The sequence below is a fragment of the Episyrphus balteatus genome, chromosome 3 (genome assembly GCF_945859705.1).
Source record: "Episyrphus balteatus chromosome 3, idEpiBalt1.1, whole genome shotgun sequence".
NCBI lineage: Eukaryota > Metazoa > Arthropoda > Insecta > Diptera > Syrphidae > Episyrphus > Episyrphus balteatus.
In genome coordinates this window covers 49085771-49157859 of record NC_079136.1, presented here as the reverse complement: position 1 = coordinate 49157859, position 72089 = coordinate 49085771, and the positions used below count along the sequence as shown (strand labels likewise).

General features: G+C 30.3%; 3 protein-coding genes across 4 annotated transcripts; 1 reads left to right on the top strand and 2 right to left on the bottom strand.

Moving 5' to 3' along the window:
• The first annotated feature begins 13593 nt into the window (after window positions 1-13593).
• On the top strand, window positions 13594-14732 carry LOC129915754 (omega-amidase NIT2-like). Its single transcript, XM_055995416.1, has 4 exons — window positions 13594-13991; window positions 14075-14249; window positions 14327-14560; window positions 14622-14732. The coding sequence occupies exons 1-4, from the start codon at window positions 13653-13655 to the stop codon at window positions 14711-14713; spliced, it is 840 nt and encodes a 279-aa protein (XP_055851391.1). The 5' UTR covers window positions 13594-13652; the 3' UTR covers window positions 14714-14732.
• Window positions 14733-17822: 3090 nt separating this feature from the next.
• On the bottom strand, window positions 17823-19059 carry LOC129914527 (omega-amidase NIT2-like). The gene is made up of 4 exons (XM_055993829.1): window positions 18660-19059; window positions 18399-18579; window positions 18068-18301; window positions 17823-18006 (listed from the first exon to the last, which is right to left on the bottom strand). Exons 1-4 carry the CDS (start codon window positions 18996-18998, stop codon window positions 17915-17917), a joined length of 846 nt encoding a protein of 281 aa, XP_055849804.1. The 5' UTR covers window positions 18999-19059; the 3' UTR covers window positions 17823-17914.
• Window positions 19060-26932: 7873 nt separating this feature from the next.
• LOC129914291 (protein Skeletor, isoforms B/C) lies at window positions 26933-69438 on the bottom strand. 2 transcript variants are annotated; one of them, XM_055993460.1, is made up of 9 exons: window positions 69114-69438; window positions 43812-43961; window positions 43391-43741; window positions 43072-43331; window positions 36051-36171; window positions 30609-30793; window positions 29948-30548; window positions 29597-29790; window positions 26933-29469 (listed from the first exon to the last, which is right to left on the bottom strand). In XM_055993460.1, exons 1-9 carry the CDS (start codon window positions 69166-69168, stop codon window positions 27391-27393), a joined length of 3996 nt encoding a protein of 1331 aa, XP_055849435.1. In that variant the 5' UTR covers window positions 69169-69438; the 3' UTR covers window positions 26933-27390. The 2 variants fall into 2 exon arrangements, with proteins under 2 accessions (XP_055849435.1, XP_055849436.1); XM_055993461.1 differs by having other exon boundaries at window positions 36051-36150.
• Window positions 69439-72089: the final 2651 nt, after the last annotated feature.

The window sequence follows — 72089 nt, the reverse complement described above, 5'->3', positions numbered from 1 at the left end:
ATATCGTATTAACTTTAAATATATTTGGTATTGAATTGAAATATCTTGTATTACCTTTTAATAAAATTCTTATTCGATAATAATATAAAAACATTAAATTTAAATATGCAATACTTGAAATTTAATGCATTCAGTATTAAATTCTAATATAAACTGAATTATTTTTTAATACAACTATATTAAGTTTTAATTGATTTTGTATTATCTAAAAAATTGTATTATTTGTCATGTAATAAATTTCAATACATTTTTGGTGTAGACCTATATGTTACCCGAAAAGTATTAAAAAATACTCCAGAGTTTTTAACCGTGTATGTTAGTTTACTTGTAGATTTTAAGAGCTGGCTCTATATAAGGGCCTAATACTATTTAGTGGCTAAAAAGTTGTCTCTTTGGACAGTGAATTTTGAAAAAATTTATGGACATTTTTATCAATATATTTTCATATATTTTAGTTGACACAGAATAGTTTAGTTATACTTTAATCTATTAAAAAATAACATTTGCACCGATATGTTTGGAATGATTTTTCTATATTTATGACAGTGGCTGACAGTTTAAACACAAAGTGATCAAAACCAAACAACTGCGTTACTTTACTGAAAATTTCAGTTTTATCTGTAAAATCATATAATTAAGCTCTCTGATATTTCTATTTTAAACTATAGGAACAACGTAAGTCTCCTATGAAGTTAAATCCCAGAAAAATTAAAAAACCACTGCGTTACCAAGATAAACCACAATGTTACCGTGATTTGTAAACAATTCGATCCAAAATTTGGGTTTTAAACTTGTAGTAAATAATGACAATTTTATAACTCAATATCCATATAGTTTTTCTACTAATTTGTACATAGTTATAGAAAAATTAAATTAAAAAAAATTGACATTTTTTAAGGCACTAAATAGTATTTTGGCCCATAAATTTAAAAAAAAATTTTGATGTTGGGGAAGAGCCGACATTTAGGGTAAAGTTTTATAAAATGAAAATTTTATTTTTGTTATTTGACTTTTTTGAGATTGCTTTGGGTATTACGTCTTCAAAGTTAAATCAAAATCGTTAGAGCCGTTTTCGAGTAATTTGCTATAACGCCAAAAATTTGTATTAAAGGTACGCTTTCTAAGCGAGATATAATTAACAAAAATGAAGGGGCAAGGGCGGCAAAAACTGAAAAGCCTATACCATGACAATTTGTAAATCCGCCTCTGATCTCGTGTCATAACAACTTCACAATGCGATATGACGTTGAACACTGCCATTTGGAGGCTCGCGCATGTTTGAGATGAGAAAGTTAATTTTAATTTTTTTAAGTTTATTATATGAAAGCGTGAGTTAATATTTAGCATCTCAAGTTTGGTAAATATTTTTTTTTTATGACAAGTAAGCAAATTTTTAAGATAAAACAATAAAGGCACCTGATTCGTAAATCCTACTCTTAAATTAATTTAGAAAAGAATTCCGAATAGATAAAAGCTTCAAAAAGTCATCAAATATAAGGTTCTCAAGCTCAAATTAAGCAAAACAAAAAATAGGTAAACAAAAACACAATAAAGAAAAAAAGTGGTCATATTTCAATTGAAGAAAATGTAAACGCTTTCTTTGGTAATAAGTTGGTCTTAATGTAGTTACAAGTCAAAATATGCGAATCCTGTTTGGTATGGACATGGAGCAGGGTTTCCTTTACGCCTCTTAAGAGGTTTATTTCCTCTTTTTATCACCAATCCACTTTCCTTCCACTTTTTTAAAAATTGCCCAAGAACTCCTCTTTTTATAATTTGGTGCCTTCTCTTTTTAAAAATATTTCCTCTACTACACGGTTAGGTTTCTTATGGTCAATAAATACATTTGAGGCGAGAAATGACTTGGAATTTTTATTTTAACTAGCTAAAGTAAAGTGAACAAAGAATAAACTTTTCAAATCAGGCTCGGAAAATAGATGAAAACTGGATTTCGGACAAAAAAGTGTTTTTATCAATTTTTGAAAGTCACTTTTCATTTAAAGTTATCCCAAACCAGAGACGACGGATGGGCCGATAAAAAACGGCAGCTTTTTTGTATGGGAAACCCCAACAACAGTGCTTTTTGGTTACACCTGAATTTCGACAACAAAAAACGTTATTGGCCTAGGACAGAAATTTCATATATGAACGTCGGCAGAAAAACGTTGTCGTCATTAGTTTGGGAGAGCTTTAACTACGCCAAGTCTTGAATGCAGACATGCAATTTTGAATTTTGTATTCAGAAATTTTGGCAAGTAAAAGTAGGTTGATCAGAAATTTCGTGCTACTCTGTCATGTATTTTATTTTATTTTAAACTTTTTTTGACTGAGGCCTCTTTTTTCTGGAAATCCTCTTGTTTGCCTCCTTTTTTTAATTTACAAAGCTAGCCCTGGTATGAATAGTCCGGTCCAATTAGACTAAAATAAGGGGGTGAGGTTACATTAATTCCCAGCAAGCTGAAATTTGATAGGATTGTTGGAAACACCATCATAAATTAAATCTAAAAAGTCCTCATCGATCCGAGACCTGGAAAAAAATTTATTTGGGGTCAAAGGTCACAAAAACTGTGTTTTCACGATTTTCACCAAAATGGTAAGTCTTATCAAAAAATTTTCCATGCAAGAATTGTAGACCAGATTATTATATATAAAAAGTGTCATGACATTTTTTTTCCTAAGACCCACCTTTTCTTAGGTATAATGATTCAAAAAGTTGAAGTTGAGTTGTAATCGTCATAATCAGGCCTTTTCTAAAAAAAGAACTCCCAACTGAAAAGTTCTTGAAATTTCATTATTTTTTTAGCTTGAATTTCGTTCTTCGATGGTTAAGAATATGGGGAAAGCAAAAAAAAAATGAAAATATTCGCCATTTCGATTGGGGCCCTCCTCCCGAAACCATTTCCCTGGGAATTTTTGTTTAGAATAGGTCTGAATATATACATGGAAATGGTTTCGGATGTCTAAATTAAGCGGACTATGGAGCAGAGTTGTAAAAATACCAATTGAAAACTTAAAAAATATTTTCATTAAAAAAACAAAAAAACAAAAATATATAGCAAATAAAAAAATTTTCCATTAAAAAAAAAATTATTATTACTGAAAAATATTTGCATTAAAAAAAAATTTATAGCAAATAAAAAAATTTTGCATTAAAAAAAATGTTATTGCATCTGAAAAATATTTGCATAGGAAATAAATTTTTTGATTGCAAATAAAAAAATATTTTGTATAGAAAAAAGTTTTTTTGCAAAAAAAAATGTGTGCATTTTTTTTAATATTCTTCGAATTTACTACAATTTTCACTATCTGGCCTTTCATTCGGTTCAATATTAAAGTTTAAATAGCCTAATGTAAGGCCAAATAGTTAAAATTGTAAGAAATTCGACGAATATTTAAAAAAAAAATATTAAATGCACACATTTTGCATAAACTTTTTTTTTCAATGCAGAAGATTTTTAATTGAAATAAAATTTTTATTTTCGATGCAATAACATTTTTTTTAATGCAATTTTTTTTTTTTTTATTTGCAATAATTTTTTTTTTTTTTTGTTTAAAGCAAATATTTTTAAATTGCAATACAATTTTTCGTTGATACAATTGCAATAAGTATTTTATTTTAATGCAAACATTTTTTAGTTGCAATAAAATTTTTTACTTGCGATATAGGTACTATATATCAAGTTATGCATTCGTACAAAAAAAAAAAGTTGAGATAACATTTTTCCATGACATTACGATGGTAGACAATGCCAAAAAAGTGGGTCCCGGAAGTCCGTCTGTCTGTCAGTCTGTCAGTCTGTCAGTCTGTCAGTCTGTCAGTCTGTCAGTCTGTCAGTCTGTCAGTCTGTCAGTCTGTCAGTCTGTCAGTCTGTCAGTCTGTCAGTCTGTCAGTCTGTCAGTCTGTCAGTCTGTCAGTCTGTCAGTCTGTCAGTCTGTCAGTCTGTCAGTCTGTCAGTCTGTCAGTCTGTCAGTCTGTCAGTCTGTCAGTCTGTCAGTCTGTCAGTCTGTCAGTCTGTCAGTCTGTCAGTCTGTCAGTCTGTCAGTCTGTCAGTCTGTCTGTCAGTCTGTCTGTCTGTCTGTATAAGGAGCTACAGCCTAAGCGGATGGACCGATTAATGTCAAACTTGGTATGTAGCGTTATTCTGCGACTCTCCAGAGGGGTTTTTGGAATTAATTTTTTTGGACCAAAAATAACGGTACTTGTCATATACCGATTTTAGTAAAATTGAAATATCTCGAAAACTGCTCTAACGATTTTGTTTAAAAAATTCAAATGTTAGTTTTAAGCTAAGGTCTATCTTTCAATGAAAAAAATTTTTTTTGAAAATCATTATTAACGGTACCTGCCATAGAACCGTTTTTTTCAAATCCGATTATCTCCGAAACTGCTTATTCGATTTCAACGAAACTTTTTGTGGAGAAGCATTTATATAATTTAAATATAAGCCAAAAATAAAATTTTGAAAAAAATAATTTTTGGATTTTTTTTTTGAAAAATCAAATTTTCGAAAACGGGACATTGAACTTTTTTGAAATTTTGTTTTTAGATGTTGATTAGTGATTTCTACAAAATGGCATACCAATTTTATTTTAAAACTTTTTTTCCAAAAAAATATTTATAAAAAATTAGTTTTTTAAAAAACGGCTCTAACGATTTTGAAAATTTTTTTTCTAAAAATGCATGTTAATATATCAATCAAAACTGCATACTTGTTTTGGAGGGCAATTTAATTTCAGATTTTATTTTATTTAAAAAAAAAAAACGAATTTTGTTTTTTTTTTTCCAAATTTCTATATAAAAAGTCTTAAAAATTTAAGCAACTTTAACTCTAAGAGCAAGTTCGTGCGACCCAGTCGTACATTTTTTTTAATTGGTAATGGAAAACAAATGTCAACATTTTTTCTTTTTTACCTAAACCTCACCTTGCCTGACCCAATTTGACGGTTGTCAATACAGCCATGAATGGATTTTATTTCCTCCACGAAACGAAACTAAATCCCGCGGGTGCTTGTTCTAAATTAAAAAAAAAAACACAGACAAAGCCTCTGCGCGCTAAGTCCAGTGCCGGATTAACCATGTCATGGGCCTCTAGGCAAAATAATTCTTGGGCCCTTTTCCGATGCTTTTTCAATATCATAAGCTATTTTTAAGTTAGGTTAGAAATTTGTGCAGGTAACTTACTAGAGACTAATCGGATATAATCTTTTGTCCTGTCATGTCATTTTATAAATGTAAACTAAAAGTTTTGAAATAAATATAATAAGCAGGGATAGGATGTTGTGGAATTTGCCTTTTTTTCTTGCTCAATGGTACGACATTATAGATTAAAAACAAACACGTTTCACATCCCCCTCGTTCCAAATATATGTATTTTATTTTGCCTTTTTTTTGCCTTTTCTTTCGTTATTGCCTTTTTTTGCCTTTTCTCTTGTTATTGCCTTTTTTTGCCTTTTCCTTTGTTTTTTATCTTTTTAGCGTCTTTAAAGTAATGCTTACACACAAAACACTCAAATATACAAACAAAAAGCTTAAGGCCATTTGCTGAATCGAAACTTAAATAATTTATGTTGAACATAAACTCTTATTCCCTACTTTTTCCTCTGCGTAAACTGTCACATAAGGGTTTGTGTAGAACTAAAATGCTTAAGTTTCGATTCAGAAAACGGATCTAACTTACTCAGTACATTACTTACTCAATAGTTACCCCACACAAACAAAATTTAAGTGAAAAGATCTACCTATATGCAACTTGTTTGTCTGCTATTGCTACCATTTATTGTCTTCTACGTTCTATTGCGCGGCCGACAACCGACACGTATCAGGGTTCTAAAGCTAACTTACTCAATTTACAATACTCCATTGAAGAAGTTCTCCAGATTCTGGACATATTCAAGAGAGATTTGGAAGCTGCGAAAAGGGCAGTCGCAAAAGATGTTTTTGAGAAGTACAGATCAATTTTTTGGCAAATAAGGGACTCGAGAGAGTTGAACAAATAAATTGCGTAATACATGGGAACACAAATCAAGAGCTCCCGTCAAATGTTGAAGTGGGTTATGTCGAGTGCTTTAATTGGGGTCCATTCGTCTCAACAGATGTAGAGAGATCTTTTAGCTCCTTTAAAGCACTCTTAAGGGACAATCGCAGGCGCTTGTTAACTGAAAATTTAAAAAAAAACTCTTGATTGTTCTAAATCACTGCAATTAATTTTTATATTTCATGCTTTCTCTCAATAAATGCCTTTTTATGCCTTTTTGGGAGTTTTATTTTGCCTTTTTTTAAGTTTTTAGGTCCACAAGATCCTATCCCTGATAATAAGAATTGTAGTGATATCTCAACAAAAAAATTTAAGCAACTTGATGGTTCACAGATAATTTTTATTAACGATAAGTTATTAGAAAATATATTAGATTCAAAAGGTATAAGTAGGTATACCTATCCCGACTTTTCACGAGTCGATTTTAACCACATGATATGTCTCACGGCTTAAGTCGACTAGGACTCTAGTATGGGGATTGTCACTTTAGTCGCGTGCGGCTTACGTTCACACGACTCGACTGACGCCAAAAAGCTTCGCCGCACGGCGAAAATCGACTCGTTATAAGTCGGCATTACGGTTTCATTATAAAACTGGAAAGAGAAATCATACGAAAAAGTTTCAATTTTGATTTTATTATTATTATAGACAAGGCAAATTACTCAAAACAGAGATCCGCAGAACAGTTCCAAAGCCGGAACGAACATGGAACGGTTTTTTTTTCCGTCGGAACAAGTTCCTGGAACTAGTTCCGCTGAACTATCTAGAATTTTAGTTTTTTTTTCAGGAAAATGCATCAAAAAAAGAAATAGTATGATATTGAATATTTTTTCCTGATGGCCGTTTAAAGCGGCCAGAAAAACTTATGTCAGTTGAAACAAACTTAATCTACCTTTTAAAGCGGCCAGAAAAACGTATGTCGGTTGACACAAACTTAATCTACCTACTAGTTCCTGGAACTAGTTCCGCGGAACTATCTAGAATTTAAGTTTTTTTTTCAATAAAATGCATCAAAATAAGAAATAGTATGAATTTGAATATTTTTTCCTGATCCTGGAACTGGAACTATTAATGTAGTTCCATGTCCGTGAGCATGATTCATAAGAAAGTAGTTGTGGTTTTGGTTTGTGAATTTTTGGCGCTCAACTCGTTCGCATCCATGTGTGTTGGCTTTGGATGAGAATTCTATGACATGCGTGTGTGTATTGTATATTTCAAACAGAGGCATTCGTTTTGTTTCTTGTTCCTCTTCTTCTTTCTTTCTTTTGTGTGTGGCTGTGTCTGAACGATGGAACTGTTTAAATTAATTTTGGGGAACTAGTGGAACTAGTTCCGAGTGAGGAACTAGTTCCAGGAACTATTTGGCTCCGGAACTATCCATCACTAGTCTGAAACGCGTCTGAAACGCGTCCGAAAGGAGTCTGAAACGCGTCCAAAACGCATCTGAAACGTGCCTAAAACAAGCCTGAAACGAGCACAAAACGCGTCTGAAACGCGTCCAAAACGCGCTTGAAACGCGTAAAAAACGCATCTGAAACGCTTCCAAAACGCATCTGAAACGCGTCCAAAACGCATCTGAAACGCGTCCAAAACGCGTCTGAAACGCGTCCATAACGCGTCTGAAACGCGTCCGAAACGCGTCCAAAACGCGTCTGAAACGCTTCCAAAACGCATCTGAAACGCGTCTGAAACGCGTCCAAAACGCATCAGAAACGCGCCCAAAACGCGTCCAAAACGCGTGTGAATCGCGTCCGCGTCCAACACGCGTCTGAAACTTGTCCAAAACGCGTCTGAAACGCGTCCGAAAATCGTCCAAAACGCGTCTGAAATGAGTCCAAAAAACGTCCAAAACGCGTCTGAAATGCGCCCGAAACGCGTCTGAAACGCGACCAAAACGCATCTGAAACGCGCCCAAAACGCGTCCAAAACGTGTCTGAAACGCGTCCAAAACGCATCTGAAACGCGTCCAAAACGCGTCTGAAACGCGTCCGAAACGCGTCTGAAACGCGTCCAAAACGCATCTGAAACGCGTCCAAAACGCGTCTGAAACGCGTCCGAAACGCGTCTGAAACGCGTCCAAAACGCACCTGAAACGCGCCCAAAACGCGTCCAAAACGCGTGTGAATCGCATCCAAAACACGTCCGAAACGCGTCCAAAACGCGTCTGAAACAAGTCTGAAACGCGTCCAAGACGCGTCTGAAACGCGTCTAAAACGCGTCTGAAACGCATTCAAAACGCGTCCAAAACGCGTCTGAAACGCGTCCAAAACGCATCCAAAACGCGTCCGAAACGCGTCCAAAACGCGTCTGAAACGCGTCTGAAACGCGTCCGAAAAGCGTGTGAATCGCGTCCAAAACGCGTCCGAAACGCGTCCCAAACGCGTCTGAAACGCGTCCAAAACGAGTCTGAAACGCGTCCGAAACGCTTCTGAAACGCGTCCAAAACGCGTCCGAAACGCGTCCAAAACGCGTCTGAAACGCATTCAAAACGCGTCCAAAACGCGTCTGAAACGCGTCCGAAACGCATCTGAAACGCGTCCAAAACGCGTCTGAAACGCATTCAAAACGCGTCCAAAACGCGTCTGAAACGCGTCCGAAACGCATCTGAAACGCGTCCAAAACGCGTCTGAAACGCATTCAAAACGCGTCCAAAACGCATCTGAAACGCGTCCAAAACGCGTCTGAAACGCGTCCGAAACGCGTCTGAAACGCGTCCAAAACGCATCTGAAACGCGCCCAAAACGCGTGTGAATCGCATCCAAAACGCGTCCGAAACGCGTCCAAAACGCGTCTGAAACGCGTCCAAAACGCGTCTGAAACGCGTCCAAAACGCATCTGAAACGCGTCCAAAACGCGTCTGAAACGCGTCCAAAACGCATCCAAAACGCGTCTGAAACGCGTCCAAAACGCGTCTGAAACGCGTCCAAAACGCGTCTGAAACGCGTCCGAAACGCGTCCGAAACGCGTCCAAAATGCGTCTGAAACGCGTCCAAAACGCGTCTGAAACGCGCCCAAAACGCGCCCAAAACGCGCCCAAAACGCGTCTGAAACGCGTCCGAAACGCGTCTGAAACGCGTCCAAAACGCGTCCAAAACGCGTCTTAAACGCGTCCATAACGCGTCCAAAACGCGTCCAAAACGCGTCCGAAACGCATTTGAAACGCGTCTGAAACGCGTCTGAAACGCGTTTTATTTTGTTCAAGAGCTTGGTGATCATGTCGATTTGTTTGAAGACAGAAAAAAATTTGATAGTCATGGGAGATGTAAACATTGATGTAAAAGATGATAGAAATAGCTCTGTTTGTAGATATCTCACAAATAAGGGATTATGCAACTGCATACTCTCATACACACGAGTAGATTTAATTCGCAATACAAAAACCCTGATAGACCACATTTTGGTAAGAGTAAAAGATGCTAAATTAAAATCAGCTGTTTTAGAAGTGTGTATATCAGACCATTATGCAATATATAGCGGCATTGAAACAACATCATCTATAACTAATGTAAAAGAAGAAGAACATCAAATTCTCAGTCACGTTGTTCAACAAAAGATAGGTGAATTTAATTGGAATAACCTGAATAACTGCACTGAAGTTAATGGACTTTATGAAAAATTATGCATGCAATGAACACGATAGTCACTTCGTCTACAGTAATAAAAAAGAAAAGAAGCACAGAACATAGCTGGATAAACACAGAATTAAAGAAAGACTGCATAGAGCGTGATAGACTTTACAGACGATTTAAAAACAATAGGCTAAATGAAGACTATCAACGAGAGTTCAAAAAGTTTCGCAACGAACTTAATAAAAAAATTGCTAGGGCAAAAACAAGCTTCTATAAACAACAATTTCAATGTGCTAAAAACAACCCCAAAGAGACATGGAAGCTAGTCAACTCAATACTGGGAAAAAAGAAGACAAATCTAGATGAAACTTTAAAAAGAAACTTCGCTAGTGAAAGTAACTTTCGAACGCTAGCCAATTAATTCGCGGATACACTTTCAACTGAAGTCTTAAACACAGTTCACGATTGCAGTCATCAGACTTATATTGGTGCTGAAATGAGTACTCAACGCTCAATGTATATAGAACCTGTAACTGTAGAAGAAGTCAAAAATATCCTTAGTTCGCTAAAGGAAAAATCTGCGGGAACAGATGAAATAAGGTCAAAAGATTTAAAACTTAACTCAGAGACTCTGGCTCCAGTCATTACAAAGTTTTTGAATATGAGCATAGATCAAGCATGGGTTCCTGAACTTCTTAAGACTTCGATTGTACGATACACAAAAACGGAAGCAAAAGTGACATATTAAATTACCGGCCCATTTCCATCTTATCAGCGGTCGACAAAGTTTTAGAAGAGGTAATGGCGAATAGGCTTTATGGCTATGTTGGAAAATAAAAATAAAATAAAGAAATCGGCGGCAAGCCTCCCGGTTTTGTATTGTTCCGTTTCTGAGGCCAATTGAATGCTGGTGTTTTTGCATTTGCTTGTACCAGGAGTTTTTAGGCCTACCTTTCTTTTTATTTCGTGTTGGAACGTTATATGATATTGCTTTTTTGACGGGGTTCTCAGGATCTCTCCTTTGAACATGGCAATACCAACTGAGTCGGTCGTGTTCAATTTTTTGGGAGATGGTATTTTTAACATGAAGGCTTCCTCGGATCTTCGTACTTCTAATTCTATCAAGCTCAATATTTCTCAAATCTATAATCTAGATATCTTGAAAAATTTTTACAATGATAGTGCTTATAGAATACCAACTCAGCAAGAAGTAAACACCAGAAGAAGTCAACAGCATTTTTACGAAATACCGAGGTTCCGTAACGAGTATGGGCGCAGGAAGTTCGATGTAGCAGTACCCATGGTCCTAAATGATCTCCCAAGATATTTTCACAACCTACCGAAGAATGACCTGTTGAGAGAAGTTAAAAATCTGTATCTTGGTCCATAACTATACATAATTATGCATAGGTATTTATTCATATATTGGTATTTATTCATATAAAATTAAAAAAAAAAAAACCAAAAAAAAAAAACCAAAAAAAAAAATATTGCTATTTGTTTGAATTTTTTAATTGTTCAAATTGTTCAACACTATATGAATTTAAAAATATGTAAAGTCTTCTGCAGACAAGCCTTATAGGCTTTGCAGATACCAAATGTAAATTTATTGGAATAAATAAAAGGGAAAAAAAAAAAAGTCCGAAACGCGTCCAAAACGCTATTTGTTATTTGTGAAAACTATTTTCTCTAAACAATATCTACCACACAAATTCTTCGGCACGCCACAAAAATTTATTTCCACCATCAAAATGCACAGCCTCAGCCTTGTGCATTTAGAAAAAAAAGTAATACAAAAATGATACAAAAACAGCCACCAATAATTGATTTGGAAAATAAAGGTATGCTGATTATAAAATTGATAAATTATAAAGTTGTTGATTTTTCTGTCTTTTAGTGGCGATCAATTCCAGACATCATTGACTGAGTTTACAGCAGCTTCAGCCTTGAGCATTTAGAAAAAAAAAATCAAAACAAGATACAAAAACTACCACCAAAGTGCAGACTGCAGACGCAGAGTATTTTTTTCTTTTTCATTTTTCTCAACTGGCCAGGCCACAGTCGCGTGCCCAATGATCTTTTTTTATGTATTTTGTTTTCAAAAAAAAAAAAAACTATTTTGTGTTTTTCCAATAAAATATTAAATAATAGTTTAAAAGAATTGTTTGTTTGTTTTGAAGATTTTTTTATTTTCAGATGAAATTAAAATATGGATTTTAGCAGTACGGATATAAACCCATGAAAGTGCTCCAAATAAGTACTTTAAAAGTACAAGTTTCAGTGCTTTTTCTGTAGGTAAAAAAGTACTGGAAAATGTACATCAGAACCACTTCCAGAAGTGCTTCGCTGATGCACTTTTGAAGTACATTTGTCTGTACTATTAATGGAGGGGAAATTTATTTCATCTTGCATGCAAGAAATAGATAGCTGCTTCACGTATTCTTATATACAGAAAGTATATAACTGAGTTTTTTCCCGAGCTCCTATCTTTTTTCAGTGGAAAAGAAGTACTTCTTTTACGTACATATTTCACCGGTTTTTTCTGTAGTTCTGCGTTTGCTGGGAAAACACATCTGAAACGCGTCCGAAACGCGTCCAAAACGCATCCAAAACGCGTCCTAAACGCGTTTGAAACGCGTTCAAAACGCGTGTGGGTGGTTTAGTTTTTTTTTTAATTGATAACACTGGTCAACAAGGTTTTTGCCACAAGAACCAAAATATACTTTCCTAGTAGTGTTGGATGTGTTTTTTTTTTGGCATCCGTTTTTGAAATATTACCGTTAGAAAATGCAAAAAAACGTCCTTTTGGCTGTTTTCGAAGTTATGTTTTTATTTGGGGTAATTCATTATGAATAAATTTGTAACGGTGCCTATATTAACTTCTAACTTCTCTGCATGCACAATCTCAGATTTTTCTGACATATTATCTGATTGCAACATGAAGAGCTTTAATGGCACCATCTCGTTACTAAACTCTGGTTCGATGTCGTTGGAATAATATTCGAATAGAACAGTATTTGTCTTGGTATTTAAACGTGATATATTTTGAGCTGACAGTTCTGGGTTGATTTTCCATTTTTCCCTAATCAAAAATACCGAAAAAAAAAAACAGGAAAAAATCCCTCAATCTGGCATCGCTGGGTTGGGCCCTTCAGGATGGGATGGGAGTCATAATTCATTATAAACACATGTATATTAAGGGTACCCAAAACCCCTTTAGTGCGCGCTCATTATAAAAAAAAAAAAAAAAAAATAGATCAGTGGTAGAAGTAGAAGATCATGTGGTAATTATATAGTACTAGATCAACTCATGAGTAAACTACCACCTCCAATGGAACGGGGCTAATGTTTAATGATTTGCAAACGTTTTTTTATTCTTCTTTTTTCTTATTTTTACAAATACAAATGTAATGCTGTTTTTTATTGAAGGTACAACTCCAAGAAATTTTGTTTGTTCGTAGTCGGGGCGAGGGGCCCCTAGCTGAAGTGGGGCCCCTAGGCAGCTGCCTAGTTTGCCTTGAGGCTAATCCGGCACTGGCTAAGTCAAATGACAGTTTGACTGGAGTATAGAATAATGCAATGATAAAATCTAAATATTAACAATTTATTGCGTACCTATGTACGAACGTATTTTCTATTTTACAGAAAACATACTCACGCTGAAATAAACTTCACACCTTTAACTTTTATTTGTTTTAAACTTTAAAGTAATTCCAAATATCTAAGCAGTAAGCAACTATTATAGACTCGGTATAGTTATCTTCCATACAAAGCATTTTTATGCTTCTAAAGATTTATATAAAGTTGCGATAAGAATCCAATTATCAAATGGCAAAACAAAACAGCAAACATAACTATCTAATATGGAAGAGAACCAAATTTATCCACCTCTGCCGTAAACCTTCAACACTTAAAAAATTAAATAAAACAAAAACTTTGAAAATGATAAGACATTTCTATTCTACATAGATTAAAAACAACTTTAATTTCAGTCAGTAACCTAGTTCGTGAATCAAATTCGTTTTGAGAGTTGACAAATTTCGCCGCCATGAAAATTGCATTGCTTCAATTACCAGTAGGCTCAGATCCTACTACCAATGTCAATCGAGCTGTAGAGGCCGTAAAACAAGCAAAGGCTAAAAATCCTGATTTGAAAGTTGCCATTTTGCCAGAGTGTTTCAATGGTCCCTATGGAACGGAATTCTTTGCCCAATATGCCGAGAAAGTTCCTCAAGGTCCAACTTGTCAGGTATTATCAAAGTTGGCCAAGAGCCTTGGCCTATATCTAATTGGTGGAACTGTAATCGAACAAGTTGATGGAGGCGATTTGTTCAACACTTGCACGGTTTGGTCTCCCGATGGCAAGTTAATTGGAAAGTATCGAAAGGTATGTCATGATGATATTTAAGGGAAACTTTAAGGGAAACATTTTTTTTTCCTAGTTGATAACCTAACCTTTTCCCCCCACAGATGCATTTGTTTGATGTAAGCTCTGAAGATGGCACTTCCATGCAATTTAATGAATCATCAGCTCTAAAGCCTGGCAATGAATTTATGGTGTTCGAAATTGAAAATCGAAAATTCGGAATCGGCATTTGTCATGATATGCGATTCGATGAATTCGCCCGAGTTTATCGCAAAGAAGGTAAGAACCTATCTGCATTAGACCGTTAAACCAAGTTTTGTGTGATATACACCCAAAATTGTTCTATTTTTTCATAGGATGCGATATAATTGTGTATCCTTCATCCTTTTGCATTGCTCACGGTCCAATGTATTGGGAATTACTGCAAAGGTCCCGTGCAAATGATAACCATGTCTTTGTAGTTACCGTATCATCAGCTCGCGATGAGAACGCTGATTACGTTTCATACGGACATTCAATGGTTGTGGATCCATGTGGCCGAGTGATGTGCGAAGCCAGCGAAAAATGTGAAACTGTAATCGCTGATATTGGTAAGTTGAAGAGTTCTGTGTGCGAGGATTTTCCTTGGATTACAACTGATTTGTGTTTTAGATTTTACAATGGTTGATGATATTCGGAAGCAAATTCCAATCTATGGACAAAGGCGCACAGATATTTACGATACCATCAAAATGAAGAAGTAAAATTTTTAAAAGGGAAATGCGATGTTACTCAATTAGCAATTTATGTCATCTCTTGAATTTTGATCAAATAAACCAAATGCAATATACAGTTAAAGAGTACTTAACTTAATTCAGAAAATAATGTCTTACCTACAGTGTCATAACATTGAACATTTTAATTTGAAAGGAAAAGCTGTAAAATTAAATATAACACATGTTACTATTACTATCTGTCGACTTAACATACTTATACCTACTTAAGATATGTAGGTAGGGTTAGTGTGAGCAAAATGAAAAAAATTGACTTCTCATAAACGACTTTTACATTTTCAATCAAATTTTTTGGAAGTGATGTGGCTAAAAGGGTTCTTTTTAAGTTAAGAAAATATTTTTTTTTATGTTTCTTTTCTTTGTTAACGATAACAAAATTAAACAATTTACTTTTTGTTTTTGAATCGTTATAAACGTTACCTACCATAGAACCGCTTTTTTCATTTCAATCGATTTCAACAAAAATAAATATTTTAAAGCATTTTCGTAACCATAAATTAAAAACTAAATACAATGTTCAATACCTAAACAATTTTTTGGATTTTAAAAAAATTTTCAAAAATTTTTTTTTTTTTTGTTTTTGAACAATCAATTTTTTTGAGAACTCGTCGATTAAGTTTTTTCAAACTTTGTTTTTAAGTATTAATTGGTATTTTATTAAAAATGACATGACAACTTTTGTTTTGAAACATGTAAGAGTTTTTGTATGTACATCGAAAAAAAAAAGAAATGCTTACAACAAATAGAATCTGTATTAATTTAAGAAGATTTCAATACAATTCGTTTTCTGATTGAATTTACTTTGTTAAATCGCTTTTGTTTTGAGAAATGATCTTTTAAAAAAAAAAATGTTTTATTGAAGGATTTAATGCACTGTACAGGAAATCAATACATTTTTAAAGGTTTTAGTTGCACTAATCTAACTTTTCGCTCTATTGAGTACAGCTTTCTGTTGCATTCAACTTAATAATTCATAAGACAAAAAAAAAAACGTTTTAATATAAGTAGATTTTCACATTGATTTAAAATATTTCCCTTTTTTTAAGCAAATATTTTAGTTTTAATTAGTATACACATAGAATTAATAAGAAATCTTTTCATTTCTATTCGAGTATTTTTAAAAAGAAAATACTCATTAAAAAGAAATAATTTCATTTTAAATTTACCAGAACTTAAACAGATTCCATTTATTTCAATTAGAAATCTTATTGTTTTAATAAGATGGCAGTTAAAGTGAAAACCATCTTATATTGAGCTTATATTGAGCTTAAAAAAATCGTTAGTGCTCCATTTTAAACAAGTTTTACATTTTTTTTTTAACTACGAAAAACATCTTTTCAAATTAAATTAAAATTCTTTCTTCTTTTATTAGTTCTTACATACAAAGCTTTGACATTTTAAGTAAATCTCCCATACCTACAAAGTGTGGTCAAAAATAAAATGCTTTCATTATTACCTAAAAAAAAATGCACAAATAACTGCAAAATAGTTGAAAAATTTGGTTTTTAATAGTTTTTATGCATTTTTTTGAGATGAGGTTTTTCAAAAATATAATTTTCTCATATTTGCGAGCAACAATGAAAAATGCCGAAAATCGACCATAAGTGTGCATCAAATTGGGTAGTGTAAATTTTGTTTTACTTAATTACATTCATTTTACATTTTCATATAAACTTTTCTTGAAAAAAAAAAAAAAACATTTAATTTTTTTTTTAATGTTAGTCAAATCAAATAAATGCATTATATCTGCGCCACCCTGTATAACAGGGTGTGTCAAAATGCTAAAGTATCGAATTTTCAAATGTAATAGCTTTTAAAAGTTGCATTATTTATCAAAAATAAATCCTGCGTTTACAATTTTCTCGCTCAAAATATAGGAAGAAATCGAAGAAATTTGGATTTAAAAAAATTTTTCAAATATATGTTTTTGTGTAATTGCACCGTTTGAATACAAAAACAAATAATATAAATATATATACATATATATAAAGAAAAAAAACTTTTAAGCTTATATTTGTTAGAATTGAATAAAGTAAAGAATTTGCGAAAAAATATGCAGAGGAAATAAATCATTTTTTCATATAAAATCGTTTTTTTCCTAACAACTTCAACCGATTTGAGCGAACCAAAGACGAACGATATTATATTTTTTTTTTTTACATATTATTAAACCTTAAACCCTAATAAAACTTTTGAAAACTATTATATTGCAAAATTAGAGTATTTTTTTTCGTCCATACAAAAGTGACATACCATACTGTATAACTCGAAAAAACAAGATAAGAATATAATGCTAATTTCAAAGTTAGAACATTATTCTACATTTCAATAACACTTTTCTAGTGGAAAATCTTGGGGAAATCAACTAAATCTCTAATTTACTTCAAACTTAGGTAAAAAAAAGTAATTGAAATTGTTAGATTAATAATTCTATTACAATAAGCATTAATATTATTTAGCAAGAAACTGTTTACTGTTTTTACATAGCATTAACCTTCTTATTCAATTTCCAAAATAATTTATTAGTGTTTTAACTTTTTCAACACAAGTTACCTGCATTACAAGATTGCAAGTAAAAACCTGAATATACGTAAACGAGATAATGATTTTTTATATCTTAACTTTGAATGGCTATAAAACAGTGAAAATAAATGTTCTAGTCATTATTTAAATTTTTAATTTTTGGTTAAAAAGGGGTTTGTAGAACGTTATTTACTAAATGATTTTTGTATGTATTATTGACAACCACTTTTTTGTGTTATGACCTATGGTAGCAACCTGCGTTATAAATTATTGAAATCATCAAAACGGTCATTATACAACGAGATTATCTCGATGCAATACCTACAACCAGAAATAAAACATTATTCCTTTCCATATATTTAGGTCATACCAATTCATGAGAATCAACAAGAACGAACATATTTTTTGAAAACCTTATCTTTAATTAGTTACTTTACCTATTTGAACGACAAATTCTTTCCATAATTTTTCAGACACCCCTTCCAAATCTAAATATTCACAAAAATGTAAAATGTAAATAATATTTTCTCAATCATAATAAAGTACTCTTTCATTGTTTATTGCATTTGGTTTATTTAATCAAAAATTCAAGCGATAAAATAAATTGACATTTATGCATAAGTCTTCAATCATTTCCAATTCAAATGCTTACTTCTTCATTTTGATGGTATCATAAATATCTGTGCGCCTTTGTCCATAGATTGGAATTTGCTTTCGAACATCATCAACCATTTTAAAATCTAAAACATAAATCAGTTGTAATCCAAGGAAAATCCTCGCACACAAAACTCTTCAACTTACCAATATCAGCGATAACAGTTTCACATTTTTCGCTAGCCTCGCACATTACTCGGCCCCATGGATCCACAACCATCGAGTGGCCGTATGAAACGTAATCAGCGTTCTCATCGCGAGCCGATGATACGGTTGCGACAAAGACTTGATTATCAGTTGCACGGGACCTTTGCAGTAATTCCCAATGCATTGGACCTTGAGCAATGCAGAAGGACGAAGGATATACAATCACATCACATCCTATAGAAAAACACAGAACACATTCAGGGGATTATCACACACACAGAACTTGGTTCAATGGTCTAATGCAGATATATAGAGACTATAGGGTACTTACCTTCCTTGCGATAGACTCGGGCCAATTCATCGAATCGCATATCATGACAAATGCCAATTCCGAATTTTCGATTTTCAATTTCGACCACGGTGAATTCATTGCCTGGCTTTAGAGCTGATGATTCCTTAAACTGCATGCAACCGCCAGCTTCAGAATTAAGGTTTATGTCAAACAAATGCATCTGCAGGAGAGCGCAACCAAACGTTGAAATAAATTATTTTCCCTCTGGGATTTATTCAAAATAACATCATCATCACATACCTTGCGATACTTTCCAATTAACTTGCCATCGGGAGACCAAACCGTGCAAGTGTTGAACAAATCGCCTCCATCAACTTGTTCGATTACAGTTCCACCAATTAGATATAGGCCAAGGCTCTTGGCCAACTTTGATAAAACCTGACAAGTTGGACCTTGAGGAACTTTCTCGGCATATTGGGCAAAGAATTCCGTTCCATAGGGACCATTGAAACACTCTGGCAAAATGGCAACTTTCAAATCAGGATTTTTAGCCTTTGCTTGTTTTACGGCCTCTACAGCTCGATTGACATTGGTAGTAGGATCTGAGCCTACTGGTAATTGAAGCAATGCAATTTTCATGGCGGCGAAATTTGTCAACTCTCAAAACGAATTTGATTCACGAACTGGATGCTGACTGAAATTGCATTTTCTTTTTATATAGGATGTCCGGTGACAAGCCCTATAATGATTGGAATTCTCTTATCACTCTTGAGGTTTTGTTTTATTTTTGTTTTTGATTTAGTGTTGAAGGTTGACGACGACGGATGATGTTTTGGTTTTCTTCCATAATATCAACCTGTCGGTGACAGATGGTTATTACTTGCTCTATAGGGCAAGTATTGGTTTCGTGTCAAAAAAAAAAATTCGAGGTTTTAATCAAAACTAACATTACGATGATGGAGAAGTCCGAAAAAGTGGTTTTCGTCATGACGTCCGTCGGTCTGTGCGTCGGTGCGTCTGTGCGTCTGTGCGTCGTCAAAAAAAGCTGTACATGAAGCTGCAGCCTAAACGGGTAGACGGATTTTCTTGAAATTTGGTACAGATGATTTTTCGTAATTTCCAAAGTTGGTTTTTATTTGTTTTTTAATATCTCGCTTAGAACATATACCTCCCATACAAAGTGTTCGAGGTATTGCAATTTTCTCGAAAACGGCTCTAACGATTTTGATTTAATTTTTCCAACGTAATACTGTACGTAAATTTAACAAAACTGCGTTTTTAGTTTTTCTCAAAAAATACGTTTAGTGAAAATATGATATTAATTTTTTTTTTTTAATCGCCGATGTCGGCTCTTCCCGTGCATCGTTAATGAGTTATTGCAATTTTCTCGAAAACGACTCTAACGATTTTGATTAAATTTAACACACGTAATGTTGTACGTAAATCTAACATAATTGCGTTTTTAGTTTTTCTCAAAAAATACGGATAACGGAAATATGGCTTAAGAAATTATAAACAAAAATTACATAATAAATATTATTTTTGCATTTCTTATGAAATTCCTTAAAAAATCAAATTATAACCAATTGAAAATATTTTTACAAAAAAGCTTTGACATAAAAGGTATGATAACATAAGAGCAAGTACGTGCGGCCCCAGTCGTGCATTTTATTTTTTACTTGCTCTATAGGGCAAGTATTGGTTTCGTGTAGAAAAAAAAATTCGAGGTTTTAATCAAAACCGACATTACGATGATGGAGAAGATCAAAAAAGTGGTGTTCGTCATGCCGTCCGTCGGTCCGTGCGTCTGTGCGTATGTGCGTATGTGCGTCTGTGCGTCCATCTGTACATCGAGCTAGGGCCTAAACGGATGGACGGATTTGCTTTAAACTTGGTACAGATGATTTTTACGTAATTCCCTAGACCCGTTTTTTTTTATTTTTTTAATATCTCCATTTTAACGCATACCTCCCATATAACGTTTTCGAGGTATTTCAAATTTCTCGAAAACGGCTCTAACGATTTCGATCAAATTTGGTGTGCGGAATACTTATTGATTCCAACAAAACTGCGTTTTTAGTTTTTCTCAAAAAATGCGGAGAAAGGAAATATGGCGTTGCCGTTTTTCAAAAATTGACATATTTTTTAAGTTCATATATTTTATCAAAGCATTAGTTATTTTATTTAAAATTTATTTTATTTTATTTTATTTATTTTTATTTATTTATTTCATTTTTCGTGATTGCCTACAATCTGTAAGATATAAAATCTTATAAAATAGAGGTAAGCTAATTTTACAGAATTGAGCCAAAAATGTTACTTTAATTGTGTGGATCAGAATCAAAACCCATTATATCCACTTTTCAAAAAAAATGACTTAGGTATGAGGTTTTGTTCTTATTATTCAAATGCATACGTGGGACAAATTTGAATCCCAAATTGTATTTTATGGCTAAGATATCAGACCACAAAATATGTAGAAAATAGCAAAATCCATACATTTTTTGATTTTCTAATTTTGTTTTTCTCGATTTACTCGAAATCTCTGAAAGTGGATAAAATGGGTTTTGATTCTAATCCACACAATTAATAAAATTGAAAACAAATTAATTATATGAGATATCTAAATATATACATAAGTTCAATTAATATCGTATAATAGCAAATTTAAATTCAAATTGAAAAATGAGCTTTTAGAACTTTTTTAATGCTTGTTGCACTTTGGTTTTCTTTTAAGTTACGCGGCAATGAGTTCCAAAGACGGACGGAATTTACAAAAAATTGTCGCTCCGATGTTAGATATGAGAACCGAGGAACGATTAACTGATGAGATCTGTGCGAGGATCCAATTCTAATTTTTTCAAAGCAGTATTGTGGCTGGCGTGTTAGAAGAATATCAGAGAATAAAATTAAACTTCGATAATCGAGATAGTTTTCAAATGGCATATTCAGTAGGCGCGAAGCAAAACCAGATATTCTGTCGTATCTCCGTAGCCCGTATACATAACGTACGATAGAATTAAATGCGACATTTAGTTTACGTTTGCTCACATAATTACAATTACAATAAATTTCGCTTCCATATAATAGGATAGGAATAATCAAAGACCTAGCAAGGAGAAAACGCGTTTTTGTTGGAGTAAAAGCTTGTGTAACCCAAAGTGTACGAAGTGCACCATATACTTTGCCAACAATTCCATTAATGTGGTTATCCCAGGTCAGAAAGCGGTTAAAAGTCACACCGAGATTTTTTGCTGTTAAAACGTATTCGATTGGAGCATTGCTCAGAACAATCGGTGGAAAGTACGTGAGATCAATAGATCTTCTAGAAATGACAAGACACTTAGATTTTTTAGGGTTTAAAACAAGACCATTTGACTGCGACCAATTTACCACTTTTTCTAAATCCTCATTGACACAAAATGCTCCATGCTCAATAAGTCCCAGTGGGCAGCTAAAATATAACTGAATGTCATCAGCGTACATGTGAGATGAACAATTTGCAAGTGAAGATGGAAGTTCATTTACATATATTGAAAATAAAAGGGGTCCGAGAATGGATCCCTGGGGCACACCAGTAACATTTGGTAAAAAACTAGATAGTCTATCTCCAACTTGCACTGCTTGTCTTCTGTTAGTGAGGTAAGAAAAAATTAATTTTGTAGCACCGGATGAAAAATTAAAATTTTGCATAAGTTTTCTACACAAATTGACATGATTGACAGTGTCAAAAGCCTTTGAAAAGTCAAGCAAAACCAAGAAAGTAATCTGATCTTTGTCCAAAGCTTGCCTCAGGTCTTCAGTTACATTTAAAAGTGCAGTTATACAACTGTGTTTTTTACGAAAACCAGATTGCTTTGGACTAAGCAATGAGTTGGCAGCGAGATAAGCATTTACTTGTTTTTGCAGAATCCTTTCAAAGACCTTTGACAGAAATGGCAGTATGGAGATAGGCCTAAATTCGTCTTTTTTGGCATTTTTAATATTTTTTGGCATTTATATAATATAAAATGTTAAAAATAAAATGTAAAATCTAAAATGTTAAAAAAAAATATTTTTAAAAACATTTTTGAAAAAAAAATTTTTTTTAATTTACCTAATTTTTAAACTTTTGATTTTTTTTTTTTTGATTTTTTTTTTCTACAAAATCTTAAATTTCCAATAGATATTTAAGATAAAGATACTGTGAACTACAAGAGCAAGTACGTGCGACCCAGTCGTGCATTTTATTTTTTTTTTTAATTTTGTGTTTTGCTATTTGATAATTAGACTCTTATCGCATTTAAATGCTTTGGAAGGAAGATAACCTCAGTGATCCTGTATAGTTGCTTGAATCTTTAAAATAATTGCAAAACAAATAAAAGTAAAAGGTGTTGAAAGTATCTCTGAATGAATCATTTTTCTAGAAAGCACGTAACAACCATCCTTATCACCTTTGAAATTAATTTTCTATGCATTTCAGAACTGCAAAAAAACTAAAAACTTGCATTATTTTCAATATTACACATGAAAAATTGTAATCACAATCATAAGAACTATTTAAAAAAAAAAGAATAAAATAAACAAAACAAAATTAGCGAATCCTAAACTTGAGAGGGCAAGTGACTATGTTAGTTCCCTTCCAAACCCGCAAGTTTTTTGTGTTATCACAATTATTGATCCATGAGAATCTAAGTGAGTCGGGTCTCTTGCCTGACAGTCACTTTAACCTAAACTTAACTTGCTCAACAGTACCTACTATGTTGATACCTACGGGGATCAACATCGAAAATTAAACAAACTTTAGCTACTCCTACTTTTAAGAACATTTTCTTATAAAAATCAAGAAATGTTTATAGAAAATTCTTAATTATAATTAATTTTTTTAAGATTTCAAAATAAAACATTCACGAATTCAGTCAGAGCTAATTTGATGACACTTTATTGTTTTCTTTAAATATTGTATTTAAAACAGGTTGCAATCTTTTACAAGTTACAACTCTAGTGTGTAATCCGTAATGACACAAATACATTCGTTCTTTTGAATAAAATAGGACTTTTTGCATGATTTTTCTGACGGTACCTACTACCTACATGTCAGAATACTCTTTTCTTGATTTCTGACTTACATAATTGGCAAGAGACTACTCAGATTTTAATCAAATTGTTTGTATAGAAGTTCTTAAGCAGTCTTTATATTAGAATATGGGCAGCATTTTCAACAAAAAAAAATCACATTTTTTAGATTAAAAAAAAAAAGAAAAACCGGGCTATGGATATTCTGAGAAATTTGTTTCTAATTTTCTTGGTGAAATGTTTGAAAATCCAACGTTTTGTAATCTTTTTTTAAATTCTTTATTAAACAAGAAATCCAATGATTTATTTCATACAAAAAACTTTAATATTCTAAGGGCCAGTTTGTTCACAGTCGATTACACAGGTCGACAAAAATAAAAATATTTTTTGTGCTTGGGTTTAATTTGCACTTTTTGGGTTCATGGTAAACCAAAACAATAGATAATCACCCTTTCCCCTACTAAGATTTGCTTTTGTAGTGTTGGGAGCAAAAATACAATTTTCATACCCTGTGAGCCTAACTCGAGTCTTATGAGCTATAGTGCAAGAACCGTGCATTGTACAAAAAAACTGTTTAGGTATAAAATGTAGATAATTGAAAGATCTACATTTCTGCTAAAACACTTTATTCGACTTAAATTATAAGAAAAATGTTATGATGAATACAAGGGTTTTTTGCTCTGAAAAACCCTGTTTTTTTAGTTCAAACTGTAATATTTTTTGATCTAACTTCAACTTTGGAAACTTTTATACTTTTTTAAAAACTGCAATACCGGGATAAGTTTTAAAAATAATAAACCAGAGTCACGCAATACAAATTTTTTTCGTCTTGTTGCTCTGAAATAAAAGTAAGAAATTGAGTTTTTACGAAACTTGAAACTGTTAATTAATTTGCAGAAAAATGGGGTATGAAATAAAAAATATTTTTATTAATAAATTGTTTCTTATTGTTAAGCAATGTTTTATTGAAAGAATTGTAAAAAAAAAAAAAATCGATTATGGGCAGAGGAAGCAAAATACTATTGCAAAGTAGGGAAATTTCACAAGAACTGCATATTTTATCGAAAACCGTAAGGATTTGGGCTGAACGAGCTACCAAATTCTGAGAGATCTTAAGTTTCGTTTCATCCATTACTTTCTAGACACCCTGTATATGCAACAAAGTAATAAAAATACTATGCAAACAAATTAATTTAATGTTTCAATAAATAAAGAATTTCAATATGAATTAGTTTGACTACAGTTTGGATACAGTTATTTTTGTAGATTAAAAGTACCATCAAAGTGAATTACTTTTACCATAAATATTGAAAATAGAAGGTATCAAATAATGCCTCAAGCTCCCATTTGACAAAAATTCGAACAAAACGAAAATTTCGATTTAATTTTTCATTTTTCTTCTTAATTTTCTTCTTTTTCTATTTTTCTGAATATGAATATGAAAACAGAATTAAAATGAAGAAAACAAAACAAAAATCAGCCAAAACGGGTAAGACGTTCTCGAGTTTTTGTCAAAATTACGAACAAGATTTACTTGAAAACTGGAAATTGCTCTGCTGACTTCAAAAGCAAATTAAAAAAAAGTATATATATTTTCCAGATGAGTATCAATATATCTATCATAATTTCATAGTCAAAACCCAAGCACAAATTTCGTGTTGACCTGTGTTATCTTTTAATCAAGGATTATTCCAAAGAAAAAAAAATGATTATAAGATATAACACTGGCCAACAATTTTCAACTTTTTAAAAATGTCCAGAAATATTTACATCAAATTTTATAGATTTGGGTTCAGTACCCAAGCTCAAAAATATTATTGTTTTTTTTTTTTTTTCTAGCAGCTCTAGTTTTTGAAATATTCAATTTTTCATATTTGGGGAAATATATTCATACTAATTTTTAAGTTTTTCTTATTTTGATCGTTTATTAAAATTCTCCAGAAAAATTAATATTAAACTCAATGTAATGTAAAAATCATATTAATTTTTTTCTAGGAGCTCTATTTTTTAAATATTTTAATTTTCCACCTTTTTGGGGGTAATTTCGTACTTATTTTAAAGTTATGCTTATTTTAACTGTTTGTTAACATTTTCCAAAAATTTTCTTATTTCTATTTTTTTTTTTTAGATTTTTATTATTACAAGCGTTTTTGTTGCAACAATTTATTTCGAATGTAATGTATTTCGATTCAGTAAGTTAAATAAAAATACAAAAAACAAATTTTTTAAATAAAAAAAAAAAATAACAAAAAAATGTATGAATTTCTATGCCTTTTCATGTAGCTGCTAGAAAAAAAATAATATTAATTTAGTAAGAAATGATAAACAACGGTCAACAATAAGAGCAGGCACTTATGACCCACTCGTGCATTTTTTTTTTGGTGATTCAAGAAATTTGTCTTCTTTTTTCAAAACCGATACTTGACCTTTATTCTTCTTTAGTATTATTTATTCAATGACAATACAAATAATGCTCAAGACAAGACAAAAAATATATATAAAATATTTAAACCTTTTATTGTAGTCAATACAACCACCACCAAAACAGTTTTCTTTCAAGCTTTTATAAATGAGCTTTTATTTTTAAATTAATAAAGCTTTTTTGATGAGGTTCTTTTCTATATTAAACACCCTTTTCAAAAAGGTATAAACCATTTTTCTAGGACTATAGGGGTTAAGTCCGGACTTGCATGTATTTTTTTGGTTTTATTTTATTTTTCATGCTACTCATATTCTTTTTTTTTTTTGTAAAACATACTTGGTTTAATAAACCCAAAAAAGACATGCATGTCCTGACTAAATGGCCTCTTAAGTCAACATGTACCTATTTCAAATGAAAATAAAATAAGCGTCAAAATAAAAATCTGAAAAAATTAGGCGATTTTTTTTTTTTTTATTATTTAGAAACAGTTTTTCCACTTAGGAACTTGATTCCCGAAAAAAACCTAAATAACGAACGCCTTAATGAACACACAGTTGTTATGTAAGCTCACAGTGGTTTTGTTTCAAAAACAAAATAATATTTGCCTATATGTTTTGAGTATGTCCGAAATCCGAAATCAGAATTTTTCTATCAGATCAGACATCAGATGTTTTTGGTGTGCTGAACACGAATCTGAAATCAGATTTTTTTTATCAGCTTGCGTTTTAGAGATATTTCCGTTATAAGTTATCAATAATCGATTTTTTACTACATTTTAAATATTTCCCTAGTATAGGTATTTGTATCACCCAAACTAGATCTGCTGGAAAAAAATTGTATATTAATATTGATCGGATAATTTTTTGTTAATTAACACTGATAACCAAAATTAAGATGGAACTTCTGAAAGCATTTAGAATATATTTTTTCCAATTATATTTTTTCCAATTCGAAAATAAAATTCAAGATGTTTTTTTTTATATTTTTTCCAATTCGAAAATAAAATTCAAGATGTTTTTTTTTATATTATATTTTATATTTTTATTTAAAAATAAAAATTAAAAAAAAAAAAAACAAATGTTCTAATTTATATTTATAAAATCTCGTTTTTTTTTCTAATATCAACTAAATCTAAAAATAATCGAAAAGAATTATTATGCATATTAATGTTTTGTATAGCCTTATTTTGTTTTGTTTTAGCAAAAATCACTTGTTTTGTTTGTGTATTAAAAATATACTAGCATCTTAATTATTAAATTTACATTATAAGGTACCTAATGAAAAAAGAAAAATGATGTAAAAAAAGAGTTAGTACCAAAAAAAAAACGAACATTAAATATACCACAGAAAATAGACATGCATGCTGGTTTCATATTTGTGTGTGTGTGTAAAATGAGTACTAAAAATATTTCGAACATTCATGACATTTCGTAATTTTGTTCGAAACTGTACAAAGTTACACAAAACTACGAAATATCCCGAATATTCGTTTCAATATGTTTAAAAATAAAATTTGCTATTTTTTTTTTTTGTGTTAAATTATTTACACCCTCATCACGATGAAGTTAATGGTGATTTGAGCAGACTAAGTTTTGTTGAAATTGAAGATGACGTCACTTTCGGAGTTGTTATTCCATCAAGTGTCAAGGGATTTGTGTACTCAGTAATCGGCTTGGTTAGAGAACTACCATTTCCTGTTGCAAGAAATTCCGGAATAGATGGCGGCATTTCCCCTCGAAAAGGTCCAAACTGAGGAGTATTTCTGACCAGTGACTCACTCTTTGACAAGCCATGTGTACTTTTCAATGTGTCACGAGCCTCAAGCTTTGGTGGATTCACCAAAGTTGTATCAAGAACTGCCTTCCCATCGTAAGTGACAACAGCACCAGTTGGCAATGGCCGTTGACTTGTTGTTGGCTTTTTCTCAGGCGGTAAATAGTAAGTATCAACACGCTCAGCAGCAACGGCCATTTTGTCATCGCCATCTTCGACTTCCATATCACTCAAATCATCTGTCAATTTAGAAGCTGCTGTCAGTTTGGCAGCTGTCAATTTGGCAGCCGTACTTTTATTGTAAATAATAGTGTCATTAGTGCTATCTGGTGGTGAGGGAATGAACATCGGCTCAAAATTTTGATTCTGTGAATTGTCTTGACTCAGGAAAAGAGTATCAGTTTCCATAACTTCGTCGATCTCAGATCCAGGATCGTCTTTACGGCGGGAAATTTTAGGCTCGTTCCGATTTGTTTCATCTTCGTCGGTCGTTTTCTTCCGATTGATAGGCTTAAAACCTCCCTCAACCACGACTGTGTCGGGCTTGAAACCTTGATTCACAGCTGGTTTCAAAGCAGTTAGATCGATATCTTCCTGAGATTCTCGCACTTCATAAGGCGTCTTGTAGACCAAAGTTGGTACTTTTTCAGGTATCAAAGGCTTCTTTTCCTTCGGTGACAATCCATTACCATTAAAAGCGAATACAAAATTCTGTATAGCCTCTTGAGGAACTGCATCTCCATATGGCACTGGAATGATTCCACTTGGCTTCGGCTTGGTTCCCTTTAACAGAGGCTCAGTTTGACGTTTATAATCCAATTCTGTCGGCTGACCTAAAAGCAAAACTGACGGCATCGATTTAACTGGGTACGGCTTATCTTTGATAAAAGGTTTCATCATTGAGGGAATAGGCTTTCGATAATGATTAATAATCATTGAAGGCTGTGGAATGGCAACAGGCCTTGGAGCTGGCATCATAGACGCCAATAGGGACGGTGGTGGTGGATGTGGACGCTTAACGGGAAGACGTTCCTTCTTCATTGGATAAGGACGACGTTTAATAGGTCTATAGGGTATATTAGTTTGGGGTGGCCGGAGAAATGTCATGGGTCCAGAACTTTGGGATGTTATTGGATCCTGTGGCATAGATGAATGTATCATTGTATTGGTAGGTTGTGCTAGGTGATGACTGAGGTTTTTCATGGTTTCTCCACTTAAAATTTCCGGTGTAGATGTTGAGAGTTGTGGAAAGATAGGTGGAAATATCTGCCCTGCAGTTGATGACATTGATGATATAGGATTCTTTCGGATTTTTATACTCTCCTCGAGAGCCTCAGCAGCGCGGATTCCATCTGAAATCAGTTTAGTTATTTCCGTGGACTTGGATAATTCAAAACTCAATTTTGGCGGTGTTCCGTTCATATTGTGATTCTTAATCAAATCTGTTTGATGCTTCAATAAAAAATTATCGTTAGGGCTGACCTTAGTTTCGTGTCGAATCGATGATTCGGCGGCATAATCCTCCTCGGCAGGGCGACGGGCAATGGTTTCGTCCAGCTCTGAAGCGGCAACTGCTTCATCGCAACTATCGTGGATGTGGATTCTCCATCCAAGATGGCGATGGGTGTAGCAGTGATAGTAAACGGTGTCGGGTGTGTTGCGGTCTGGCGTCCAAGTGATCACACCTGGCTCGCCGTCGTCACATTCTAGGGTGAGGGTACGTTGATAGGCGCCGAAGGATTGGAAGTCATCGGCTGGGGGACCATCGATGTCGGGGGTCCAGTTGCACAGGCGCCCAACGCCGGTAGGTGTGACTTTGCCGGACCGTGATCTGTGGACGCCAGCGAACACTTTGACGGCCTAAAATGAAAGTTACAAAAAAAGTTTAGTAAAATTCCCAAAGCAACCCAAAAAAAACTAAGGTTAGACTCCGGTTAAGGGAAGGTTATGTGTTCAAAGCCTAGGCCCGTTCCCCCATCATACTCACAGCCTTCTCTTCATCGGTCTTGTACTCATAACCACCAATTGGATCATCCGTAATATAGAAAGGATGGTATTTTGCCGGAATATCTGGATTATTTCCGCCTTCGACAACAAACGTATAGGACTTGCCTCGTACCAAATGGATCTCTGGAATGAGTAATCCGTTTATGTACCAAGAGATACCCCAGCCAACGTGTCCTGTTCAACAAAAAACAACAACAAAATAAGGAAAAAATCACATACACGCACATTTCAGTGCAGAAACTCAAATGCAAGGAACTACGAGTATACTAAGGCTACTCAAAGTCCAAGCTTCTTCTTTTTTTTCTTTAATGCAATCAAAACCTCAACCGACCGGTAATTGCCGGATATCCATGTTTGCCTCCAGTTGGACCCATTTGTGCGTAGAAAACTCCATCCTCTGGCTCATAGCATTGAATCGGTGGAATGTCCCATGCTCCGTTGGTATTTGCTGGCTTTGGTGTGGGTACTGGTGATGGTTTGCGAGATGACGACGATGATGCGACTTCTTGCTGCCTCCTTGTTGGTCGCAATAATGCCTGTGGGGTTGGCTTTTGAGTACGACTATCATAGAATTCTTCTTCTTGTTCTTCTTCAGCAGCAGCTTCCTGCTGTTGTTTCTGCTTCTCTACAGCATCCTCTTCATCATCATCCACATCTTGTTCATCACCAGGTTTCTCACCCTCGGGCATTGGACAATTCCATGTTGGTTGTCGACCGAAATTCACTAAATGTACGTTTTTCGTGTACTTGGAATGATAGGAGACTTCGTTGCGTTGATTTAGTGGTCCGATAGCCCAAACAATAGCTTGAGAGGTATTCATAACGATGGGTAGATCGTAACGGTCAGCAGCGCCAAGAGAACGCTGATACGTGACTATTGAATAGCCATTGACCATGGCCGCATTAAGGAGTCGTATGGAATTTGTGTTATCCTGGAAATAGAAGGAATTTTTGTTTTTTTTTTAAGTTTTTTGAAGTTATATATAGTTTACCTCGATATTCACATCCGGACAGCTACCACGTTTACCAGAGCACTGTGATTTGTCATCAAGATAATAGTCCTGGGCATAGCCTTTGCCAGTTTCTTTGTCTACCCAAGCAACTACAACATCGGATCCAATCATTTCGGGTCGGTCGTTGTTGGATGATATTCCAAAGGACATGTATTCGCCATCCTCTAAGATAAAGAAAAAGAACTAGGGTTAGTATTGGGAAGAGAGCAAAAAAGTTATCAGTTCGTATGGACGAAGTTATTTTTTGGAGGGTTCTGAAAACTTTCGCAGTGCGGCAAAAAATTTTAATTCAGAATTAAAAATAAACTATTAGAGATACAAAAAATCTTCTATAGCTTATTTGAAAGATAATAACCTAAAGCTTAATCCAAATGAAGGATTTTTAAAAATTCCGTCATTTAATAGGGTAAACAGGGGTGAAACGGAAAGATGAAATTTGGGCCAAAATCTAAACGCGAAGTCGTAGAGAATTGATTTTTTTTTGTTATAGATAGATGAGATTAATTTTAGAAAAAAATCTAAAAAATTTTAAAACTAAGCTATAACCTTTTGTTTGAACGTTGTACACGTGATGGGGCTATGACAAAATGATGATTTTGGGTAAAGGAAATTTTTTTGGACAATTCTAAAGATGCCAGGTGAAAGATGAGGGAAAAAAAATTAGGAGCCTGAAACGGATTTTTTTCCAACTATCTGCGTCTCGAAATATGAATTTTTGAAAACACCTTCTTTTTTATGGGTATTTTTGTGTAATTTTTGATTTTTAGCTTTTTTTTGGAGTGTTCAAAAAATCTCAAACTTATAGGACATGTAGGTTTTCGCCTTATGCATACATTTGCAAAAAATTCATATCTTTTAGTGAGTTTTGACTGAATAACAAGTTTTAAAAAAACACGTTTTTTTACCGTTTTTGACTGATTTGCATCGTTTTTTATTTTTATCTTTTTTTCTTGAATAGATACAGGAATAAAGTATATGAAGTAATGTTAGACCATGACCACGACTAAATGTGTGAGAAGTTTCAATCATTTTCGTAAACACAATTTTGAGATAACGGTAAAATAAAATTTTTAGAATTCAACAGGTTATAACTTTTGAGCAAGAGCAGATAGAAATTGTATTAAACCTTTATGAGCATCCTGATACAATTACCTTTTATTTGGTACATCACACATAACGGTAGACTAACTACAAGCTACACAATGTTAAATAAAGAAACTTGCGAAAAACCTCAAAACACCAGTGGAGATCTGTTGCCAACCGAACAGCCACCAGTGTGGGAAGTACCGTAATCTAAGGCTGGAAATTCGACATGGTTGACTTTAAAAAATTCTAACTTCTCTTGTAGGCATCTTTTAAATGAGATTTAAACGTCATATGAAAGGTGAAATAATAAGCTTTCACATGGTATATATTTTTTATAGGTTGTCAAATAAAAAAAATGATTCCTTAGCCTGAGAACATAATCATAAATGTTTTTTTTTGCTTTTTTAATGAAATTTGATCGAGTTCAAAAAATTCTAGCTCTTTTTGTAGATGTCTCATAGACCTGATATATATGTATTTTGAGCTAAGACAATAAGCTTTCAGATGGTATAAAATTTTGTATGGGTTGTTAGGAAAAAAAATGGAATTAATGACATGAGAAGATACAAATTCATGTTTTTTTTGCATTTTTTGATGAAAATGATTGTTTTCAATAAATTATTTTTATACTTTTTACGCACAAAAATTTAAAAATGGTTTTATTCTTAAGAAGAAATACTTGGCTTTTATATTGCATAATTTTTTTTGTAAGAAAAAAGAAAAACTAATATAATGAGAAAATAAAAAAAGGTAGGTATTTTTTTTTAGCTTTTTCTTGTAAATTATGATTGTTTGAAATAAGTAAACGCTTCAATTGACTCATTTTAAACAAAAGCACGGAACCTGTTTTCTGACGACGTTATCACGTAAAATCATCGTTCGTAAACCGGCTTTACAGACAACCTCTTCTTTTTTAAAGACCGACTTTTCGAAATGAAAACTCTGATTTAACAAGAATATGTCAAATCACATCGGGTAAGCGGGGGTAAATTGGACACCGGGCACATTTGACTTTCCGTTTTTCGGTATGATCGTGCCCTTAAAAAAGAAAAGTTCGGATGGAGGGAGAACCGGAGAAGTTTAGTTTGGTTTAATAAAACGTTATGAAGTTTGGCAGTCTTTCTTTAACACTTCGTGGAGTACCACGTGTTTTCGTGTTTTTTTTGCATTTTGTATGTAATTTTTACTACCGGTAAGTAAGAAATTTGTGAACCAAATAAAAGAGTTTTTTTATGGTGAATAAATATTGTGGTAGCACTTTGGCTTAAGTTTAATTAATTAAGTCAGTTTTGTGAAAATATAATATAAGTTATTGGAAAAAAATGTAAACACTTTTAAATGCCACCTTTGACTTTTGCAATGGGGGCACATTTGGCAAATTGTCAAATGTGTCCCACTATGTTTATATTTTTGTTTTTGATATTCTTTTGATATTTTTTTTATTAAAGATATGGTTCGAAATTACAAAAGAAAGACAAAAAGATGTTCTATTGATGAAGAAAAAGTGAAGAGAGCTATTTTGGACATCCGCAAAAAAAACTTTAACGGCCATTGCAAAGCAGCGGCAAAGTATGGCGTAAATAGAACCACATTAATTATGCGTATGTTATATATTAAATTATGTTCAATGAAAGCAGCGACGAAGACTTCGCTTATCAGTCGAAGTTTACGGCTCGACAAACACTGACGAAGCTGCAAGAAATAGAAATAATGGAGTACGTAAAAAAGTGTTCTTTTTACGAAAACGGGATACACGTATGAAACTTTCAAGACATTTTTATATAGCTTTGTCAAAGCGAACAACAAAAGCTGCCCACCAAGTTGGAAAATTTCAAAAAACTTGGAGATGATTGACTATATGGTTTTTTGAAACGTAACCCGGAGCTCTCTCAACGAAAGCCCGAAAATGTGAGCTTGGCTAGGCACAAACCGTATCTATACGGTTGATGGCTTCTTTGAAGACCTTGCGCAAATATATGCACAGTATTACAAATTATAAAAGTTGCCGTTTTTAATGGAGATTTTAAATTCAATGGAGTGCGAATAAATTGGGGCTTAGACTGGTGATTCCTGAAAAAAAAAATTATCCGCGACTTCTTGAATTCTATATACCTAAGTGAATTTTTAAGTGAATTCCAATGTCTAAAAACGGATAAAAAACGGGTTTTTGGCCTCATGTGTTGGCTATTTGGGCACGAATAAAACGTATGTCATGAATGTTTTTTTTAATCAGGGAGAGGAGGATGTCAGAATCCAACATATTTTAAGTAGCTTCGTTAATTTTATTAATAATAGCCTAGTTCGCAGAACGCAAAATTCTCTAAAAAAAATTTACCCGAGCTAAAATTAATTTTAGAATATTAGCTGATATATGCGCAAATTTTGTTAAAAATTTGCACATTCGTTTTCAACTATACATTTTGTCATCTGTCAAAATTAAAAACACGAAAAAAGTGAAGAAAAACTGAGAAAATATCAGCTAAAATTAAGCGCAATCTTCGTACCAGACCTATCAGAAAAATGGTATTTGTGATGCATTTTTTTGTCTTCAAAAGTGTCATGAACATAACTCTAACATTAATATCAATCGGTTACCTCTCATATAACAGATGACTATAGGTCTAGGGATAAAACGGCATAAGTCGACTTATAATCAAAAATTAACTAATGATGAGGCCTTGTAGTAATTATACTGAGCACTATCTGATGGCATCTTTACTTCTAGATAACAAATTTTTAAATTCATGGATTGGATTTGTGCTTTTTTTCCCCTGGGCCGGGGCCCTACTTAGATTTTTTTGACAATCATTCTTATTGATGGAGTTCAACAGACTTTGAACATAGATTAAGTCATCCTGAAAACACGTGTCAAAGTTTTTTTTCGGTTTTTTTGACAGTATTTTCCTATTTGAACCTCAAATTTTTTTGACCCTGACTAATGGTATGCAAGTGATCTCGAATTTGGACTCCTAAAATACTTTAAGAACAATTTACACCATTTTTCTTTAGTGAGATTCATAAAAATATACAATTTCCGAGACTTGCTGTCCTTTTTGCTTTTGTGCGTGGGTTCTTTTAAAGAAAAAAAAATTGAGTTGTGAAAAATGTAATATCCTATTTTGTTAACATTAACTTCATACATTTTTCAAGTAACAAATTGTTTGCAGTTTTTTTTTTTAATTGGAAAAAGCCAATTTCAATTTCCAAATACTTCATACAAAATGTGAAATCTACACTTAACCTAATCGGATCTTGGAAGTTTAATGATAAGTAGCTATTTTCATTTCCGTTTTTTTTTACAAACAAACATTACCAACAAACAAAACCTATAACTACTCCACCATTCTTGGAAAGATTGTAATAAAATTATCATTGCGGTATCGTATAGATACCTTTAGCCAGCGGTAATATTCCCCCATCGCTAAGTAGATAATATGGCAACACGCAACATTGCCCGTTCGCACATTCTCCTTTCCGCAATATCACATTATTATGCAATATTGTGAACACAATTGCAGTGAATCCCGATCCGCCGGATTACAGCATTCGCTTAAAACCGATGCGATGATAGCGATGTGCGGCATGCTGTCTGCTTTAGATAGCCTTCCTCGGTGGACACACTGCCCATTTACACACAGTTAACTTTTTACTGGTTTCCCTTTGCTATAAAAAACAACTGTTTTCGCAGAATATACACAACACCGTTGTTAGCGGTTTAAGAGGGGCAAAAGGGGACTTAACATCATTTGCCACTGGCCATGCGAAAGTTGTTCGACCACAATAACTATAAAAGCTAAAACCCACGAGATACGATCATGTACCGATATGTTCCATCGAATGCAAGTGATATCCGATAGGTGACTTGGAATGTGACCTGTTATGTCATACATTTTGTCTTCATGATCTTTTTTTTCTCTCCGTTGTACATTTTTATTTTGTTTTGTTTTGTTTTGCTTTGTTTTCCCCCTTTTTTTGTCTTCCTTTCTGCTTACATTTCACTTTTATGCGGTTTTGCGCAAGCCCACCTCGTTCTTCTGCTGTCTTCAATGGCAGCGCAATAACCTTTTGAATGATTGTTACACGTTTTTCTTGCTATCGGTTCGGCGTAATTTCTTTTCATCTTATTCAGTGAAATGGAAGGGAGATCGTGACAGACAACAAACAATCAATGCGGCTTTTTGTACTTGAAGTTTTTTTATTTTTCTTTTTTTATATATTTTTTGTTAATGACAAAAACATTACAAATTGTCATTAATCCGATCTTAGTGTGGCTTTTGAATAAATACAAACCAAACCAAAACCATGATAAATTGCGTATAAAAAGCTTAGACTTACCTAATTTTGCAACAAGTTGCACAACGATACTTTCACCGGCAACAGCCCAACGCACTTCAAACGCCAAATCATCATAAAGTACTTCACAATTTAGTTTTGACTGTAAATGTAAATTTGATTGCTATTGAAAGAGAAAGAGAAAGAAAGAAAAAGACAGAGAGAAAAGATAGTGATCTAATCAAATCAATTCGCTTAAGTTGACAGTAGTTTACAAAAAGAGAATTCTTCCAGCCGTTGGTTGTATAATTTAAGACGAACACCGTTTTTGAATGACTTTTATGGAAAACGCGAAACCGATAAAACCTTTGAATTCGATAAACTGCTTTCAATGAATTATGTTGTGGGTAAAATATTTTGTAAAATGTGTCAAAGTGATGTGTTTCTGTTTATTTTGTTGTGAATCGTATGAAGTGTGAAGGATGGATGACTCTCTCTGAGATCGATTTCTAAGAAAACTCAAAAATGGAAGTAAATATCTAGATTTCTAGATAGTTTGCGATATTGCAAATTCAAAAATTTCCATTTGCGTTTTGAATATTAATTTAAAAATTGAACATTGAACGTTTACAATTTACGGTTAACAAAATGCATAAGTAACATGGTGCAAAGTAATAAGCTTAGAAATTGAAACGTAAACAAATTTTGAAAAATTCTTCTGTTTCTTAAAATGTTTTTATTGTTTGCAAATTGCTGCATTGGCGTTTTCGTTAAAAGATAAAAATAAAGAAAAAATATAAAAAGTTGTTTTCTGGTGTTTATTTATTTTTAGATACTTTAGGAGTTTTTATAATGCTGTTAAAATCATTCCAAAATATCAAGATTGCGTTCATAAAGCAATACAAAAGGTTTCAGTTTTGATGAAATTTCATTATGTTGTATTTCTTAATGTGGAGATCTCTACGAGATTGAACATTGAAAACTGATAGAGGTATGACAGATCATAGCCGTATTTAGGGGAGGGGTTATGGGGTTTAACCCCCCCCCCAACGAAATTTTTTTTCAGAAAATAAAAAGATATAGAATAAACAAATAGAAGTCTAAGATGTGCAGCACTTAATCTTTTGTTTTTGTATTTTAGTAATTTAATTACCTATCTAAAAATCTCCCTTAAAATTTCTACAAATTTTGTATCGTTAAAGAAGCTATCGATGCAGTGGGAAAACAAAAAATGTTTTGGTCCATTACAACGTTTGGTAAGGGATTTAAAAAAAAAAAAACTAGTTTTAACCTCTTTGATCATTTCCTAAAGCACCATGTAAACACCTTAAAAAATGTTCTTTTAAGAACCCTTTAAATAACACAAGTATTTCTACAAGGTTTTTGTTACCGAGACGAAACTATACTTTTTCAAAAGGAGGAAATATTCGATGACATCTCGTTTTTGAAATATTACCGTTAAATCTATTTAAATCTTTCCGACATCTTTTCTACTCCGAGAGATCTTCAGTTGCTTATTACCCACTTTTGCTCTATGTTAAGCTCAAATCCAGTGTATAAACGAAAACAAATGTGTTCATTTATTCAGAGAGTGTGTATGTAAAACATTTCGTTATATTTTTAGCTTTCTATTATCAAATTAGAAAATTAAACAATTTAAGTTTATAGTTTAATTTCAACGTGAAGTACTTTGCTTATGCCAAACAACTTGGATTATTTAAAATTTTTATTTTAAGTATTCCCGATTTAATTTAGAACTTAATAAAATTTCAGTGCGAGAAAAATTCCATTTTTCAATGTTTTTATGTATAAAATTGAACGAACTAATTTTTTGTATAAAGCCTAAGAATGGTTCAAATTTATTTCTTTAAAAAAATTTTCTTATAACAAACAACTTATCACTCTTTCCACCGACTAGAGAGAACTATTTTAAACTTTTAACTACGAATTTCTCTCCTCAAAAATACTTAAAAAGGATGTTGGCAATTTTTTCGCTTCGACACAGTTCTAATGACCATTTGCTTTAGCGGAATTAAGAATCGACTACAGTTACATATAGTTAATACAAAGTATTGTGGTTCTTAAAAAAAATTTTGTTGGGTCTGTAATGATGAGTTTTGGTAGTTAAAAGGTTAGTGCAATTATGCTGATGTGAAATAAAAGATTTCCACAGATACAGTTCTTTTTTTTCTAATGAAGAAATAATTATTAAGCATGTATCTAAAACAAAATTATTAGAAATTCTATAAGATCTCGTGGCTTAAAACAGGGTAAGTTCTGTGATTGCAGGGATCTGTAATTTCTTTCTTATATTTAAAGATTTGCTCTCACCTGGCGCTGAGTTAAGTCTAGTTTTTACGGCTCACACTCTCATTGTAAAAATCCTGCTGGCGCCTATGATCAATACTCTGACAAATCTTCGAAACGCTGCCACATAGGGGTATTTAATAAATTTAGGCGGACAAAAGACAAAATTTTAAACTGATCCAAACGTAAAAAATTATTTTTCTTATAGTTTTAAAATTAATTATCACTCTAGATGATTAACAGCAGTGGTCTAGAGTTCAAAGTTTTCAGCCCAAAGAAAAAAATATTTTTTTTTGCCACAGTGCTTATGTAAATACTTTTTTTTTAAGTGGCTATAAAAAAATGTTTTTATGGAATATTGATATAGAGATACGAAACTGTCTACTAGATGCTGTATCTTAATGTTATATTACTTTATAAATAAAAAAGTGATAAGTTGAATCTTAGTATAAATTAAACATAAAAATAGTTTTCTTTCTGTGAAAAGTTATACTATTTCACATTATTGTGTCATAAAATTTAATGTTTTCTAAAGGATAAACTCGTATCTAATTGAATCTGCAAAAATAAATTGCAACTAAGTGCAACTTCGACACATTTGCACCTTTTAAACGTTTTAGGCTTTTTAAAACTCTAACCTTTTTTTCATGCATCCATATTTAGTTTTTTTTTTTTAAGATTCAACTTCTTGAATTACAGAACCTGATTCCTTATAATTTTTCCTAAATTTTGAGACCTTTATCTTGTCGATACCATTAATAAAACTCCATTTATAAGCGTTTTAATAGACCATTTGGGTCCATTCTTGACACTTTTTTGTTTAATCAAAAATTGGTTTTGGAAGAAAAAAGTTTTTATTGAAATCCACAGTTAAAATACCTAATTCAGGTACTAAATACAAGTTTTTACCTTGTCGATGAAGTAAAACCGGAAAATAATTTTGTCCGCGTAAAACTGGCAAATACCCCTATGTGGCGCTGCTGGAACTACGGAAATCAGTTTAAAGCTAAAAGATTACAAATAACTTTCTGTCATTCTTTTAAGCAATGTGGAGAGCTGCTTACTCACACCTAATTCAACTATCGAAATTTGTGCTCACATTATGAGGAATTCTTCGAATTCTATTTTATTTTTCTGCAATCCCGAACGAATAAAGGAAAAAAATGTTTTTCGAATGTTTTGGACCATCCTAACGTACAGTGAGGGATGGAATATGGTTACAAAAGAAGAAATGTTAAAAATGGCTTGTAAAATCATTAGGGAAAAACCTTCTTAACGAAAAAAAAAATGCATTTCAGACTAAAATCTCTCAAAAGATCAAGATGATTTAGATGAAAAATGAGACGGGCTTGTACCCTTACTAGCTTTTTAGTCAGAAACTTTAAAAAAAAAAAACACAAAACAGATTTTCTGAGAGATCAAAAATAACAGTCAACTGATAAAGATAGGAAACTTAAAAAAGACTTATAGCCCACAAAAAGTCGAATTCATTTTACTAAGAAAAAGGTCACACAAGAAGGAATATTTTTATATATTTGAATATTTAAGGTGGAGGTATTCAATTCGTCTGTAATTTTTTTTTTTAATGTTTTTTACCTCATAACTTTAGACTGAGTGAACCAATTTTGATTATTTCGTTCAGTTCTGGCTATAGAAACTATTAGAAAAACCATTAAACACAGTTTTGATTCAGTGAAGTCGGTTTTGTTTTTTGTTAAAAATGATTTATTTTTAACTGGTTTCTCTCTTAGAGTTACTACATAACTTTAAATAGATTTCGGATAAGGTTTGAGATTTATTTTTAAAAATCAAAAATAAAGGTTATCGGTTGAGATTTATTGTTATTTTTTTTTTAAATATCTCTCAAAGGTTGAGATTTTTACAAAAAAAATAAATGGAAAAGGTCAACTTTTAACCGTTTTCGCAGAAAATAAATCAAAATTGGTTATATCAAATAAAAAATTCGAATATGTCAAAAATGTCTTTGTTTTGCAAAAATAAGTATGAAAAGGATGTTTTTTCTTAGTTTATGTATTAAGTTCAACTAATAATCTCTAAATTCTTTGACCCAAGATAATAAAATAAAATAAAATAAAATAAAATAAAATAAAATAAAATAAAATAAAATAAAATAAAATAAAATAAAATAAAATAAAATAAAATAAAATAAAATAAAATAAAATAAAATAAAATAAAATAAAATAAAATAAAATAAAATAAAATAAAATAAAATAAAATAAAATAAAATAAAATAAAATAAAATAAAATAAAATAAAATAAAATAAAATAAAATAAAATAAAATAAAATAAAATAAAATAAAATAAAATAAAATAAAATAAAATAAAATAAAATAAAATAAAATAAAATAAAATAAAATAAAATAAAATAAAATAAAATAAAATAAAATAAAATAAAATAAAATAAAATAAAATAAAATAAAATAAAATAAAATAAAGTAAAATAAAATAAAATAAAATAAAATAAAATAAAATAAAATAAAATAAAATAAAATAAAATAAAATAAAATAAAATAAAATAAAATAAAATAAAATAAAATAAAATAAAATAAAATAAAATAAAATAAAATAAAATAAAATAAAATAAAATAAAATAAAATAAAATAAAATAAAATAAAATAAAATAAAATAAAATAAAATAAAATAAAATAAAATAAAATAAAATAAAATAAAATAAAATAAAATAAAATAAAATAAAATAAGATAAAATAAAATAAAATAAAATAAAATAAAATAAAATAAAATAAAATAAAATAAAATAAAATAAAATAAAATAAAATAAAATAAAATAAAATAAAATAAAATAAAATAAAATAAAATAAAATAAAATAAAATAAGATAAAATAAAATAAAATAAAATAAAATAAAATAAAATAAAATAAAATAAAATAAAATAAAATAAAATAAAATAAAATAAAATAAAATAAAATAAAATAAAATAAAATAAAATAAAATAAAATAAAATAAAATAATAAAATAAAATAAATTGTAAAGATGCAAAATGTCCTTTCCACTGTGATTTGAGTCGCTGGGACGACCAATGCAATTTCGAATATTTCAGGAGACCAATGTTCTAATTGACAAATTTGCAGATGAGATTTATTTTTTTCTCTCAGCGATAAATCTCACTGGTTGACCGAAACATATACAAAAATACAAAATAAAGGTTTCTCTCAGACTTTGACCGAAATTTTTTTCTTTTTCAAAAATAAAAGTTATTTTATGACCTTTATTAAAAATTACAACAAATAAGTGTTATTAAAGAACCTTTCAAAAGGGTTAGATTTATTTCTGATCTCTGGTTTTTCTTAATTTTATAATAAGATTGGCAGTAAAATAATAAGTTATATTTTCATTTAATTTAAATGAATAAACTTTTTATTCAACCTTCAATATTAAAACCTTTATTATTCCTAAAGTTATAATCCGGTATATATTAAATTGCTCCCACTTAACCATGGGACTTACGATGATAATAGTAGTATAGGGTCAAATACGCCAACATTAACTTAAAGTTTTAGATAATATTTGTTATGATTTATTTACTTCCATTTTATTCTCGTCATAATTTCTTCCTTATTTAGTAAATTCTTATATTGGCTTCTGATATTAATGTGATGATCCAATGAGAAATAAATGGTAAAAATTCCTTAATAATTTTCGTCTTTATCCACCGATATGAATCTTTAATGTCTTATGTCTTACCATGAAATGTATTTTCATATTTTTATTTTTCCATCACACATAAGCCTGCCTTTAAATGGTCGTCAAGCAGTAGGTTGTTTAGGTTTTTTTTTTTTTTTTTTTAATTTATGAAAAACTTCCGTTGATAATTTGGCTTGAGAAAAATAATGAAGACACCTTTTAGCAAATTGATTTGATTAGTTCAAAGCACCATAACCATAATAAATTAGCGTTTTTTTTTTCTGAATATGTATAAAAAATGTTTTAAGCTTAAAAAGGCGTATTTAAAAAAAAAAAATTTTGTTGTTGCCAAAAAAAGAATGTGAATTATATTATTAAATTTGATTGATCGAAAGGTTAATAATTTAAATAAAAATATGTATTATGTATTTTTGTTTTGCATTTGTTTTTTGTTTATAATAAAAAAAGAGTAATACAAAATGAAAAATTGTTAAGCAATTAAAATTGATAGAAAATAATATTGTGTAGCAAATGAATTTTAGGATAAATTTAGGAGAGATATAATAACTGCTGCAATAGTTAGTAGCCAATGAGGAAGAAATTAAATTTAATTAAAGAAAAAAAAAATGAATAAAAAAAAAATAAATAATTTCAATACAGCTTCCATAAAAAAAAAGTCAAACAAAAAAAAATCAACATCAACGAATTTTTGAAATTAAAACAATTTTTCATTTTGTATTAATAAATAATAATAATTTATTTCCATTAATTCTAAAACTGAATTTTAAATTCCAATTACAATTTTATATTTTTTTTTTTTTTAGCATAAATATTATTTTATAAATATTTTTCTTTACGAATCACAATTGCTGGGCAAATAATTTTTAATTTTTTTTTTTTAATTTTGAGTTAAAAAAACAAAATTTAAGATCTTGTTAAAAAAATTCTTAAAAATATTAGTTAAATATTTTGAACACACATAAATAAATATTTGAAAATTAAAAAAAAAAAAAAAATAGAGATATATTATTTTGAAAAATTTTGAGTGCATAATTTTACTACTCTACGAGTTATGGATTATTAAATTGATTTCCGAAGCAGATGGCTTCTTTACCTGAGGACTAATACCGAGCATTTTCAAAGAGGGTGGTACATTGAGGCCATCTGGAATTCGTACATGACCGAAATCAACTGTGAAAGCTTCGCACCAAACACCAAAGTGTCCAATATCGAAGATCGTGAGGTCAGCTGGGAGTGTTAAAACAATTGTCTTTCGATCATAACGACGTAATGGGTTCTCCTTGCCATTTTCATCGGGAATACGAAGTCCTTGTGGGGATGGTTTTGGTCCACGTCCAACCCAGAATTTGGCATCTAAAAAAGTTTAAAAAATCAATTTCTATTTCTTCATTCTTCCAAAAATGTCTACAAACCTGGTGCTTCACCATCATAACTGAAATTTGGAATTAATAAAGTTTGTGCATCAACAATGACAATATTATCAGATCGAACACCATGAACTCCGCCAAGTGAGGAAATTTTCTGGGGTCTTGGAAAGTCTAGATTTGGTGGAATGGAAACATCTCCAAAGTTTACGGAAAATTCATCACACCACACAGAGAACCATTTGATGTCACGCAGTGTTTTACCCTCGGGAAGGGATAATGTGATATCCTTGTTACGATAGCGACGTATTAGAGATGAAGTTCCACCTCGTTCATCTCGAAGACGGAAGGCACCTTCATTGGTGGGTTTTTTCGAGTTTCCAACATAGAAGTAGGCAGCTATAGAAAAAAATGGAAGATTGTTAGAATACTTTTTGGATAACAGGAAATTTGAAGTATGTTATTTTACCTGGAGCTTCTCCATCGTAATTGAAGTTTTTCAAAAATATTGTACGTGAATCAACTGCGTATACATCACCACCAACACCATGGTGCAAACGTTTGAGAGATCCAATTTTTGTGCCATAATATGGGAATGAAGCTTGTGTTTTTGAGATTACTGTACAAAAAAATAAATAAAGTTGTTAAAATTTTCAAAAATGTTTCTAAAAAAAGTGTTTTCATTTTTGATAGTTTGACTTCCTACGAATCTTAAAAAATAATGAATGCAAAATTGTTAATGTCAAAAAAAAGCAACTAAGATCTAAGAACCTATTGCATTTTATAATCTATACCTTTTGAACCTAAAATAAATATCCATTAAATCGATTAATGGTGTAAACAACAAAGTGCTTAGTTGTAAGTAAAAAATGTTAAATTATAAGCTACCGGAAAAAAAGATCTTAAAACGTTAAGGGAAATTATCCACTTTAAAGAAGACGTCTGATTAGTGCAGCAGATCTTTAAAATCATTTCAACTTTATTAGAAGGTATAGCATACTGGATGATAAATTTAAAAGATTTAATGTTTTTTTTTGCATTTTTTTTACTATGTCACTCGTAGAGTTCAAGTTGCTTACATTCTTAAAGCTTTTAATAAACAATATTGGTGAAAATGTAAATCAAAAAACCAAAGTTGAAAAATAAATTTGTTCTTCAAAGGAAAAAAACAATTTTAATAAATTTTGCCTCCCAAATAAAGTACCTACGCTATTTGGTTTCTTTTGTTAAGGTGCCTTTTTAGAAAAATAATTTTCAATTTTTGTTTTTCGAAAATAGTTTTTTTTTTAATAATTCTTTAATTAGAAAAATCTAATTTTATTTGATACACCATTTTGCAGCCTATATTCAAAAAACCTTAAACCTGAATTTTATAAAAATTCAATGTCTTGTTTTCAAAAAGTAATATTTTCTTAAAAAAAAAAAACATTTTTTCTTATACAAAAAGGTTTTTACAGAACATAAAAAACAAACAAAAATAAACTATTAGAGATAAAAATATCTTTTATAGCTTATTTGAAAGATAATAACCTAAAGCTTAATAAAAATAAAGGATTTTTAAAAATTTCGTCATTTAATAGGGTAAATAAGGGTAAAACAAAATTCCAAAAATTGGCTATTTTCTAAACGCGACAATGTAATGAGTTAAATTTTTTTTTAATCGATAAATAAATTCATTGCAAGACTAACAATGGTATTGAAAAACATTCTAAAAAATTTCAAAACTAAGTAATAAATGGTTTTCTAAAACTAAAATATGAGGTAGACCTTGGACGAAGTAGTAATTTTAGGTCGGGGAAACGTCATTCGAAAGATAATAAAAAAATCGTTAGGGATCTAACACGGATTTTTTTTAAGTCTCTGCTTTTCGAAATATGAATTTTTGAAAAACACCTACTTATTTTGGGGTAGTTTTGGGTGAGTTTTTATTTTTCGTAGCATTCAAAAAATCTCAAATTTTTAGAACATATAGTCTATGACCATGCGCATACATGTGCAAATTGGTTTTTTATAATGATTTTTGAACCAATAACGGGAAAAACAGTTTTTTTTAACCGTTTTTTTATCTTTTTTTCTTCAACAGATAAATGAATATCTGTGCAAAATTTCAATCAATTTTGTAGTCACAATTTTGAGATAACGATAAAATAAAATTCTATTTTTCAACAAGTTATATCTTTTGATTTAGAGCAGATACAAATTTGATTTAATTTTATTAAGCATTCTGATGATATTACCTTTAATTTGATATATCACACATAACTGTACGTTCACTATAAGCTACACAATGTTAAATTAAAAAACTTGCGAAATACCTCAAAACACCTGTGGAGATCTGTTGTTCATGAACAGCCACCAGTTTGGGAAGTACCGTAATCTCAATTAGGAGTTTCGACATGGTTGACTTTAAAAAATTCTAACTTTTTTTCTAGACATCACAGAAATAAGATTGAAACGTCACATGAAAGGTAAAATAATGAGCTTCCACATGATAGTTTGTTTATAGGTTGTCATTGATAAAAATTGATTCAATAGCGTGAAAAGATAAAATTATATGTTTTTTTTTGCTTTTTTTGATGAAAATTGATCGAGTTCAAAAAATTCTAGCTCTTTTTGTAGATGTCTAACAGACATGATCTATATATATGTATATTTTGAGCTAAAGCAATAAGCTTTCAGGTGGTATAAAAATATAACGCTTCAATTGACTCATTTTAAACAAAAGCACACAACCTGTTTTCTTACGACGTTATCACGTAAAATCATCGTCCGGCTTTACAGAAAACCTCTTTTTACCATACATTCCAAACATTTGTCAAAGAATTACTTAACGCAAATTATACTAAATATATGAATAGGTATATTAAAACCTTTTATTTTCAATGCAATTTTGCTGTAGATCGGATATTTCAACAAAGCACTTCTTAATTTCTATTTCGATTCAGTGATATATGGACTGCAAAAAGAAATTTGGTGCCCCTTTCGTGAAAATACGAAAAGCTTGTGATATGGTTAACCACTATTTTCTACTTTTAAAAGCTACAAAACGTTGGTTTTGATGATTCATTCACAGTCAGTTAGAATCTTACTTGTGTAATCGAAGTCAAAGAGTTAAAGAGGTTCTTCAAGGATCCATCCTTGGTTCCATCCTTTTTTTATTCACATCAACTCTTTATTTGATCTTCCATTTATCGTAAAAGTTAATGCCTATGCTGACATGATGTGCATTTACTAAAGGTGGTTTGCAGACCATTAGCTGGTGATAACTATCAAAACCCAATAAATGCTTTTCGGTACAAATTTCAAAATGTTAGCTGATATCAAGATTTCATTGCACTTACAAAAGTTTCAGTTTAAACTTATGTATAATCAAGAATGCCGTATGTATGTATGTATGTTCCACTATTATACGAACAGAAATTTTAGCTTCTTTTTTTTGAACAAATAAAATATAGTACCTAAAAATTTCAATTGGAATTCAGAATTTTTAAACCTTGTTATGTTGAACTTTTAAGCAAAAGCTTCAAAAAATTACTTTAAGATACTTTTTTTTTATATGACATTTTCAAGATTCCTATTTAAAACCAGCTTATGCCGGCAACTTAACATCTTCAAGCACTAAAAGTATAAGTAAGTATATACCGAGTTAAAAGTACATACTTAATAAAGCCAGTGCAAAACTCAACCGAATTAAAACAATGTTTGTACTTTTAACAGCATGGTATTTTCTCAAACTATAGTCATAGTTAAATTATTTCTGAAATTAAAAAAAAAAACAAAAAATGTTCTTATTTATATCTCCTACATTATCCTCTTTCAATATTAAATACAAAAAAAGCCATGTTTTATCATAAACTTTTTTTTATAAAAAAACTTGTTTATTATTTAATTATAAAATCTGACAGCAACTTCACTTATTCATTAATGTACAAAAATATACACAATCAACTTAAATAGCGAGGATTTCAAGTAGTAATTACGTATTCGTTGATTCAATTTAAATAATAATAAATATGTGCTCTTCACCTGGCCAAGATACTCTTGAGACGTTCCAACACAAAAAACAATTTAAATGAAATGAGAAACCCTACTTAGTACGATTGCCAAGTTAATTAACCGCAAATGACCGTTGAAAGTGAGACTTGTTATAAACTCAAATGAATTTCATTCTCACCTCTATTATTTTGTAATAATATTTTTTCAGATATACATACTCCCACACTTGCTATTCATTGAAGAAAAGAAAAAAAAGTAGATATGGATATCCATTGTTTTCAAAGACGATGATGAATGATGTATCTTCATTCATCAACTAGAGACAGACAACCATGCGATTCGAGAAAAATCTACTTCAAAGAATTTCAAGATATACCTACAAAAAAAAAATTTTGTAAAAAAAAGGTTAAAAAAGATATAAATAGGTAAAGATACAAATACTAATAAAATTATGTAAATTTCATTTGTTTTGTTTTATTTTTTGTATTATTTTTTTTTTTTTCTGTCGGGATTAATTGACATGACACACAAAAAGTAAACATGTTTAATTTTATTTTAATTAATTCATCAAGAATGGTAAACATATTTTTTTTTTAATAATAAAATATATGCGATTTGATGATTAAGTCAGTGAAGAAAATACAAAAAAAAAAAAGTTGAATTAAAAAGGAGTTAACGATAGACATGGGAATTTGCAATTTGATTTTTTTTATGATGTGATTTTTTTTGTTGTTTTCTTTTGTTTAATTAAAAACTATTTAACCTAAAATGGAAATTAAGTAATAAAAATGCGAATATTGAAGATTGCATTATTTTAATTTAATGTTTTTAAATGAAATTTATCTGATTCCAAAAGAGGTTATAACAAGTAAATTAAACTAAAAAAAAAATGCTCATCTCCAAATCCATTGAAACTGAAATATTAATCTCATATTTTGGCTCTAACAAATTATAGGAATTTTTGGAGGGCCTGAAGCATCTCCGAAATAAATTTTGTCTATGAAGTCATAGAATTTCTCAAAATTTTCTTTGTGGGGATTTTGTTAATTGATTTTATTTTAAGATCAGCAATATGATGACAACATTACAACTTTAAATAAAATCAAAACATGAATTGGTCCAGTTGTGTTTATTTGATTTTTTTCTCATATGGTCACTGTGGCGTATACGTGTTTTTTTTTCCAAATTTTTCTAATAGGGATGCTTTTTTTATCGCAATCATTTTTTGTCACTATCCCCTTTAAAAATTGTGTTGGAAATACTCAACAAAAAATTCTCTCAATGATGTCTTCAAATAAATATTTAGTACTCGTCCTATGCGAGTGAAGATTTCCCATAGAACAAAAAAAAAGTATTTTTTTCAGAAATGGCTAATTTTACAAAAAAAATGTAAATAATAAAGTTTAAGTTCATCGAATTTCCTACAATAAAGAATTTTGAACGGAATCTCTTTTGCTCATATTTCTCCAGATAATAAGCTTAGAATAAGCGATTTTCATGGTAGTCATTTTGTAAAATGTAAAATTATCGATAAAATTTACATAGTCTAAATGTTTTTCATAAAAATAAACAAAATACTTGTCTCTTTTGAGCGTGAGAATCAACCAGAACAAATTTTGAAATTATGGTTTGGATTTTTCTTAACAAAAAAAAAAATGAAGGCGTATTTTTATCATTTTATTTGTTAGTTCTCTCATAAATTAATAATTTTATTGCAGCTCAAGTATTCTTAAAAGGATATAACTACTAAATTTTGAATCATCAAAAATTCCCGTAAACATATTTAGACTCACAACAAAATATTGTGAGATTCTTTTGTCAACAAAACGAAAAGATAATAACTACTTCTATATTTGGCAAATATAAACTCTCAGTTATACTGTTAAAGCAATAAAAATAAAATCTTATCTTGATAGTTTTACGATCTAGACATTTGTGGGCCTTATGGACAAAATAAAATAAAAATTATAAATATTAATATTTATAAACTACTGTTCATAGAGTAAAACCCATATTTGTTCTGCTTTAAAACTGTAATTTATTTCCGTTAAATGCATTCATATTTAAAATACACTATTTAATGATCAACTTTATCGCCAGACATTGACCACCCTTGGAAACTGAAGTTTATAAATATGTACAGAAAAAAATATAAACAAAATAAAAAAAAAAAACTCCTTAATGAACTGGCCAAGGCGAGAAAAAAATTGCAACACTGACAATGACAATGAAGTCTGAAAAATTAATACAAAAAAAAAAAATAAATACAAATCAACAAATATGTAGTAGCTAGTTACAGTCCAGTAACCATATAAATTTATTTTTAGAGGGATTAGTTTGATCTATGAATATGGAGTGGGTTTAATATTATAGTAAATTCATTGAATTTGAATAGGTTTTTTTTTTTTATTATGGTTGACATTATTAAGTGATCACTTAGCGGCAACTGAGCGACATGATAAACGGTACACGGCTGCAGTTTCGTTTTTTTTTTTTTACCGGATTTTAAACTTTTTAAACTTGCTGGAATTGAAAGTATTCAAGGAAGTTTTAAGATGAACTTGTAATATTTTTAAGTGTCCGCAAAATTTGTATATTTTTCATAAGATTCTAAAAAAAGCATTTTCTTTGAATGACATACGTTTTTTTCTTCTTTTTTTATTTTTTTTATTGAATATTTAATTACATGATATCAAATTTAAAAATTTATAGCCAAACACTAAAAATAAGTTTGACTTCTTCTCAACACAATTCTCAACCACAAAACTCATAAATCATGCTTAACTAATTTTTCCAATTCATTTAATCTTTCTTTCAAAGATTATGACATACTTAAGACTAACTGGAAATTGACATTTAATTTAATTAAAACATCATGTTCAAGGTTAGATTTAATTTAAACACATTAAAAAAAAAAAGATGGACTTGTTTTTCAAGCAGGTATAATGTGTGTCTCATTAATATTTATTCTACTAAATGAAGAACTGATTAATGGAGATGCATTAGTATACAAATTAGGTGATATCTATATGATGATAATAATCACAACAAAAACATTACTGTTAAAAAGAGAGCCAAGTTCTCCTATGTTGAAATTATGCTGGCACAAAAAGTACTGAGATGTAAAAGTGTACCAAGTTCTAAAGTTTGGGTTCAAATTCGTATCAATAAGATGTTGATTGTTCTCTTGACAATTTTTCTTTTAATTACCGGTTTTTAAAGTTATTTCAAAAATTGCCAAGTAAACAATCAACATCTTATTGATACGAATTTGAACCCAAACTTTAGAACTTGGTACACTTTTACATCTCAGTACTTTTTGTGCCAGCATAATTTCAACATAGGAGAACTTGGCTCTCTTTTTAACAGTAATGTTTTTGTTGTGATTTCACTACTTTTTGCAAGGTATGGCTGTAGAATTGAAAATATCTGCATTTGGTGAGAATTCAGTGAAAATGGGCGGTTGCCACGCCCCCTGATTTAAATTCTCAGATTTTAAATTTTTTCCTTTGTATAAACTACCATTCTACCAAATTTCAAGATTCTATGATAATCAGAAGTGCTTTATAACATTTTATGAAAATTCAGCGGAAATGGGCGGATGCCACGCCCCCTAGCTAAAATTCTCAAATTTTAAATTTTTTTCTTTGTGCAAACTACCAGCTCTACCATTCTACCAAATTTCAAGATTCTACGATAATCAGAAGTGTTCTATAATATTTGATGAAAATTCAGCGGAAATGGGCGGATACCACGCCCCCTGAATTGAAAATCTCAAATTTTCGATTTTTTCCTTTGTATACACCACAAGTCCTATCACCGTGTAAAATTTCAAGTTTCTACGATAGCGGGAAGTTCTCCATAATTTTGATGATCTGTCAGTGAGTGAGTGAGTGAGTCAGTCAGTCAGTTACGGTTTTTGCGATTTTTGAAGCCCTATATCTCAGAAACTACTCATCGTAAGAACCTGAAATTTTGTGAGGAGTTTGATTTTGACCAGCTCAACAAATGTAGCGAGTTTGAAATTTCTAGCATCTTTGGTGTGGAAATTAGAGGGGGGTCGAAAATGGCCTGAGTTGTTTCCTGTAAATAAGGGTGTAGTGCCAAAGTTGCTAGAGAACTTGGCTGGGCACTACCGTGCCCCTTGATAATGACTAAGAGAAGCTACCTACTGACTTTGACTAATATTAGCCTAAGGTTGTTTTTATTCTTGACAAGAAAAAAAAAATACCGAAAACAAAAACTAAAATGAGTCATTTTGGAACAAAAGAAAGTTTTGTTTAATACGTATACATTTTAAGTTCTAAAACGTAATATGGACCGGCAAGTGTTTTTGTATTTTGAATGAAAACATTGACAAAACAATTTTTTGAAAACAAATTAATGCATTTTATTGTTTTGTTGTTGATTAAAAAATACTTGAAAAGTGAATTGGTGCAGTCAAATAAGGATTTAACCTTGAACTGAATGCTAATAGACTAAAATTGTTAGAAATATCCGTTTTGGAATAATTTTTTTTTTTTAATATCATTAAACTCAAGAAAATCTTGTTTTCTCAAGTCGTACTTTGTCGTATTTTAAATATACTATAGTAAAGTAAAGTTTAATATCTTGTTGTATTTTATCAGTATGATCAGTATGAAAACTCCTCAAAAGCGACTCTTACTTATAGATTTTTATAAATATTATAATTTCTCCAGGGATACCTTTAAAAATATGGAAAGAAATAGTGTTCCAAATTTCAAAAGAATCGGTGCAGTAGTTTTGAAGTTATGAGTTGAACCGGCTTTGAAAACATTACTTGTGGGGAGAACGATTTAAAGTTTTGAACTCTGGACTCTAAAACGTTTTTAAGCGAAATATTAAAATACTTATACAATTTGAATACTTTACAATTTGAACACAATATTTCTGAGATATAAAAAAAATTTAATGCAAATTAAAAAAAAAAACCGATTTTCCCGTTTCAGTTTTTTTTATTCTTAGGAACTTTAATATTTATTAGAATGTAGTCTTTAGTATTTCACTAAAAACTACAAGGTCATTAAAAAATAATGGTATAAATATGTCCATAATATTGCAAAATTGTATCCAAAATCAATTAAAAAGCGAAAACATTTTTTTTCTAAATTTCATCTTTAAAACTTAATTTCCCAAAAACTGTTTAATGAAACAACTTGATGGCCGATTCACAATATTGCGAGACGAGATTTTCATTGACGATTTTAAAAATTTCCAAATAATGAAAATATATGAAACAATACACAATATTCCGATTCTCGTGAGTTGAAATTACGAAAATTTTGAAAAAGGACGCACGAGACGACGATTTTTCGAAAATGAAATTTTAATATTAAAATATTTTAGACAGCTTATATGGATAAAAGTTTTCATAATTTCTGAATTCGAATTAGCCTAGGTGATAAGGTGAGTGCCTCGTGATCAGAATCCAAGTTTTTTTAAAATTATTTTTTGGAAAAAATAAAACCATGAAATAAATATTTGAATTAAATTAGTTTTATAGTGGAGTAACTAAAGCTCAAAAATTGGCAATATTAGGGAACCCGGCCGAACAGCTTAGATTTTGATGATCTTTTTTTTCAAACGTCGGTAATTAAAAATACTTTAAAGTCTATAGATTAAAAATTGCCGGTGTTGCCGTTTTGATTTTTTAAATTTTATTGAAGATTTTTGTGAACAAAAAAATTTTTTTTTCCAAAATTTTTCTTAAATTTCATAAATTAATTGATGCCAAAATATTGTCTAGGAAATTCAAGGAAAAAAAATATATGGGAGTGAGGGACAATCTTCCATAGTTCAAGCGATAGATGCAATTTTCTTATTAATTGACTTCAAACACAAAAAAAAATATTTGAACACAACGGCAACACCTACAATATTCAAATATACATTTTTTAAAAGCTAGAAGCTTAGTCATATATGTAAAATTAAAATTAAGTTAATTGAATGAACGGCTTTTGAAAGAATGGTAATTGAACTCAGATTTTTGAAAAAAAAAATTATTGAAAAAAATTTAACACGGCGTTTTTTAAATTTGGTCGTAATATAAAAAGCATTTATTTTTTTATTTTTTTTGGCCGCATTTATTATGATTTCAAATTATAAAAGGAAATTCCAATATCTATTACGGTTTATGAAAAAAACTAAAAAGTATTTCATTTTCGAAGAACTTTTTTAATAAAAGTTTTGAAAAAAAATGTAACTTATTTTTTTTTTTTAAAGTTCAACATCTAAACATAAAATTATTTTTTAATCATTTAATAACCCTTACTGTTGAAAGTTAAATAGCAAAAATTTAAAGTTCCTATTTACCACAGTCTTTGAGAAAATTAATTATTTCAATGCAAAAAATCAGTTTTAATAAAAAAAAAGTATTGAAATTAAAGTAATTTTTCATATTTTTTTCAAAAGTGTGATATATTTTACCTTTTTTGCTTCGAAATTCAACTGATAATATTTATGGCCAAAAATTTTTTTTAAATAAATTCATATTTTATTAGAAAAAGTTTGGAAAAAAGTAATTTTAAATTTTTCTAATAACATTTTTTTTTTTTAATTCTGAGTTTGAGGACCATTTTTTCAAAAAGTCTTGATTAAATTTAGTGGATTTAAATTTAAGAGATAAGAGTGAGCTTCTGGCTTTTTAAAAATGTATTTTAAAATATTGTAGGTGTTGCCGTTGTTTTCAAAATTTTTTTTTTTGTGTTTTAGGTCAGAATGTTAGAAAATTGCATTTATCGCTTAAACGATGGAAGATTGTCCCTTACTGCCTTCTATATATTTTCCTTAAATTACCTAGAGAATCTTTTGATATCATTTGTTTTATGAAATTTAAGAAAAAAAAAAATGGTTTTGTTAAAAAAAATTTTAATTTTAATTTTAAAAAACAATACGGCAACACCGGCAATTTTCACTCTATAGACTTTAAAGTATTTTCAATTACCTACGTTTGAAAAAAAAAATCGTCAAAATTAGAGCTGTTCGGCCGGGTTCCCTAATAATTTGCTTTAGTTACTCTACTATTAAGGCCGAAAGGCATTAGTATGTATTAAGAAAAATTAAGTAGGTATAACTTAGAGTGCCCGTATAGGGCCAGTAAGTAAGTTGTAAGTAATTGATAAATAGGCTAGTTTTTATGAATTTTTGTCTAGCTTTAAGATAGTTAAAATGATAAAAAATAAAAATGAATTTAAAATTGAAAAAAAAAAAAATAAATTAAAATTGGTGAGTGCCTCGTAATCTCTACGTCCGGAGTTCGATTCTCAAAAAATATTCTGAATTTCCATACGATTTAAAAACGATTTTTTTTCTAAATCGAAAACGTTCAGAAAAAACGCAACGCTCTCGTCGTCTAGGAATATTGTAAATCAAGCATGAGTCAAAAAATAAAATAACGAATAAATTACTAACTTTAAGAAAAGTTATAGCACAGGATTGTACGTTCATTTTATGATTTTTAATACATATTTTCTTTTTTTTCTCCCGGGTAATCGAGAAGTAAGGGTTAGCACTTAAGTGGCTTTTACTGTACCAAGAAAATGAAAATTTTTCCTTCCGAATAACTTTTTTGTCAATTGGTACCTATTTGATAAGGAAAATGTGCCCAAATATTTTTGGCCAGGTTTAAGACCAAAATATCGCATTGTGCGTCGTTAAAATTCAGTCGTATGATACTTCACTTTATTGCTGATTTTTTTGGCAATCCGTCCCTTGTGCTTGTCCCTTACACTTGTCGGCAAAAAAAAAAAAAAATCGGGAGCAAGAACTATGTAAGGTGATTCTAACTGACTTAAGTGTGCTGAATTCAGACCTCTTTACAGTTTTGTTCTATCACGTCTAGTTTTTGAGATATATTTATAATAGACCGAGAGCCGGCAGCATATTTTGGCAGTTTTGATATAACCGAAATTTGAGTATGCACATATCTAGATATGCACTACAGTATGTCAACGGAAAAAGTCTGGCAGTGATCTTTTTCAGCTTTCCCTTGCCAGACGCATCCAAAGTGCAGCAAAAAATCAACTTTTGGCGTTTTGGTATAACCGAATAAATGATACACCAAAAAATCATAAAAAATCCCCTGATTTCGAAACTGTGGGTACCGCAAGTTTCTTTTTCAGCTTTCCCCCCGCCAGACCGCTTTAAAGCATTTTTAAGTGCATTTTTCTAATAAAAAACCTAATTACTTATTTTCTGTTAGGTATAACCGAATGATGGTAACAAATTAATATTCTATGTCTATTCCAGGTCTAGAAAATATAATTTTTAGCCAGCTATTTTTCAGCCTTCCCTCTGCCAGACGCATCCAAAGTGCAGTCAAAAATCAACTTTTGGCGTTTTGCTAGGTATAAACCGAATAAATGATACACCAAAAAATCATAAAAAATCCCCTGATTTCAAAAATGTGGGTACCAGAAGTTTTTTTTCAGCTTTCGCCCCGCCAGACCGCTTTGAAGCATTTTGAAATGCATTTTTCTAATAAAAAAACTAATAGCTTATTTTCTGTTGGGTATAACCGAATGATGGTAACAAATAAAAATTCTATGTCTATTCCTGGTTTAGAAAATATAAGTTTAAGCCAGATATTTTTCAGGCTTCCCTCTGCCAGACGCCCTTAAAGGTTTCCCAAACAGGTTTTTCCATACAAAAAACACCTAGTTTCTGTTTTTTTCTTATAAAATTGAAATAATATTTTTTGTTTAGAGTAACCATATGGTGGCCAAATATTAACTTTCTCTGCCTTTTCCTGTTTAAGAAAATGTAAGTTTAAGCCAGTTTTGTTTCAGCCTACCCTCTGCCAGGCGCCCTAAAAGGTATCTCAATAGTACGGGAATGTTAGATTTAGTTATATGGGGGTCTGGGAAAAAATCCGAAATGCATTTTGACTTCAGGGCTCGAAAGAGCATAAACCCAGGGATCGAAAGAGTCTGAAACCACATTTTGTACAACCGCACCAAGAGTCATTTTGTTTGCCCCTATACAAAAAATTGCAATTTTTTTGAAGTTTTTTGCCTACAGATCGAAAACGGTCTGTCAAATCGAAAAACCAATATTGTAACAAATGAAGGTAATAAAAAGATCTACAACATTTACTACGAACAAATTAAAAAAAAAACGCTCAAGTAAAAGAGATATGACAACAATAAGAAAATCACTTTTTGACGTGTTTAAAAAAAAACCCTAACTTTTAAACCAAAGGGATAATCGAAAAATGTTATTTAACATATATTATAGAAAATTGAAATTATTTCAAGTTTGTCATACCTACATTGTTTTTCTGTAGGTTCAAAAATACGCGAGTTATGTGAAAAACTAAAATTTCTATAAAAAAAAAATGGCGGCCAAATGACTCTTGGTGCGATTGTACAAAATGTGGTTTAAGACTCGTGTCTTTATGCCTTTCGAGCCCTGAAGTCAAAATGCATTTCGGATTTTTTCCCAGACCCCCATATAACTAAATCTAACATTCCCGTACTATTGAGATACCTTTTAGGGCGCCTGGCAGAGGGTAGGCTGAAACAAAACTGGCTTAAACTTACATTTTCTTAAACAGGAAAAGGCAGAGAAAGTTAATATTTGGCCACCATATGGTTACTCTAAACAAAAAATATTATTTCAATTTTATAAGAAAAAAACAGAAACTAGGTGTTTTTTGTATGGAAAAACCTGTTTGGGAAACCTTTAAGGGCGTCTGGCAGAGGGAAGCCTGAAAAATATCTGGCTTAAACTTATATTTTCTAAACCAGGAATAGACATAGAATTTTTATTTGTTACCATCATTCGGTTATACCCAACAGAAAATAAGCTATTAGTTTTTTTATTAGAAAAATGCATTTCAAAATGCTTCAAAGCGGTCTGGCGGGGCGAAAGCTGAAAAAAAACTTCTGGTACCCACATTTTTGAAATCAGGGGATTTTTTATGATTTTTTGGTGTATCATTTATTCGGTTTATACCTAGCAAAACGCCAAAAGTTGATTTTTGACTGCACTTTGGATGCGTCTGGCAGAGGGAAGGCTGAAAAATAGCTGGCTAAAAATTATATTTTCTAGACCTGGAATAGACATAGAATATTAATTTGTTACCATCATTCGGTTATACCTAACAGAAAATAAGTAATTAGGTTTTTTATTAGAAAAATGCACTTAAAAATGCTTTAAAGCGGTCTGGCGGGGGGAAAGCTGAAAAAGAAACTTGCGGTACCCACAGTTTCGAAATCAGGGGATTTTTTATGATTTTTTGGTGTATCATTTATTCGGTTATACCAAAACGCCAAAAGTTGATTTTTTGCTGCACTTTGGATGCGTCTGGCAAGGGAAAGCTGAAAAAGATCACTGCCAGACTTTTTCCGTTGACATACTGTGGTGCATATCTAGATATGTGCATACTCAAATTTCGGTTATATCAAAACTGCCAAAATATGCTGCCGGCTCTTAGACTATAACTATTTTCACTAAAAACTCTCAAAAACTTATTTTCAATGTAGTTTTTTTTTTGTTGTTTAATCAAAAAAATATATTTATGCTTAATATGTTTCTTTTTAAAATCCAAGTCATAAGTCGGAAACTGGAATTTGGATAAAAAAAAAACCATTCATTATGATATGTAGGTAGGTACTAATATTTTGAGATACGAGTAGCATAAATTTCTTTTTCCAATAACTTTGAGAAAAAAATTAATTTGGAAAAAAGTATATATATTTAGAACAATAAAATATTGCGTTTTGAGATTGCATAAGAAGATTTGCAAAAAAATATTTAACGTTGGTGTAATTCGACGTCAAATGTACCAAAAAAAAAAAAACCGTTTTTGACCTGTTAATATTCAAGTATTTCAAAAACGTGATGTGCCAGTGAAATTTTGACTTCGGATTCGGAATCATCTCACAAAAATTCCTTAGAAAAGTATAGTTTTGTTCCAGCTCCATTTTCGTTGCCGATCAGTGTTATCACTGAAAATCCATTTGATGCGATGGCAGCTTGATAAAATTTGTCAAGAATATTAAATTGGTCATGCGAAATAAGTTCTAAAATATTTTATAATAATAATCTGAAAATTAATATAGGGTAAAAGCGGGTGAGATGGCATACCTTTTTTGTTTTTGTCATATTTTTCAAAGTAAACAACATTTCATATTTCTAACAATGCAAAAATGTTCTATATTCAATATCCAACGTATTGTTTGTTTTAAAGAATTTTATATTTTAAATTTATATTTTTAAATTAATATAGAAAAAAAGTTTAAAAAAAACCATCTCCCCCTATAGGGTGGGTGAGATGGTGCATGAGTTTGTTTTAGGTTTCTATTGTCAAATTCATTGCACAAATGGTTGAAGGATGTGAAGGAGTCAAGCACCAATGCATACTGTATAATAGATTGCAACTAGTCGTCTTTTTTATAAAATTTGAACTTGGCTGAATTACTTAAAAAAAAATATGTTGAGGGTGATATGGCACATGCTAAAACTCAATTAAAAAATTCTAGTAGGGCCATTTCACCCGCAAAAAACTGCGCCATCTCACCTTTTTGCGCATAACTCATATTCGTAGGCATCCATAAAAAGCAGATAGAACTAGAGCTTAGATTTCACACACAATGCATAACTTATACTCTCTTGTATGTATTGGTGTATTAAGGGCATCTAAGATCCCAACGACTCACAAAATATCGGAACAAAAAAAAAAGGGCGAAAAAAAAATTCGAAAAAAATCATCACATGATTTGCTTTGAAATTTTTTTTTATTTTTTGTATCACAGATAAAGAAACGATTACTGGCTACTTCGATTTAAAATATTTAAAGAAAGCTAAAAATATTTTTCGTACATTTTTAGAGCAATAAATGTAAAAGATATTTAAAGTGCGCCATCTCACCCGCCGCGCCATATCACCCGCTTTTACCCTAGATCAAAATGGTGTATTTGGTGAGGACTATTTAATACACAAACTGCGTGCGATAAGTATTGAAATCATCGATTAAACGAAGTCATCGAAATATGAATTGAAAGAAAACCCAAAAAAAGAGATTGGGCACTATTCAAAAATAATTGTGTGAAAAAAAAAAAAACAAAATAAAAGAATGCGAAATAAAAAAAATCAAACAATTGGCAATTTTCCGCCAATTTGTCAATTGTCAATAACATTTGTAACATTAATGTAATTAAATTTGTCTAGCGCACTACAAACAGATCTCATTAATATTTCCAGTAAGAAAAGTACATATTTGAAAAGAGCAATATTTTAAGAGGGTGGTAAGGTTTTTAAACACATTTTGCATTGAAGTTCAGTTTGGTTTTCATTTTTCAAGTTTGCGAGTCTACTTGCTTTTTTTTATTCCGAAAGATTTACAAATTTTGATTTCAAAGGCGGGAAGTCGTAAAATATATTCTGGATTACACTTCTTTTATAATCTATTATTCTTGTGCTTCTATACTTCACTTAGGATATATTTATAAAAGAACCTATGATTTAGCATTCCATGTGTCAACTATGTATAACTGAATTCACTTAATATTATGGTGTATGAGTTTGTTCTAAAATGTTTTCACCCTGGGTGAATTTTAGGCATGTTTTTTTTTTACTGAAAATTCGATTTTGCATCGATTACTTTTTCTGCGACAATCTTTTTGGGAAACCACTGCTAATTTAAAAAAAAATAAAATAAACAAATTTATAGCAAATTTACTTTTTTAAACCAATAACAACATTGATTGAAAAATAAAATGCACGATTGGGTCGCACGTACTTGCTCTTGTAATTCAAAGTATCTTTATCTTAAATATCTATTAGAAATTTAAGATTTTATTTAGTGTGGAGAAAAAAAATCGAAAGTTAAAAAAATTAATTTTTTTTTTTTTTTACATTTTACACTTCAATACGATGCACATAGGAATATTTCGATCAAAAACCTAGACAAAATTATTTTTTGAAGTAAAACAATTTATTTTTTATAGAAATTATTATTTATGCAATGAAAGATGGTTTTATGTAAATAAGTTCAAAAACTAAAAAAAAAAATAGTATAAAATTTCATACATCCAAAATGTGAAAAATTAAAATATCTAAAATATTAGAGCTTCTAGAAAGGAACCATTGTGATTTTTAGGCTTTTCGAATCCAAATGCATCAATTTCAATAACAAAAAATTCTGGAAAATGTTAACAACCAGTAATAAAAACGTAGGGCGTATGAGTGTTTTTTACTAAAAGTGCAAATTTCATTCGCAAAATATTTTGTTAATCGCAAAAATTCGCACTCAAATTTTTGATATTAAATTGAAATAATAGTCAAAGTTATTATAAATCTATATACTATAACAAAGCACTTAGACTTAAAAAAAAAAGCAATAAAAATATCTATATGTGACATACTCTTTTCCCACTGTCATTTAATTCAACAAAAACATTTAATATTTCCAAAACTATTCTTTAATTATTATTCAATACCTGTGATTGGATTTTTCATTTGAAAACTGTATGTTTAAAAGCACACTCGCTCATAATCAATCACCTAACAATGCTCAGCAAAACACCACAAATTAAAAAAAAAATCCAGAAAAAAAAACAACTGACTTTAAACTTGTTTTGTCACTCCACACAATTTACCACAAAAAAAAAAAGAAGTACATCATATGAGCCACTGTATATGTACCATCCGCTTTGTAAAATATTTAATTCAAAATTTTGATTTTTAGAAAATTGACTTTTGTCCAGCTTTTCGACCAGAATACTTCTATGTGCGATGTCTGTAAATTTTTGAATAAAATTGACTTATGTTTTGATGAAATATATGAACTTAAAAAATATGTCAATTTTTGAAAAACGGCAACGCCATATTTCCGCTCTCGGCATTTTTAAGAAAAACAAAAAACGCAGTTTTATTAGAATCTTTTATTCATGTAGTTTAATGCTCTGCCTGGAACACTTCAGAGCAACATTTTCTGTATTGCTTTTGAGTTAGAACAGATTAAAACAGATTTTATAAAACTGTCAAATAATGTGTTTGTTGGTTTTTGTTTTTACATTTCATGAAACTGTTCTGTTCTTTATTGTTCTATTGTTCATTGTTTACTCATTAAAAGCCGTGTTTTTTTTTTTTTTTTTCTTTCAAACTTTTATTTTAAATTTTTTCAATTGTTATTTAATATCAGACAATTTTTTGAACATTTTGCATTATTCTATAAATGAAAATTTCTTCTTGATTTCTGCATATTCTCAAATATTAGCTTTTCAAATTTTATTACATACAGATTATTAACCCTCTGAAGGCACACCTCTTTTTTGCGAATTTGGTTTATACTTTTTCATGGCGCCAGAACTTTTTTCGGTCACACTATTTTATGGAGAATTATATATGAAATTGATGTAGAATTTTCCGAGGAATTCGAATATTGTATTCACAATTCAAAAAAAACGTATTTTCACCCTTATAAAGACACTTTTCTGTGACCACTTTTTATTTTTGTCCTGCCAAATTCGCCCCCGTGTGCCGACAGAGAATTAAAAAAGTGAACTTAGTATAGTTGAATATGATTTGCAAATGAGTGAATAAATATTTAAAAAAAAGTCCTATTATTGGTAGTATTGATGATTTATTATAAAATAAATTTGAATTCAAATTTCTTGCAAGAATAAAATGATTTGTTTCAAATATTCCCAATCGTTTTCAGGATTAATCTTAGTTCTCGAACTACCTATTCAAACAATAATAAATACTAATATGAAATCCAAAAATCAATTCATAGGAAAATATAATGAAGTTTGAGAAAATTCAAATTTTGTAAAACGTGAAGCAAAAACATTGCGGTTTCGTCATTAAACCAAAGATTAATAAATTTAATTAAATTAATAGATACTTTTTTCTTCTTACATTGTATGTAAATAATTATACCTACATTAAAATAATATAATTACTACTTTTTTTGTTGGCATCAAATATAACACTTTGACGTAGCCGGTATTTAGCATAAAACCTCTCCTACTAACAATAGCTTCAATACAAAAACAACTAAACAAAAATCAATAAATTATCGAGAAACAAGAATTAACTTTGCAACAAAGAGGCAAACAATCAAAACAAAAAATGTACTCGTAGAAGAGGAAAAAAAAACAAAAACAAAAAATAGTAAAACAACGATCACCTTTACCTTGTAAGAGTTTTATTTTATAGTTGGGTCATTATGGTGGCACGATAAACCAGATTACAATTTGCAGATAAATCCACAACCACGCTTCTTCATCAACTTAGCTACTTTTAATCCCACCATCCTCATATCTATCTATCTATCTATTCAATTTCAATTCAACTTATCTATCCATCTTTCTATCAGCCATGCAGGTTGGTTGTATATTTCTAGTTACATCGCTTTATAACCGATCCACGACGGCTCTTTCCTAAAATGCAAGTTTTGTTACTTGTCTTTGAATCGTGATGATGATGAGATGCTTCTCTCTTTTTTTGCCACATTACCTACTTTTTGAAGTATAACGACTTATAACGACTATGAACTGAATGGAATGAGCTGAATACCGGCCAAATAACGATGTTGATGATGATGAGTCTGCTCCCAAATCTGAATATTTCTTTATTTTTTTTCTATAATTTACAGTGCGATTTGAATCATTAGATGCACTTGAGTGTGGAATTTGAAAAAGAAGTCACAAAGTTGTCACGAGAAATTCCTCTAGTTCGTGATGCTATTTTCAAGGTTTAAGCTTAGATCAAGGACTTTAGTTGACGACGTTAACACACACCTTTTTTAATGGACTTTAAAAGTGATAAATATTCTTAGATAAAGAAAAAAATTTTAAATGCAAAAGTGTGTCTAATCTATTAAACCGCACTGTAATTCTCTGGCTTTATAAAGCTCAGTTAGTTATGCAAAAATGTCAGAAAAAAAAATTTAAATTAACTGACCGCAAAATATCATTAAAAAGACGTTTGCAATATCAAAGAGAATATTCACAGCAGTTCGCCCCATTCAAAAAGTAAGACAAAAAAAAACAACACAAACTTCCGAGAAGTTCAAGACTTGTGTAACAACATAAAGCCGGTGAAACTGGTGCATAATGCTAAAAGTCGTGTGATTTTTTTTTAAATTTTTTTCTTCACTATTTCACTATATAATTTGTTTATGGAGACTGACTTTTATCTTAAGACCAAAGAGATACTTGGTTTGTTTTGTTGTCTAATTTATTAATTAACTTTTGTTATTTCCTTAATTTAACTGGAGTTGGCAGTTATTGCACAAAAAAAAAAAACTCTTGGAGGAAAATTGTTTTTGATGGTTTTAGTGGTTGGTTCATCATTAAACAATCATTATCATTTCTGTCGGGCGGCAACGGACAGGGACCGGACGAACGGATGGATGGGAAAAAGTTGCAATAGAAGATTTATTTTGTTTTTGTTTAATTTTTTTGTTTAGTTTTTTTTTTTAGTGAATGGGATGTGGTTTGTGTGTTACGCGACGGCCTTGGATAAAGCTTATTTTAAGTTACAACAGAAATTGTTGTTAGATTGCATTGAGATTACAATATTGACTTTGAAGATAAACGCGCACCGGTTGCCTAGTGTTTTAGTTAGAGATAAACATACATAAATATTAGGGTGGGTCGGAAAATCGAAATTCTTTTTTTTTGATTTGGTACTCCGAAAAATCGATTGCTAGACACCTCTAGAATATACACACCAAATATGAGCTCTTTATATTTATGGGAAGGTCCTCCGCTTTGCAATTTTCCATTTTTACATCAAGCTTCTACTAAAAAAAAAATAATTTTTTTATTAATTGACTTTTTCGGAAATTTCTTTTCATATTCTTGTAGGAAATTCAACGCTCTACAAAAAAGGCCTAATACACTTTTTTCGTTTATCTAACCGTTGAATAGATATTTGAGGTCCAAAAATCGAGAAAATCTTTAAAAATTCGTTTTTTGTTCTTAATTTTGTAACAAATTGAAAAATTATAATAATCAAACGCACAAGACATATTCTTATTGGAAATTGATTGCTCCACAAAAAAGGTTTTGTTAACTTTTTTCATTAATCTTACCATTCTAAAGATATTCGAGGTCAAAGTTAAAAAAAAAAATATAAAAACATTTTATATTTTTAAAAAATTTCCAATTCACTGAAACTTCATTATTTTCAAATTAGCAAGATATATTCTTGTAGGGGCTTAAACGTTCTACAAAAAATTCCTTGGAATCAAATTGATTGCTTTAACCGTTTAGAAGATATTCGTATCTAAACCAATGCTCACTGATTTCAATAGTTTTCTTATGACCCGTATGCATTGCGATTTGGATACGAATATCTTCTAAACGGTTAAAGCAATCAATTTGATGCCTAGGAATTTTTTGTAGAACGTTTAAGCCTCTACAAGAATATATCTTGATAAATTGGAAATAATGAATTTTCAGTGAACTGGAAAATTTTTAAAAATATAAAATGTTTTTATAATTTTTTTAAACTTTGACCTCGAATATCTTTAGAATGGTTAGATAAATGAAAAAAGTTACCAACACCTTTTTTGTGGAGCAATCAATTTCCAATAAGAATATGTCTTGTGCGTTTGATTATTATAATTTTTCAATTTGTTACGTTAAAAACGAATTTTTAAAGATTTTCTCGATTTTTGGACCTCAAATATCTATTCAACGGTTAGATAAACAAAAAAGTGTATAAGGCTTTTTTTGTAGAGCGTTCAATTTCCTACAAGAATATGAAAAGAAATTTGCTAAAAAGTCAATTAATAAAAAAATTATTTTTTTTTTGTAGAAGCTTGATGTAAAAATGGAAAATTGCAAAGCGGAGGACCATCCCATAAATATAAAGAGCTCATATTTGGTGTGTATATTCTAGAGGGGTATAGCAATCGATTTTTTGGAGTACCAAATCAAAAAAAAAAATTTCGATTTTTTTGACCCACCCTAATAAATATAGCCATTTACACTATCTATAAATTCTATTACGAGTATAGGTACCCATAACAAAAATTTTATGAATCAATTTACATATAGAAACAATTTTTTTTTTAACAAACGTGAGAAAGAGTTTTATGTATTAGTGAAAACATTTTTTAGTCATTTACACAGAGCTGTGGAAATTTTGTTTGCTTTACTTCCAATGATTTATTGCCTAACTTAATTAATCTCTAAAATTGAAAGCCGTTAGATAGGTAAATCGTCTTATTACGGGAAAAGGGGCTATTGTCCCCTTAATTTCTATGAATGAAATTAAGCTTAACTATTTTCTATTTAAACTTCTAGTTAAACTTCTCGATGAAAAATATGGTTACAGAGCTTAGAACTTTAAGGAGCGGTTAATGAGTTGCATCATGGAACTTGTCTTTTAGATAGAAACTCACGAATTTAATAAGATGTTTCAAAATTAAAAAATTCGATGTCTTGAAAAAGTCGTTTTAAATTATCAAAATTTCAAGGCTTCGAATTTTTTGAATTTTGAAATATTTTAATTAAAAAAAAAAAAAAAAACAAAACCAAAAAACCTAAATCAAACGGTTTCAAGTTCTTAAGGTAAAAATAAAATAGACTCTCTGAAAAATAGTGTAAACACACTCGAACCTTAGGAGTAAAAGTAAGGAGATAAAAATAATAAAGGAATAATTATTTTTAATCTCTTCTACACAAAAAATGTTCTTTGAAATCGGTTAAGTTGTTTAGGAGAAAGTCGAAAATCAGGAAAACGGTTCTATGACAGGTCGATATAATATCGTTTTTTTTATCATAATCGTTATATCAGTTTTTTTAGAAAAGTTACTTTTTTATTTTGGTTTTAATTCTTTTCAATTTTGGTTTTAATTTCCATTTCTTCAGTCATTGCATTAATTACATTTTCCAGATTTGAAATATATTTTATATGAAATAGAAAAAAAAAAACTCAATGACTTTAGTTCAAAGATAATGTGATTATTTTATGTTCACTGTACTGTATTGGATTATAGAATTATAATATTGATCTTATCTTGCTTCCGTAAAACCGGATTGTACTTAATATACTCAAATGCAAAAGTTAAATGTTTAACATTAATCATTATTGTAAATTTGTAAAAACTATTTTACTATCATTTACATATCAATATCTATATATTTCTTGCAAGTTCGAGGTAAATATTTAAATGAGAAAAAAATGAAATAAGAAAATTGCAGTCATAAATTTTTAGTTATGTATTTTAAATTGAAAGGTTAGGCTAGGTAAGAATGCATTATTTTTTTTGTATTATTATTATTATTTTTAGATGCAGATTAAAGGTCACGGATGTTGCAAAGAGTCAAGGTTATGTTTGATGAAAAATGCAAAGTTTGCAGCTAAGCTACATAAATTTGCAGCAGTTCTGTTTTAAGTTACAAATTGTTTTTGCCACAAAAAAACGCATTTTGAAAAGAATTTTATTATTTTAAATATTACAAAATAATGAAATAACATTGTGAATCAAATACAATTAAATTAAAGTTTTCTGTTCGGATTTGATCCAAAAGAAAAAAATTCTGAATTTAATATTCTGTTTTTTTTTTTACCAGAAGTGCGCCCAATTAAGCTATCAATACTCAAAAAAATTAATCACGATAGTCTAATCAACAGTGAGTTATTTATTATTACTGTTTTCGAAAACATATTTCTCAAAAATTAACTGAGATTCTTTTGAAAAAAAAAAAACAAATTTTTGTTTGAAAATCTATTATTCTTCTTTATGACCGGAGTGTCTAAAACAAATATTCGAAAATTGCGGAAAAATATAAAATCTAGGAGAAAAGAATCTCTTTAATAACTAGTCGTTAATTTGCAGAGTTACTTGAAAATATACAATTTACTAGTTTATTTAATAAAACTGAAACAATGTCCTGCACTTTTACAGAATCACTCAGATAATCTGCACACTCTAACTGATTACCATAAATTAACCTTAATACTCGTATTAACTCCAATACATAATTTTAAAAGTTAAACACAATACAAAAGCGGCAAAATAAAAAAAAATGTTCTGGGAGATATAATTCTCCAAACCAGAAGAAATAAAATGAAACAATCGAACAATTAACAGAATCAAAAGAAAGAACTCTAGACAATATCAGTCGTCAAAATAACTTTTTTGAAATTTGTTTTGTTCTTTAAAGTTAAATTTTTCATTTAAAAAAATACATTGAAAAAAATACAGGTTGAATAAAAATTTCGCTTTTTTTCTCGAAAATTTTTAATATTAAATTTTGACTCTAAATTTCTTCTTGGTGAAAGTCAATAAAATTCATGGTTCAAATTATTTTCAAAAGAATGCTCAAAATAATTTAATTAAAATCGGTAAAAGAAACTGACAAACGTTAGACAAAAATTTAAAAGACCATCAATAAATTTCATGATTTGAAAATCTGGTTTTTTCAAAACTTTATCACCCGGTCTTATTTACTTTCAAAAAAAAAAATTATACAACTCAAAAACTTCCTATTCAGGGTAATTTTTTCTCCTAATTGGACTCTAATATTTGGAAAACATAATTTATTGTTCCGATAGTAAAACATTTAATATAAAAATATTTTAATATCGAGAGTTAAAAAATTTCTGCTCAATTCGTATGAAAAATCATAAATGTTCTATGGCCATTGTAAATAAATATAATACGTCTTATTTATTTAAAGTTGTGTTAAATACCTAGCTTACTTTAAATTAAAAATAGTAAGTTTCCTAATTTAAAAACACGTCGGCTATCATTCGAACTGTTTTTTTTATTTTTCAAACGAAAGAGCTGAGGTGAAAACTTTATTTGGTTTATTTGGCTACCTTAGATGTGCCTATGGTTAATTATTCAAGACAAATCGAAATCAATCTAATTTAATGACCTACATATTTGCATCAAATACTTTTTATATATTTTTAGCACAAATGTTTATTTCCACCAAGAAAAATTGTTCTAGAAAAACAGCTTTGAATGTCAAAAAAAAAAACTATACAAATATCATATAGAAACATTCTGTAGCCTTGCCTTGGCATCACAATCTCATAACCACATTCCTTCCCCAGTTGTATGTCAAACTGCACATCTAACTTCATCTAACAATATTATCAACTCTGCGCAATATAAATACAACAAAAAAAAAAAAGTCGACAAAAAAAATGCAAGAAGCTTCAAATTACCACTAAAATTTCATATCATCATCGGAAACACGTCTCTTAATTGCTGCACCATCTCAACAACATTCAAAGTGTGGCATCAAAACGGTTAGACACCAATCCATAAAATATAGCACTATCTATCTAAATCCCGTAGACCGAAGTATACAAGATACACAACTATCATTTTATTTGAATCGTATGGAAAAAAAAAGTGAATCAAGGAAAATAAAATGAATAAAAAATAAACGCAAGAAAAAAAAACATCACTAGCAGCATCACAAATTATTTTATAACATTTTCGCCTTTGGCAATATTATGACCAACTTAAATGCATAAGACACCAGTTAAGCGAGTTTTGTTGTGCTCTTTTTTTTTTTTTTCTTTCAAATCTGCCTGTTGTTGGTATTGTTGGCTATTAGTTTAACAATTTTATTAATTTTTTTTTGCTTTCCTCTTCTTAAGTTTAAAGAAGCCCGTTAAATATTTGCAAAAATATCCAAAAAGATAAAACTTGTTGAAGGGAAGATAGATCTATTTTTAGACTAGCGAAAGAATCTAGTTCAACTATGCACACTTTTGGATAAATACCTACTTTCCAATTACAACTCAAGGATTGAACGCTTTTACTTACATGCAATGTTAATTAGTCCAATGAGGAGAAACATAAATTCCTTAAAACTTGTCATGATTTTGTTGTTTTTCTATTTTCTATTTTTAGAGCACACTTCTAGGATGACCGATATCCTTTTTTTTTTTTTTTTTTGCTTTGAACTTAATCCTCGAGAGGTTTTATTTTTTTATTTTATTTAGCACTTCACTTGAAATTAATTTAATTTAGTTTTTCTTTTTGTATACGAAATCAAATTAAAAAAATAAAAAATAAATTTATTTGATTAACCATGCAGAGAAAAATCCATCCAAACAGTTGTGACACCCAAACCACACTGAATATTGAAGATCTACTAACTTCAACAGGTAGTAGGTACACTTCACCTCAGATTCAAATCCAAACTTAAGATCGACGACGTCGAATACGACGGTGACGACGACAACGACAGAAAGAAATAAAATAAAAAAAAAAAAAAATATAAGAAATATCTCACTAAAGTTGAAGTTGTTTGTGGTGCTTTTGAGAGTTAAGCGAATAATGGCAGTGTAACAACATCCACAACATGGCTGATTGTCGAACAAAACGTAACTTATAAAAGTTAAAAGCCATCTTATTGTAGCCATGGTCGATGATGGCAAATCAGGAGAGGATCGGTCTTAATAATTTAACTTTTTGGATTAATGCAGCATTTAATGGTATTAAGTATAAGTACAAAGCAGAAAAACATAAACAAAAAACAGATTTTGTTTATGACAATAGAAGTTTATTTTTCTTACCTTTAGAGCCCAAAAACAGTTTTGACCTTGCTCTACTCTCAAGAGTGCATTAATCTCTTCGAAAACTATCACACTCACTTAAAATTAAAAAAGTCAAACCCAAAAAAACTGTTGTTTATCGATGCGTTTGAGTTGAAATTGACTTGATAAAGTTACCTAAATGTTTTTTTTTTTTTAGATTTTTCTTGAGTTTCATTTTTTCAATTCTAAGGTAAGTTTGTGGCGATATAAAAAGATGAATTCAACTTCATGCCAAAATAATGTTTGTAAAACTAGCTAACGCAGCAGATGTTGTTTTGCTCCTCAAAAATTTTATTGATGTCTACCTAACCTGAATTTAGAATTTCGCCTAAAAATAGTAAAATGTTAAATGGGCCAAAATACTATTTAGTGCCTAAAAAAAATGTCCCTTTTTTGTAATTTCATTTTTCTTGAAGAAAAAGAGTACAAATTAGTAGAAAAACTATAACTATTGAGTTATAAAATTAACATTATTTACTTTTACAAGTTTGAAACCCAAATTTGGATCGAATTGTTTACAAATCACGGTAACATTGTGGTTTATCTTTGTAACGCAGAGGTATTTAAAGTTTTAAAGCTGATTTTTGGTAATAAACTATTAAGATTATTTAATAGAAATTAATTTTTCTGTGATTTAACTTCATAGGAGACTTACGTTGTTCCTATAGTTTCAAATAGGAATATCAGAGAGCTTAATTATATGATTTTAGAAATAAAACTGAAATTTGCAGTAAAGTAACGCAGTTGTTTGGTTTTGATCACTTTCTATTTAAACTGTCATAAATATAGAAATACCATTTCAAACATATCGGTGCAAATGTTTTATTTTATAATATGTTAAAGTATAACCATTCTATGTCAACTAAAATATATGAAAATATATTTATAAAAATGTCCATATTTTTTTTTCAAAATCCACTGTCCAAGGGACAACTTTTTAGGCACTAAATAGTTTTGCTTTATCAATGTTTTTTTTAATAAAGAGCAGATGGTCATTAATTTAATTCAACATTCACTTTGAATCAGTCTCCGTGTTCTGAACGCCTTTCGCCGAGTTTAAGTTCCATAAAACTTTGCCCTATATTTTTTGCACACCTTTTATCTTTTCTTAATTTTCAAATGCAGCAAACTTCAAGGCTTATGATAAGAGACTGATTAACGCACTGATAATATGATTAAGCAATTATATAACTTTTAAATATGTTCAATAAATGTTAAAAATCATCAAAAAAAAATGCATTTCTTCTCCAAAAAAATCAAATAACGAAATAAATAACTAAAATAACACTAGTCAACTAATTCAAATTTTGTCTTGCCACAAGAACCAAAATATACATTTCTGAAAGTTTTAGGGGTGCTCAACTCGAATCCGAAGTCAGAAGTATTCTATTAGACTCGGTTCTTGAATATAACCGCTATAAATTGACAAAATAACGTTTTTTGACTGTTTTTTAGGTTATGCTTTAAAATGTGAGGTATAATTTATTTAATAGGAAATGTTTGTGAATTTGTTTGTGAATCTTGAATCAGAAAAGTATCTTTTGATTCTTATGGCAAAAAACTTTTTAACCATTGTAATTAAAACTATTGAATAAATCTTTTACAAATTTGTACCCTTTTTTCCTGGCCATCTTGCTTTTAGGGCTGTTGATTTGTTACGTGGAATACATCAATTACAATTTGTCAACTTGATTAATTATTCTGCTAGTGGGAGGGAAGACGAATCCAGCAAAAAAAAGGGCACAAAAGTAAACCCAAAAAAAGCCATCAAAATCGGATCACACCGTTAAATAGTCTGAGGTAACAAACATGAATGAATTTTTTTTTAAGTGAAAACTTCTTTAGTATCGTAGTGATTTGAAACAAGATGAAACGAAAAAGCGACACGAAAAATCAACTGATCATAACTTTTTTGTTTTAATAGATAGATGAATGAAATTTATACAGTAGATAGGTAAATTGAATAAATTATAATTGTGCAAAATTTCAATTAATTTCATATTCAAAATTCTGAGATAACGGTGAAAAGATGTTCTTTTTCTAAACACATTATATCTTTTGATATAGAGCACATAACAAATTTATTTACCTAATTTATTTAATACGCATGCTGATAATATTACCTTTCATTTGATATATCACACATAATCGTACGTGCTCTACAAGTTATATAATCTTTAATTGAAAAACTTGAAAAATA

What these genes read in the sequence shown, in the direction of transcription:
- LOC129914291 (XM_055993460.1), bottom strand. Translation starts at nt 69,168, where the DNA reads ATGACAAGTTTTAAGGAATTTATGTTTCTCCTCATTGGACTAATTAAC. An exon ending in TTATGATGGTGAAGCACCAG is followed by an intron (nt 43,332 to 43,390) that starts GTTTGTAGACAT and finishes AAACTTTTTTAG; the next exon opens with ATGCCAAATTCTGGGTTGGA. An exon ending in TGCTCGGTATTAGTCCTCAG is followed by an intron (nt 36,172 to 43,071) that starts GTAAAGAAGCCA and finishes CTCTTTCAATAG; the next exon opens with CAATCAAATTTACATTTACA.
- LOC129914527 (XM_055993829.1), bottom strand. Translation starts at nt 18,998, where the DNA reads ATGAAAATTGCATTGCTTCAATTACCAGTAGGCTCAGATCCTACTACC. An exon ending in TAATTGGAAAGTATCGCAAG is followed by an intron (nt 18,580 to 18,659) that starts GTATGTGATGAT and finishes GCTCTCCTGCAG; the next exon opens with ATGCATTTGTTTGACATAAA. An exon ending in CCGAGTCTATCGCAAGGAAG is followed by an intron (nt 18,302 to 18,398) that starts GTAAGTACCCTA and finishes GTTTTTCTATAG; the next exon opens with GATGTGATGTGATTGTATAT.
- LOC129915754 (XM_055995416.1), top strand. Translation starts at nt 13,653, where the DNA reads ATGAAAATTGCATTGCTTCAATTACCAGTAGGCTCAGATCCTACTACC. An exon ending in TAATTGGAAAGTATCGAAAG is followed by an intron (nt 13,992 to 14,074) that starts GTATGTCATGAT and finishes TTCCCCCCACAG; the next exon opens with ATGCATTTGTTTGATGTAAG. An exon ending in AACTGTAATCGCTGATATTG is followed by an intron (nt 14,561 to 14,621) that starts GTAAGTTGAAGA and finishes TTTGTGTTTTAG; the next exon opens with ATTTTACAATGGTTGATGAT.